Source organism: Lepisosteus platostomus, chromosome 5, assembly GCF_059453375.1.
Source record: "Lepisosteus platostomus isolate fLepPlt1 chromosome 5, fLepPlt1.hap1, whole genome shotgun sequence".
Lineage (NCBI taxonomy): Eukaryota > Metazoa > Chordata > Actinopteri > Semionotiformes > Lepisosteidae > Lepisosteus > Lepisosteus platostomus.
In genome coordinates this window covers 20,423,532-20,495,183 of record NC_142615.1, presented here as the reverse complement: position 1 = coordinate 20,495,183, position 71,652 = coordinate 20,423,532, and the positions used below count along the sequence as shown (strand labels likewise).

The window sequence follows — 71,652 nt, the reverse complement described above, 5'->3', positions numbered from 1 at the left end:
CAAAAGTAGATACAAATGTCACTTTTTTATTGTAGATATAAAGGTGTTCTCTGTTTTCAAAGGATAGGTACTTAATTGGCTTTATGATTTGGTTTTGATTTTGTATAGTTGTATTATTAAGTTTGTGCTTTTTGTGTTTTTAACATATTGTGAACTTATTTTTTAAACAAATGCTTACAAAGGCAGACATGGCACACATCTGTTTATACCAGCGGTGAATTGTATTTTTTTATTAAGTAGAAGCTACTGCGCACTTCTGGGAGTATAACAGGTTCGATATAAAGTGGCAAAAATATAAAAGGGGAAAATACCCCAGACTGGGTGTAAACGCCTCGTTGTGACTGTTGTTTTATTGTTGAATACGGCATACTGTGAACGAAATGTTGCAGAAACACAATCTGATAGTTAAATAATTATTATTTTAATAATTTGATAAGTATGAGGCACCGGATCCAAATATTCAGTTCTGATTTTTTTAAGTGATATCTTCCCTTCCTCTGGTGGAAGTAACACGATGTGAGCAATTGTTATTTGTTCTTTTTTTTTCACGCTGCGATCCAAAAAGCCTCAGATGCACAGTCTGACAGCAACCAAACCAGAATGGATTCTGCTGGGAGCCGGACTAAGCTCATTCTTGCTCCCTGTGCTGAAAACAGAATTAGCTCTTACCCGAGCACCATCTACAGCTGCTGAATGGTACTCTACGTCCTGCTGCTCCAGCAATTATTTTGACGAAATACAGATCACTTGTGTGCTTTTAACCTTCTCGCAGCTACAGGCGAGACTGAAGCTGGCGATATGAAGGCACGCGCTGGTACACCTTCTCTAACTTTCACAATCGCGATAAACATTTTTTTAAGACCTTTGAAAAACTAGATATAGATATAGATAAAACTAAATAAAAAACATGAGCTTTATCGGTTTTTACATTAATCGATTTTGAATCAAATTTGATCTTTTTACATTGCATTTTACGTTGAAATGTAGCATGCATACCTAATCCACCAACAGACAGAGCAATATTTTACGTTGCCTTCCAGAGCTTCCAACGTGTGGTGGATTTGTATGGGTGTCTGTATGATACCACTACAGCACTGGCGCAGGTGCAAAATCCACTTTCACACGACTTTTTCAGTGTCTTCTCTCTCAAATGGACCGAAGCACAGGAGCCAATATTAGAGAAAACGACAGGTGTTTAAACAGAGGATGTCCCAATGTCTGGGACAACGCATTGTGATTTTGTATAAACGCAAATGGTTTCTCATTTAAAAGCCAACAATATTCTTTTTCTCCCTGGTGCTAATAAGCTACCACACATGCGAGCTGTTGTGTGAAAGAAAATTCATATGTCCATAGGAAGGCAGAATAAAATCCAGAACTGTGTTGGTGATATCGATAAACAGGGCTCATGTTCACAACAAAACTTTACTGTATAAAAAGTTAAAATTCATAAATATATATTTTTTTATTATGCAAAGTGTCTGTTAAACCATTCATGAAGGAGTTTTAGACAAAAAACACAATTATATGAGAAAATATATTTATTAAGTTAAATGTGCATTTAACTTACTTTTTAACAATTTCAAGTTAAAGGTCGATGAAAATTGTTGCCCTGCTTTTTTGTCATAAATACACAAGCTTGTTATGTCTTGTGTCAGAAATAAACTATATGAAATTCATTAAAGCAACAAAAAGTAAGCGCCACAAAGAAGACAAACATTTGCGTTTATAGTGCAATGTTATCTCGAGCCTTTAAAATTACTTAAAACACAATTTGTTTTTCTCTGTGGCTTTGTCATTTAGGTGTGCGGTTTTTTTTACACATTGTAAAAAAGTCGCTAAATCATACGAAACATAAGAACTCCAATTGTAAACTCCAATTCATATTCCTGAATCTTAAACCTATGGAGTATTTATACCTTGTCTTAGTATTTGTGAATATTACAGAGCTCCTTTTCAAACTCTGTAAGTATGGTTTAGTGCTTAGGTTTCCTGGTTTTTCACCCAGGCGGTCTAGGTTTGACTCTTGGTATAGGAGCGCGTCTGTGTTGCCTTCTGGATTTCAAATGAGCAGCTCAGTGCAGAAAAGAGCCCCATAGATCAGCATGTACATTTGCCTGGACAGTAGAGTTTTCAGAAAGCCACCTGGCTTTCTACGAACAAGTAATGAGACATGGAGAGAGGTTTAGAAAGTAATGTGGCCACGCGGTCTAAGGTGCCTGGATTAAAGCTCCAGTGTCTTTGGGGGCGTGGGTTTGAATCCTCCTGCTACCAGATGCTTCTGTGACCCATTTTCTTCTGACTTGGAAAGCAATCAGTGGAATTGTGTTTTGACAGTCTCTTGAGAACCTAAGCAAAGTTTTTAGAGATAGCTTGACATCAAGGCAGGAAACTAAAGCTGTATTGCGTCCTCTCAACCTAAATGCGCTTTGCCACCTTTAGCGTTATGCAGGGAACAACGTCTGCTGATCACTTTCCAGTCAGTGCAAATCGTACTGTGTTTTAATATCGGTTGTGCTGGCGTACTGCTTCTGTCTGTGAAACTTTAATGTTCTGCTAAGAGTTAAGAGGGGTGCTTAATGTAAAGAGGAGTGTATGAAGGTCATAACGGAGGGAGGACACGTGAGTTCCTCACGGGGAGCTGTCACTCTGCATTCTGTAGGGCTACAGGTTGATTTCACATGCCACATTTAATTAAATACAGGAGAAACCGCAAGGAAAACAATATGTTTTAATAAATCTTCTTCTGGATTTATATTTCGGTGTTGCCAGGAGTTCAGTTATGCCAGGGAGTGTGAGAAAAGAGAACTGAAATTTAGTAAATTAATATTTAAATAGAGCGTAAATCTTCAAAGTGTCACTGCAAAATTATTACAGGGGTCTACCAGCTGCCGGACGTACTTGTTTTGGGACTATTTCCAATAAGTACCGCATTAGTAGTTGTGTGTCCTTACTGGTATCTTTTAAACATTCGGTTATATACAAACGGGACAGAGACACAGTAATAATCTGATTTTAACATGTCCTGCATTTTAACTTACTGAACAGATAAATTGAAATGTTCTGATTCAGAGCCCCTGCAGTTCGTGCTAATTAGAACCACAACAATACTCCTGGCTGTTGTACTTGAAATGCTATTGAGCCACAAAGAAGACCCACCTATCCCAGTGTATTACCTGTAGTGTTATCTTCAAAAAATCATAAAAAAATAAAGAAAGGGGCCACAGCCACAGCAAGGTTGTCTAAGGTTAGGGGGGCTGCCTGGTGTGTAAAACACTTTGTTTCAGCAGTGTGGTTGTTGTGCCTGAAATGCTATTGAGCCACGAAGAAGACCCACCTATCCCAGTGTATTACCTGTAGTGTTATCTTCAGAAAATCATTTAAAAAATAAAGAAAGGTTCCACAGCCCAAAACAAAGCTGGGAAAAGGCAGAGGACCTGCTTAGTGTGCAAAACACTTACTTGCAGCATTGTGGGTGCTGTGGTTTAAATGCTATTGGTTTGTGAACAGAATACCCCTATCCAAGTGCATTGTGCCACATTAAATAAAAGCACGAGAAAAAGTGATTCAGAACACAAAGGTGTGTCAGTGTTCTGTGTAAAAAGTCGGTTTGAACATCATGGGAGCTGTTTTTAATAAGCTGCTGAGTAAAGAATATTTTAATCTTCCTGCTGTCAGTAGTATTGTGAATATAGTTGACCCTTACCTGAATGAAAACAGGACGTAAAGGAAGGGTTTCAGAAATCAAACAAAGCTTTATTCCCGTGCTTACAGTCTGGGTAATTGGAGACTGCACTGTTCTGCTTCCTAAGGTCATATACGGGTTTTTCACATGAAGCCGTATTGAACAGTATTTCTTGCATTGTGAACATGTGCACACAGCGGTCACCCGGGTTCCAGTTAGTGCGTAATTACGCATCAATGAAAAACCGAAATTAGCTGAAAGTTTGATGTAGAGACCGTGGAAATTTCCACAAGTCATGGTCTTTAAAATGCATTTGGTTTGAAGGCGTTCTGTGTTTCCATTGCGAAGATATGGACAAAACAATATTCGAGCATGGTAAAAAAAATGTTATAAAAACGACAAAGTGAGGGCTGAGAAAGCATTCACAATGTATTTTATACACAAAGCAAGTGTTTTTGTAACTCTAAGGGATTTTGCGAAAGCGCTACAGGCGTGCCAAAATCATTTTCGAACTTCAAGCTAACTTTACCCCGGTCTTAGCGAAAGGACTGCCTTTCACTTCTCTGTGTTTTCTTTCACAGCACCTTGCACCTTTTCATTGCTCTCGCTTTCAGAGCCTCTGCACGGCACACGACTCGACATCAGGACGCGCATTAAAGTGAAAGTAGAAAGCTCTGCGACATGCACTGGGCAGATCCTGCCACACTAAGAGGTGAGTGGCTCTGTTCAATCACAGCGCCAGGCGAATCCCCAAATAGTGTGCGTGGTGACAAAAAAAGCCGCTCTGTTTCGAACGGGGGGACCTTTCACGTGTGAGGCGAACGTGACAACCAATACACTATGGAAACGGTGAGAAGTTGTGCCCAGTGGACCAGTGCAGAGCTTCGCCAATGCTATTCAGGGGCCAATGCTCTTCGATGTGAATTTAATGCTATTCAACTCGCCAATGCTATTCAGGGGCGGAAAAGGGTGGAGCCGTGTGTGTCTCGGTAATTCGCCGTGATCGTATAGTGGTCAGTATTTTGCGTTGTGGCCGCAACAACCCCGTTTTGAATCTGGGTCACGGCAGAATAGGGGCATCTGCTTTTACTACTTGCACGAATGAAGGCAAAAAAAAGCCAATCGATGTGAACAAACGGCGCTTTACAGAGGAGTACTGCCTGACTGGATCGTTGATGAACGACAGAGGCCACTCCGACCTCTTCTCGGTTTTCTTCAATGACTTACTAAGGATTTTCTTCACATTCGCCCATGCAGGGGAAGCCAGTTACACCAAAGCAAACGCAGGAAAGTGCATTTCAAGCAGAGACCAGGAGGGACTTGTTTACACCGAGAGTGGTCGGAGAATGGAACAATGCGCCCAGCCCTGTTGCTGGAGTCGATTCTTGATGAGATCTTGGGCTCACTAAGAGGCCCCCGCTGGATACTAATCTTTCTGTTGTTCTTGCAGGTGTTGCTCCGCTTTTGAGCCGACAGAGCTCGTCTTGGTCTGTCGGCACAGCCCAATTGCAAATGATCGGCTCCAGGTACAGAAGGAACGTGCGTTTGGTGCATGAAGGCACCGGAAACACATCGGGAACAAATGACCAGTGGTTCAAGACCTCTGTGAAGTGCAGGAGCATGCAAGAAGAAGCTATTTTCGCCCGGTCTCAAACCGGGAACCTTTCACGTGTTAGACAAACTTGATAACCGCTACACTATGGAAACCTGTAGGAGTTGCTGTTGGTGTTTCGCTTGCGTTTCGGGCTGAGAAAGGGAAGCGTCACTTTAGGCAGGGGGCGCTGGAGAGAGGAACAAAGGGCGCGAAGAAACAAAATGTCGAAACCAGGGAGCCAGGTGCTCTCCTTTTGCCTCTGCGACTTCTGACAGGTGCTCCTCCGTTGCGGAGAGAATGTCCTTCAGTTGTCAAGCGTTGAAGGGCCACACCTCCTTCCCAACCTCAGTCTGCACTGAGTGCATCTCCGGCATTTTCTCGTCCAATTTGTCAGCTTAGCAAGTGAAAAGTATATCTGAGTAAAAACAGTGCTGATAATACTCTCACGAATTGTTGGAAGACGTGCTTTTGATCATCGATTGCTTAACAATCACATTCGTTCGACTTGAGCCATCAAGCTCGTAGTTTTCCTTCAAATCTTGAAAGCTCTCAGTGAGAACATCATAGGCTGCAGGACGCCCCGTAACTTGAGTACTTCAACAGAAAGAAGAGCAGACAGCTCCACAAATATGCGAGGCGCAGAGAGCGCAAGGCGAGCCGCACACGTTTCGGTGGCTGAGAGAGGGCAGTTTTTGCTTCTACTTTTTCCCAAGTAAGGACGCATGACAACAAGTGATCGCGGTGCTCATCTACGACATAGTGGTGATGAGTTTTCAGTACGTGTTCTTTTGAACGAGCAATGAGGTTGCCGCCTTGGACAGCTGACTGCACGCTCTCATTGTGCTACGTGATGAGAATTCACCAGGCTCGTTCAGTCATTAGTCACATTCCATCGTTTGCCATAAGCAGACGCTGTGAAGTGATGTGGATATCAGTTCCCAGTCTTGTGGAAGAGGAAAAAAAGAGCACACAAGGGCTCATTCGGGAGTTGAACCCGGGACCTCTCGCACCCTAAGCGCGACTCATACCACTAGACCAACGAGCCACAGCAGCACTTTCCATTTCAATCGGTCAGTGAGCTTGAGGACGGGGGAGAGGCGTCATTCGCTCGTCCAATCAGACCTTCATCAATAAGTCAAGAAAGCCGTAATTACACGACTGCCTTGCAGACGAAGGGCAGTGAACTGCGCCCGGTAAGAGGGGAACAAGCGGCACTAGGTGACGCCAAGGCATAAGCCGTAGCAAGGGGGGTTGGCTTGTATGGTACAGCGCTTGCTTTGCATGTGGGAGATAGGAGGATCAATTCCTGCATCCTCCAGGTGTGTGCTTAGAGCTTGATGTGCCAAAAGGTGTCCTTTAGCCTGTGATCACACCTTGCATGGAGAGCATCGTGCAGCTGTCAAGTGTTTCGCTGCCACGCCCCCTTTTCATCTTCTCTCTGGCTTAAGCGTCTCCGCCACTCTCTCTTGACATTTCATGTCAGCATGTCAGAAGTCCGAGTGACATTTTTAATGGCTGAGTGAGGGCACGATGCTGAAGCAGAGAGGCCACTTCAGCCAGAGAGACTTGTGCTAGTTGAGATCTGAAAGACGGATTCGCAACAGAAACAGACCAAAAATGTATCGGTGAGATCAAAAGGCAAATGCAACATTCAGCAGAGGGCGTCTAAAGATTAGGGAACGGGCGACTGAAATCCATGTGAGGCAAACTTTCCGGCGTGTGTACTGCAGCTGGGCTTGTTGGCGTAATTGGTAGTGCCTCAGTCTCATCACCTAAAGGGCCTGAGTTTGATCCTCACACGGGGCAGGGCTGCTTCCTCTCTTGCTCTTTTCAAACACTTGCGGCAACTGTTCGCTCATAACCACGTCTGGAATGCGTGACCTTTACACGGGCGAGAAGCAACGCCGCATCCCTTTTCTAAAGAACATTCACATTCAGAAATAAGTCAAGATATTTGCCATTACTTTCGCTCGCACTGCTGTCAGCCTGCCCATGTTGCCAAAGAAAGATTCACTCGGCGTCAACATGACAGAACAGCGATCACTTGAAAACAATGTTCCACACTCCGTAAGCAAGAACTTCAGTGTTTGCAGTCACCCGATATGCCGATAGTCAAAGGAGCGCAAAACACGAAGCGTCAAAAGACAAGATGAGTTGATGGAAAGATCGTTGAATTGATGAGCACAAAAGTTCAGCTCGTACAATAGGCAACGAAGGTCCAGGCATCGTCATCGCACTTGAAAGGACTGCCTTGCAGACAAAGGGCAGTGGGAGGTTGTTGTTGTGAGTTGGAGGCATTGGGATGGTGGGCCGAGATCTATTCTTCTTAAGGAATTCTTCGTCATGAAAGATCGGTCCACAGGTCATCTAAAGAACTCAGGGAATCATGTGCTACTGAAGGGAGTGAAGTGCCGAAACACATGACATGCCCCCTTGATCTCACATGCACAATTCTGCTGCAACATGCACAGCTTCTGTCCACATCAGGCAGTGGGGCTTCAGCAGAATTTGCTACGCCACCTGCAATTACATATCCAGCTGCACACATATAGATGGCCCCACTGTCCTTTTCAGGATCTCTTCCTGCCACCTGATTGACCTCATCTCCCTCAGAATGTGCCCCGCCACATTCATTGCTGAAGCAGGACTGAGGCTAACGAACATGTCAGAACAGTGAGGTTCAACGATCTCTCCAAAATATTGTGGTTGTAGTGGAAGAAATATGGTTTAAATTGTACCTTGGTATTTCAGACTCTCTCTAGAATGTTATCCATTTCTATTTTATTTTGACAGGAACTGTTAAAAGGCTAATGACACTAGATGAAAAGAGAAGAAAGAAAACACAACGTTTCAGCCGTGGAGCCCTCACACCTGAAGAAGGCTCCACGGCTGAAACGTTGTGTTTTCTTTCTTCTCTTTTAAGCTTGGAATAGACCTATTACTTGTTCCTTTGAAGCCTACACATGCTGACGCAGCTCCCCACCTGAACTGCTAATGATACTAGATGCCTGGTAGTTTGTGGTACTTTGTTATTGTCTTATATTTGCTCAAACTGCATATGTGTGATTGCATATTTATGTGTATTTTCATATGTCAATATTTAATTCACTGACATTCCTGTATGCTTGGAAGGAAGGCAGATTGGATTTGACACAGGACGCCTGCTCATATATGTTGATCTTTGTTGGGCTGGAAAAACAATGATAAAAAGTGAATGAAAAAAGATCTCTCCAACATTTCCCTTCTCTTGGCCATGGTTACACTGCCCTTTCTTTCCATCTTTTGTCCTTCTACAAAGATTCCAGGGCTCTTTATCCACCATAATATCAGAAGCCAAAAATAACCATCTAATGTGTAAACAGCATTTGTAATGTTGGTAGCTGGAAGAGGTTAAGTATGTTTGCAAGATCTAGTTGATTACACCACAGACTTACTTTGTTGCTGTCCGTTTTTTTTTTTTTTTTCTATTTTAAAGGCTGTGCTGGACTGTACCACTATCATAGAAGATTTTTTTCAGGACACATCACAGTTCCATAGTAGAATTTATCAGTAGTAGAATTCCATAGGACATTATTTATCAACATCTAACATTACCCAGTGTGAGACTCTGCCAGTAAAACTCAGAGCATTGAGTTCTCCACTGGTGAAGATGGCTTTCTGAAGTCATGAAATCCACTGCTGGGATGCCTGAGAGACAGTGATTGAATCCTGGCTGGAACTAGGCTCTCTGTTAGTGTTGATCTGTGGGAATTATGTAGTAAAAAGGGAAAACTCCTTTACTTTAGTCACTTTGAAAGTTCAAATGTACAGATCTTCAGAAACCCCAGTCTGAAGGATGAAGCAGGTTCTGCTCAAGGAGTTGCCTACGTTTTGCTCCATTCACTCCAAGCAGATAGTCCAACATTTGCCTTCTCTTGGCCATGATTACACTGCTCTTTCTTTCATCTTTGTACTTCTACAAAGATTCCAGGACTCTTAATCCACCATAATATCAGAAGCCAAAATTAACCTTCTAACATGTACAAATCATTTGCAATGAAAAGAGGTGGAAGGGTTTAAGAATGTTTGTAAGACCTGGTTGATTACCACACATAGACATACTTTGTTGTCAGTTTTTTTTCTCTTCGAAAGGCTATAGGAGGGGCGTGATGGACTGTACCACTATCATAGAAGATGTTTTTCTTCTAAGGACACTTCTGTAGCAGCAAGGCATATTTAAAATACAGAAATTAAGTTTGCTGCTCCCTTGCCAGTCCTTCTCTCCCTCATCTCAGTGCAGCTGGATACAGAGAGGCCATTCCATCTGGTTCACATTTAAGGTGTTTTTCTAGCTGATAGAGTTTCCTGATAAGGAACAACTCCCAAGGCTTTCACCAGCCAACCTAATAAATGGTCATCTCCGGCGCCTTACTGTCTGGGAGATTCCATGGGAGAGTCTCATCCCAAGGTTTACAACCCTAAGGTCAGAGGTCATTGTTACTCATCCTCCACCTCAATCAGCCAATCAGGAACTGGAAGGGCAGGGTAACCCCACGTGGGTCTCGAATGCCCTCGGAACTTTAAACCAATGAACTACTGTAGTTCCTCCAGATAAAACAGGCAGCACAACACCCCGAAGAGGCCCCTCCAGGATGCTCTCAGACTCAGCTCGGACAATCACGTGACGGCCAGTGTGTCCGAGTGCCAGGACTTAACTTTGTTCTAAGAGTCGAGAACGGAGGTTGCCCATGCATAACAAAAAGATCTGCCCGAGGTTAGCCCAGCTGACAGCCTCGTGAACCGCCGGTACTCCACCGTCAAAGCTCACCTGATCAACGAGTGAACTACGGTCGGAACTGTCGACAGCTGAGTCTCAGGATTCAGGACTAGCGCTACATCAGGAACGAACTGGTCTTCTTCCCGTCTAAAGAGTGTGACTTGCTTGGACCCGCAGTCACTTTCCATGTGCACAAGCTCTGCTAGTTCAGCCGGGACTAACTAGGTCTTCAGAGAGCCCACTGCCTGTGCACAGCAGCAAGAATCTCTCCTTCCATCTCCCACACTGAACAGGACTGGCTGGCACCAGGCAGGAGGACACCAATTGGATGCAGCAACAGCCTGTCGCTGTTCCCTTGTGTCCGTGGGAGATCTGAATCCACACAGATTTGATGAGTATTCAACATTCTGCATTACAGCTCGAGAATTCAATTGTTACCTCAACCTGAGTTTATATCAATTTAATTCCTATCAGTGATGTACTTGCTTGCGAGTATCTAGTGTAGAAGTTGTAATCAAAGCTCATTTACAAAACGGTACACATGAATGGTATACTGAATGTATGTCCCTATTGGTTTGTAACTCTTCGTGATTGAATATATACCTTTTGTATTCTGCTAACCCTCACTATAAGATCTGTTATGTTTATATGCACATTTTATGTATTAATAAATGTATTGTCGTGTATTAGTATTCATGCTGTCACGATTGTAGTCCCTCCCCCTTAAGGGTGCTCCGGGTCTTTCACGTCGGATTTGATTTTGTGCACCTGCCCCCTGTTTCAGCTTCCTTCCAGCCCCCCTTAAAAGCCAGACGCCCACTCAGTTCGGGTCTCTGCATTGATTCCTGCGTCGTGCGAGCCCGGGACCTGGATGCTCCAATGAATTGAGTTATCTACTAGTGAAAATGATTTGCTGAAGTAGTGAAATCCACTGCTGGGATGCCTTGCTGAGTTGCTGATGATTTGCTGAAGTAATGAAATCCATTGCTGGTGAAAACAATGAGGGAGCATGTCTGGGAGACAGTGACTGAATCCTGGCTGGAATCAGGCTGGCTGCTAGTATTGATCTGTGGGGATCAAATGGGACACTTTAGAGTCACTTTGAAAGTGAAAATGAACAGCAACTGGTCGCCTTGATAGTCAGTTAGGGGGGATTCAGCTCTCTCATTATAACTTAGCCAATAATTTCTGCTGTTATATAACAATATAGAGATTTTCAGTTTTCTTCTCATCTGTCTCCAGAAAGAATTTTGATAGTGCTAATAACCTTGGATTAGTCTGTTTTCACTTTGTTAAAGAATCTTCCTTCCGTAAGAGGACTAATTGCAACCTGTAACCTGTAAATAAAGACCTTTTCACTCCAGTTCATTTTGTTCTCAGAATATTGCTGACAACACATTGCTTACAGGAAATGGAAAGTGAAATTAAAATTCCCCTTTGCTGTTAATTGTCTATCATTTGCGATAGGAGACCTGTGTACTGAAGAGTTGTTTTACAAAGGACTGAAAAAATATACCGTAGCAGACATTTATTTAGGTTGTGTAGGAAATTTTGTGAATATGGTGCCTTGCAAAACTATTTGGACATTTAATATTAATATTCCAAAATTTTATTAAACTTAATATCTGAGGTTAAGATATGCTATAGAAAATGTCTGCAAAAAGTAAATAGAAAAAAAAATAATTATGATGATTGACATGTATTCGGGCAGACCAGGCTACCCAGAGAACACAGAACCAGTGACCACAGCCTAGCCATGAAAACTGGACACACACAAACCTGACTGCTCAGACAGGACAGGCTCAGTGACCACAGTCTGGACACAGAAACTGGTCACAGACAGACCTGACTGTCCAGAGAGCACAAATTGTTCTCCCACTGCTAGCAGGGAGTAGCAGAGACAGAGATGCACTTTCTGCAGTACTGATGAAACACTGGACAATTGTTCCACATTGCTATCACACAGGTGTTATTGCAGTCTTTCTTAGCTGTAAAAAAAATGTAATTTTTTGTTTTTCCAGATATACACTGTCTATTATCTAAAGGGGTTGTTTCCCATTGTTATTGTCTATGAAATGGTCACTTCTTGTGCCCTAAATGTTCCCTGAGATTCAGAGATTTTCTCATTCCTGGATTGAGCAGTGAGAATTTTTTTTCCAACTTTTAAGTTCAAATACAGAACAAACACATACAGTATAAACCTTTACAGCATTATATATCTAAAATGGTAAATATGCACACATGAGCAAAACAAAACCAAAAGAGAAAATACATTTTGCTCTGGTCAATAAAAACAACATTTTCAGTTGGAAGCTTTTCACAAGCATGTTTTTCTTCCTTTTTTTTCTAATTGTTTTCTCGCGCAACATTTAAGGGAAAGAGAGATGTAGTTGTTTAATAGAGCAGTTGTATCTTTCTTTCTCCTATTATGAGTGGCCCTGCCATCATTCTGCTCCGATGACTTCCTGCTATTTATGCGGCAATGGCGATTTAACAGCTCAGGCAGACTGAGTGGAGAAGAGGATCTGTGTCTTCGTAACATCTAATAGAAATTTCTCCTGGAATGTCTCTTAAGTGGTTTAATCCCATTATTTCTTACCTGAGAAAAAAAGGATTCTGTCAGGAAAACACTTGAGTTAGAGAAGAGGTATTCACCCATTTTTCATATATTTTAAAGATTTTTTTTTAAATGACATGGGATGAAATGTGTGACTTTCTTGACAAAGTCACACACACACCACAGGGAACCACCACAGGATATAGTTTCCCACAGGAAATAAGATTTTATAACTGAATCCTACAAAAACTATAAAACAGAGGCCTATTGGACATTACTGTAGTTAAAGCTCACCTTAGAAATTGTTGGTGATTGGACAGCAGTCCCGAAAGTCTATTAGCTAAACTGAGACAGAATATGCAGAGTTTTCTTTTGTGTTTTTGTTGATGTTTGTTGTTCTTGTCAACAGCAGTACAGTATGTTACTTAAAATGACCGTTACATTGATTATCTTAAAAAGCAAAATACAGTCTGTATCATGTTATTTGAGGATGGATACATGACAAATAGAAAGTGAAACTGACAACCGAAACTGAGAAACTCATGAATTATTCATCTGTGGGAATGTCCCATGTTTTATACTGTGCAGAGTAGGGCAGATAAAAACAAAGTGAAAGAAAGAAGAAAGAAGAGGCGGAGGTAATGCCAATGCTAACCAAAAAAGGTTATTTAATCTCACTAAAACTGATTGGATGATGTGCTAGTGGGCAGTGAGCAGGTGTTTATTAGGAGGAAATAAAAGGATGTTAATTCTTTATCTGCTCTAAGTGAACGGAACAAGCTCACTTAGAAACAACGATAAAGCATCCTAAAGTTAACACTCTCAACTGGGTGGATGAAGAGTCAACTAAATTTAAGAACACAATTGCAGAAATAAACATTGTCCAAAATGGATTTAGACACCTTTAAAACAGAAGATCCGCTTACATGTTTAAGTGATCTCTCCAGTGAAGGTTTTAATGACCTTAATGAAAACCCAACTGCTTCGGATTTGAAAAATAAAGTGGAGCCTGGTAAGTTATTAACATTGAAGAGTATTTACAGAAAGTTAAATTTGAGATTGCCATAAAAGGTTATTAGCTGAGGTAAGACAATTGACAAGTATCAGTAATCATAGCTGTTTTTGATCCGTGATGGAAAAATCAACAGTGCTGTGCTAGTTCATTAGCACTGTATATTTAGCATTTTTACCACAGAATTTAAGCATTTAATCCATGTGCAGTTAACATGGACAGGGGTGGTGTACCAGGACACTTTGATCGCCTCATTTTAACAAGTGAATCATATTGAAGGGTTAAGGGTTAAAAGTGCTACTATATTAACTAGATGAGGATAGGAAAATAGATTTGTTTGGAACTTTGTGTGGGAATGATTAAAAATAATTAACTCTTTTTCTTTGTCTGTTGTCTGGTAGATTTGTGCCAATGTATGCCTTGGTAGCAAAATGTCATTGTAACTGTGCTAGAAAATTATTTCTTATTTGCAGCAGTCCTTTGATTATGAAAGTTAGTAACCAGAAATGATCAATTTACAGAACAGTCTTTGCTGTTGTACTAATGAGAAAGGTACTGTACTCGGATTACTCAGATATTGGAAGTTGCTTTAGATGAAAAGTTTTTTGAATTTTAGAAGCAGCAATCTGTTTGTCTGCTAGTCTAAGTCTGTCAGTAAGTAAGTTTGGAGCACAGAAACAAAGTGCAGGAAGTGAATGGTTCAAAATAAATCTTGAACAATTTCACAGGCAAATTGACTACAAATTAGGTTGTTCAAGAAAAAAACAAAAATTATTAACCAAACATGTAAAGTTTAATTCTATACTCAAAAGAAAACAAACACAATGCCAGCTGTGGAAACACAACGTTTTGGCTGACTGCCCTATCTTTCTTACACCCGAAGAAGGCTCCACAGCTGAAACTTTATGTTTAGTTTCTTCTCTTTTCAGCATTGAAATAAACCTTTACTTGTTCCTTTGCAGCCTACGCATGCTGACTAATTGTATTATTAAATGAAGCAAACCTTTATTGGGTAGAGGAAGCGGGGGGGTCAGGTAGAGCTCCGGAGGCTTAAAACAAAAAAAAAGTACACAAGCACAAACCACAACAAACATAAACCTGGGAGACCAGGGTGACAACAAAAAACAGGTAGGAACCAAAAGGGGGACCAAATAGGAGGGGAAACCAGGAAATGAAAAATCAAAACAAAAAAAACAAAAAATAAAAAGACAAAAACCTGGGGAAAATACCACAAACTGGGCAAAACACGTTCAACATTCTATCACTGATATCGGAATGAACAACCCGAGGAGAGCCAGGCACGAAACCCGTTCACAGACATGGATGCTCAGAGTGATATCCAGCAATTAGAACAGGAAAGCAGGAAAAAAGCTCAACATTATATCACTGATATCGAAGTGATCTACCTGTGGAGAGCCAGGCACAGGGCCCACTCACAGGCATGGAAGAATGGAGTGATATCCAGCGATGATGACAGGAGGGAAAGCTCAACATTCAATCACGGATGCCAGGAGAGACAACCCGAGGAAAGCCAGGTATTCAGGAGTGTATGTCGGAACGGCATAACACAGAATGACCCGCTCACAGACACGGAAGTCAGGAGTAGCGTCCCAAGATTAGAATAGGAGAACTGAAAAAAAAGCCCAGATAAAAAGAAAAAACTGCGGCAAGACAAAAAAGCGCCACTCGCGGGGTCGTAGATGGGTCAGCATTCTGTCACAGATGTCAGAAGGGACATACCGTGGAGAGGCAGGAGAGCGAAAAGACCCTATGCGAAGCAACAGGAACGGGGGTTAGCCCGGGCTCAGCAGTACAAAGAGTTCTGGAGTTCTGAACACCTATGATTTTAGCAGGAATTGCGAGTGCTTTGCACATGTCGAACTTCAAGTACAAACTACTACAACAGTTGTAGACATAATTCAATATCACCGGCAAAGCCGGCAATACCGGCAACGTCGGAGAAAATCATGTTCGCCCAAGGAATTTATTCTTTGAATGGCTGGCAGGAAAATTCATTTATACTCCCGTTACACTGTCAGCTAAAACATGTTAAAATAACAACAGAGATTTGATGGAGAACCTGACAAGAATTATTAGGTTAGCACTGTATGTATGATGATATAATGGTATATTTACTTTAATTTTAATATAAATGTAAACAAACATGTTGTATAATCCATTGAAATTTTGTTGCAATTTTAAAATATGTTAGCTGAGGATGCGAGGGGGGCTATTATACCTTGTGAAACATGCAAGACAACTGTAAAAAAGGCTGGTATTTGAATAAAATTGGCGATCAAAAGAAAACCACAATTCATGTGGTATTATCATCAATATCCTTCGAAATCGATGGTCAAATGAAGGATTTGAAGAAACTATGAAAAAAGCAACAGTAATAGCAGAGGAGTTTGGTTGTTGCTTTTCAATTCATTCGATTTCCGTGGAGTCGCTCTGCTACAAACAGCACAAAGGATGAAACAGCTCCCTCGTTATTGATACGTTTATGCCGGTTTGTGCTGTTGAAAGCATCACAGAAGATGAAGTTGCAGTCACTTCCGCATGTCATGATACCATTAGATCTGATGACAAGAGCTGAAGCCCCCGGCATTTTCCAAGCCAGCAACGTGAGGAAGATCGGCCCTGCGGAAGGTAATGTGACCAAGCTGTCTAAGATGCTGGATTTAGGCTACAGTCTTTTTTGGGCGTGGGTTTGAATCCCACCGCTGCCAAATGACACTGTTTTAAGACTTTGTTTCCTCTGATTTGCAAGACGATCAGTAAAAGAGTCTGTTGAGATGCTGCCCAAGGTGTTTAGAGATAGACTTTCTAAAAGACATGCTGTCAGTTTAACATCAAGGATAAGAGATCACTTATGAGCCAGTGTACATGGTAGTGTGCCGGCAAGTACATTTATTATTGGCTGTGGTGACGAGCTGCTTTTCTGTGAAACTGTCTGTGAAACTTTTACTTCTTCACGACGAATCATCAGCAGGGGTAAAGCTTATTAAATCTTTGCGCATAGCGCTCCATCAGAAATACTTTGTCCATGTTCAAAAGCAACCTGGGGGTTTACTTCATGCTTTCACAAAGCACACCTTACAGGAAAGATTTAAATGGGGAATTGATTGTGCTTCTTGATGTTCCTGTGGTTGCCTTGGTTACAATGGTGAACGTTCTTTGACGTTAGGTTCAACTTGTGCAAAACACTTACAATTCCCGCAAATATCATAGGTGTTTACGTTTCACTGAGTCTAATCGACGGAATTGAAGCCGTTTTGTTATTCGGTTGTAAAACCCAAAACAGTAGTAGCAGTTAGAAGTTTGCTGTGCTTCCAGGATCATTTTCAGCCTTATAAACTGGTTATCAAGCTGCTGATCACTATATTAAGCAGTTAGTAGCCTGGAGCTGTTTAGACTGCTCTTGTCATTTCATTTCATCTTGTCTAGCCACCGCACCACCCCATATACTATAGATGGTACTACGGCGCTGAGCTCACTCTGGTGCAGTTAATCAATGTGAGAGGAAGGGCAGTAACGCAATGGATAATGCAGATCAGAAGATTGTAGGTTCATCTCCTGCTTGACTCATGTTGCTTTTAAACCTATCAGGCTCCTCAGTAATAAATGTCCTCTATGTAAGTGAACGGCATATATTTTAAAATATTACAGATCTAGGTAAGTTTGCTCTCAAAAGCAGGAAACTTAGAACAGGACTTAACTTCCACATTCAATTTATTAGTGATTCTTTGCTACACACTGAACCTTTTTATTTTTAGCTTGAACAGAGAAAGCTATAAAGGGGTCTGAATCAAGTGTTCAGAATCATGCGGATCAGAAAATTGTAGATCTGACTCCTGCCTGGCTTGTCAATCCGGCTCCTCAGTAATAAATGTCCTTTATGTAAGGGAACTGCACCTGACAGCTATAGAACCACACATTGGGTCAATTGGAACAAACTTTTGAATGGAGCACACAGCTGCGGACTAGTTAACCAGGTGTTAACCATACTGTCTGGAGATCATCTCCAGCTCTGAGCTCAATTGCAACGAAAAACCGTGCGGAACAAAGCTGGAAAACAGCTGAACTTGTGCTCAGGTTGCAGCACTGTTGTTTTTCTAATTAACACTAACTGCAGGGGTTGATTAAAATCAAAGCTTTTTAATTATTCTGGTCAGTATGTTAATATGTAGGATATGAAGTATGTGGGTATATGTAATATCATAATCATTTTTTTTTGTCTGTTCAAGTATATAACTGGATATTGTCGATAATTTAGTTATTTCCAATTAATTATTCCATATATTTTAAAATATTGCAGATGTGGGTAAGTTTGCTCACAAAAGCAAGAAACTTAGAACGGGACTTATACAAAGAGACTTTGTTTATGTTTTTTTTGTTATACTACATTGACCCGATGGTGTGCTTAAGTCTTCCATAAAATGTCCATAGAAGAGAAGGGTTTTGCTGCATTAACTTTTGGGTTATGGGCCCAGCACGCGTCAGATGCGCCACTCTGCTGTGTGATGAGAGTGTCAACACAACTGTTCTTTCTATGCCTCTTAAAAGTACACCTGAGATGAAAAGTTGCAATGGTAAAAGATGTCACATTAAGCACTTGGTGTTCTTAAGTACAGATCTTCACACTGTGCTCTACATAGACATGCCTTCGAGATCGCTGAGAAACAGAGCTCCTGCTTTCCGACACTACTGATTCTTTAATTGTAAATCATCAATTCTTCAACAAGAATCGGCGAATAGAAACCCATCGCAGGGAGTAAATTCAGATTAATCCATTGGGATTGTACTGGATTTGATTGAGATTTTGAAATGTTCCTTGCAAAGTTATTCAATTTTGCTTGAACTTTTAATAAAAAGGTGATCTGGAACTTCTTAGCTTAAAATCTCTAATGTTGCTGTCACTAAACTTGGACGTGATGTTCCAAAGTTGTGTAGTGTGATTTTATTCTTCAAGAATGAGCCTTTACTGTGACATGAGATTTTGTTTACATTATCTACATGGAGTATGTATGAGTACATATGATTATGAGTAAATATAGTGAAATATAAACATATCAAATGCAGATGAACATTACAACAAGAAATCACGTTAAAATCTCATGGTAAACCAAGGTTTGAGTTTTACAACTTCAAGTACAACAATTTCATTACAAAAAGAGCAGGATGAAGACATTAAACACAAAACAGACACATTAAAATACAGAATCAGGTATTTAAATTGCCACCTGGGCAGAAATGTTACTGGGTGTTAACAGGTGAGAACACTCCTGTGACTCATCATTCATTCTGACAATGGAGCAGCAGGAGGTGAAACTCTGGACAGAAACTGCAGACAATGGAGCAGCAGGAGGTGAGATTGCAGACAAGGTGAAAAAGAGAGTGAATGAGACAGGAGCAGGTAAAGGTTTATTCCATAGTGAAAAGAAAAGAGACACAATGTTTTGGCTTTGGTGCCTCCTTCATGTATGAGGGACAGCTGATAAATCAAACAAAAGAACAAAAGACGGGAGTGGAGAGGAGACGAGCAGGAGAGAAAGAGCATCAGCACTCAGGTGGTGTGAAGTCAATGAGACGGAGCTGGAGAGCTGTTCTCACACTGACAATACCAGCTAACAGCTCTGACGTCTCAGTCACTCTGCTCCTCTGGATAACTGAGACAATGATAGTTTACAACTGCTCTTTCTGTCAGAATGCTGCTGGTTTGTCAGAGAGCTACAAAATGTTAAATGTTGACAAAAAATGCTTCATTCAAATCACAGTCTTTTAGGGACTTTTTTTTTCTTATTCTATCAACATTGCAGTCTTTTTCTGAAAAATGAAACAAAGGATTACTATAAATTATAGAAATCATAAATTATAATAAAACCAACCTTTATTATGAATAGAGATATACAACTATCTATTGTAATCAGAAATATAATTTGTCTAACTGATTAAATGCCATAAAGCCCATAGAACTAATGGATGCACAGAACATGTAGTATGGTGTACTTAGATTATCAGAAGGTTTTTGACCTACTTTCCATTTAACATTTTGTTTAAAAAAAATTTTCAATACCTGATCTCTTGGATGTCTTGGAGATATCAAACCAATTGGCAACAGGAATTGTTCACATTACCGTCTATTAGCAGACATTGTTTAGATATGAATCCATTACATTAAAAGTTTGATCCCTTTATTTCAATACACGTTTAAGTGCTGTTATTTATTTCAATACAGGCGAAGGATCTGGAAATATATGAAAATAGAACATATATATATTTGTACGTGTGTATATATATAGATGTGTATATTGTATGTACATATATTTGTAAACAATACTACATTTTTTTTCATTGTATATTCAACAAGATACAACATACTGAAAGTCCTTCACGTGAAGTGCATAGCAACAATCACTAAGGAAGTGCGTCATGTGGCAGGATGTAGGAGGAGTGATCGCTCAGTTCCTGTTCCTGCTTCAAGTGTGAATTCAAACCCTTGCAATCATATAGACCCGTAGGTGCGTAGGAGTGTTTGTCATTTCAGTATCAGCACAGCACTCTCTCTGTATTTGTGATCAACTTTGGTTAAATATGACAATTTTACTGTTCAATCTGGAAACTGAGCTTCACTCTTTCATGGAGGTTTTGCTCAAATCGATCGTGTATGAAGTTTCACGAGTGTTTCGAAGCAGGATGTTTGACTCTGAGGAGATTGAAAACAAGCTCCGCAGCATCTCCAAGATACTGGTAAGACGGGCCGTGTTTAAAATCACACAGTGTGTGGAGGACAGTGTCGGGAGTGAAATGGCGCAGCTGAAGAAGGAAAACGAGAGCCTGAAGTGGAGATTGCAGCTGTGCGAGAAGGATTCGGGAGCAGGAGGAGATCAGGGTACCCAGACGCTTCCCTGTGAAGTCCCTGCAGGAATAAAGGAAGAAATGGACACGAAACTGCAGCTCTCAGGTCAGTGGGGTGACTTGTATGTAGTCAGGGTGTGTGTGAGTTTAAAAACAGTGTCTTTAACTTCCTCACTGGTGAGAGTATAGTGGAGAGATGCAGAGTGAAGTGGTAAAGACTTGTGTGATGTAACAACGGGATTCTTAACTGGAAACTGAACTGTTTTGTCCGGTTACAGTGTTTCACTGAATCAGATAATAATACAACGTAATTAAGAAAGAAGACTTATGTGTATATATATATTGTTTTTACGTTTTATTGATTTATATTATTATATGTATACTAATGATTGTGTATACAAAATAATTTTAATTGGTTTAAGTATTGCAGTCCTCCAGGGCCTGTGTCTGTATTAACTAATCTCAATGCAGTCTTAATGTACTGTAGTGTCCAGTCAGTGTGTGTAATTAACCTCCCTCTCTCTTAGTGCAGTGTTAATGTACTGGAGTGTCCAGTCAGTGTGTTTGGATCAACCCCTCATTTTCTTTCAGTGCACTGTTAGTGTAAATGTAATGTACTTGTGATATTATTACAGTAGACTTACTTTTTCATGGTAGTTAGGTTTGTAACATAGCTTGTATATCTAAAATCGCCTATAATAAGAACACCCCTTTATACCCACTTATTCCCCTCTGCTTAAACAACCCAAATCGATTGGGAGTGTACTAGTACATGCATGTATGTAGTTTAAAGTATAATAAAAACAGTGATACAGCTTAACTTCTCTTGTCTTGCCTTTCCTCTTTGTACTTGTCATATCGATGGTGATGCTGCATGATAACTAGTGACTAGTTCCCAAATAAGGAACTCAGCTGCGTGGTGTATAAGAGTTGAATTTTTTATGTTTCCCACATTCTTTACATTTTTATTTACAGTATTTGAATTTGTTCACCACTAAATGGCTATACATGAATTTGTGTAAAAATGTTACGTAAAGTACTTGTCTGCTGTATTTTTAATCCCTTTTCACGTTATCTGTGTTAAAAGAAATTAAATGTGTTTGAATCTTTGATGTATATCAAGTTTGGAAAATTAGTTTTTAAAACTTAAATTACATGCTACTAAATACTATCTTTGCTATCTCAAGTTTAAAATGTAAGCTACTTTTTGCATGGATAGTCCTTCCTTTTGAGCGCTACTCTAAGCTCGTATTAAAGTTCAGGGCTAAATACTAGATCACATGGCCTCAGCTGTCATTATTATGCTGATTATACTCAAATATACATCCATACCAAACCTGACGCTAATGTGGCTGTCTCTTTTCTATCTAATTACATCTCTGACATAAAAACTAGGATGACTCAAAATTTCCTTTATCTTAACTGTGACAAGACTGAAGTCATGCTTATTGGAACCCCCCCCCCATCAACTTTGTAAAGCCAATCCTGTAACCCTATCTGTAGATGGTTCTGTACTTGAGCTTCAGTCTAAATTGGAAAAACTTGGGGATGATATTTGACTCAGGCTTGACATTTGACCAACGTGTGCAACATATTGTCAAAACTTCTTTCTTTCGCCTCAGAAATATTGCTCAATTACACCCTATATTATCGTTAACTGTGGCTGAAAAGTTTTTTCTTCTTCCAAATCGACCACTATAACGCTCTGCTCTCTGGGGTTTCTAAATCCACATTGAACAAACTATGTCCAAAATTCGGCAGCCAGAATCCTGACCAGGTCTAGTACAAGTGTTCACATTACTCCTATCCTGGAGTCCTTGCACTGGCTTCCTGTCAAGTTTCGTGTCAACTTAAAATTCCTCCTGCTCACCTATAAGTCTCTGCTTGGCTTGGCACCTCAGTACCTGTCTGAGTTATTATCGCTCTACTCCCCACCTCGCAACCTTCTCTCTTCTGTTTCTGGTCTCCTATCTGTCCCCCGGTCTGTCTACACTCTATGAATGAAAGGCCCTTCTGTTATGCCCTAAACTCTGGAACTCTATCCCCAGGGATATCAGAGAGTCACCTTCTCTAAACTCCTTTAAATCCAGACTCAAAACTTTCTTCTTTAGAAGAGCCTTTATTTACCTGTTCTTTACCCATCTGCTCCTACTGTATTTTGTACCACAATCTGCTGTCTCCTAAAACAGTGTATTCTCATCATGCTTATATTGTGTTTTTTGTTGTTGTTGTTGTTGTTGGCATTATGTAAAGCACTTTGAGAAGATTTTTATTATTATTATTATTATTATTATTATTATTATTATTATTATTATTATTATTATAAAGGTCTTGTTTTCTTGTCCTGTGTTTACAGGCTCAGAGGCCAGTGCTCTCCCTGATGCTGGGGAAAGGGCTCCTCTTGAACAGCAGCACAGTGAGGAGGAGTGGGGCTCCAATCTGATGCAGGAAACAGAGCTCACTGTTGCAGAAGGGAAAGAGACACTCAGTGAGCAGCACACAGAGGGCAGACAGAGTGTCGAAGATCTGGACTCTGTGCCCATGATGAAGATAGAACCTGAGCGTGAGACACCTGGACTCTTAATATTTACGGAGAAGATTAATCATCTGGATGCCAAGAATATTGCAGAACATTGTAATGAACTTTACTGCATCACTGTACATGAACTCAAAGAAGAACTGAGTGAGTTTAATGTTAAAGAGCAGGACATGGAGCCCCAGTTGATTCACACTGCTGACCAGCACACTGAAGGACACAATGGAGAAAACAAATCTCAGTTTCAGGACACAGAGCAAGACCATTCCATGGAGCATTTGCAGAATAAGAGACCACAGCATGATCAGAGGATGAGGAAGAATCACTCAAGGCTTTCCTCAGATGGAGTGGACAAACTGCCGTTATGGCACAGGGAGGAGCAGCGTTTCTGTCAGTCTAGCAAATCAAAACCCGACCAGCACCTTCAAACAGGAGAGAGACCTTTCAGCTGCAGTCAGTGTGGGAAGAGTTTTAGTCACTCATGCGTCTTAAAAAGACACCAGCGCATTCACACAGGAGAGAGACCATTCAGCTGCAGTCAGTGTGGGAAGAGTTTTAGTCATTTGCACCTCTTAAAACGACATCAGCACATTCACACAGGAGAGAGACCATTCAGCTGCAGTCACTGTGGGAAGAGTTTTAGTCAGTCAGGTACCTTAAAAACCCACCAGCGCATTCACACAGGAGAGAGACCATTCAGCTGCAGTCAGTGTGGTAGGAGTTTTAGTCAGTCAGGTCACTTAAAAACGCATCAGCATATTCATGCAGGAGAGAGACCATTCAGCTGCAGTCAGTGTGGTAGGAGTTTTAGTCAGTCAGGTCACTTAAAAACACACCAGCATATTCACACAGGAGAGAGACCATTCAGCTGCAGTCAGAGTGGGAAGAGTTTTAATGACTGAATCACCTGAAGAGCTCACCAGCGCATAAAATAAGATCACTTTATTGGCCGTATACAATTTCGTGTATTAGGTATTTGTCTTTTCACAACATGCTCACCATGAGGCCTGCAGATAGGGAGAGAAGCTTGGTGTCAGAGCACAGGATCAGCTCTTTGTACAGCATGCCTGGAGCTATCAGGATTAAGGGCTTTGTTCAGGGGTCCAATAGAGTAATATTTCCCTGTCAATTGAGGAATTTGAAATGGCAATCTTCCACCCACAGACATAGATCCTTAACCACAGAGCCACCAGACTACCCTTAATTTCACAGGAGAGATACCTTTCAGCTGCAGTCAGTGTGGAAAGGGTTTTAGTGATTCAAATACCTTAAAAGCCAACCAGCATACTCACACAGGAGACCTTTAGAATCCACCAATGCAGTCACACAGGAGCGAGTTAGTTCAGCTACAGTTAGTATGGGAAGTGTTTTATCCAGTCAGGCGACTTAAAAACACACCAATTTAGTCACCAGTTTTCCACTGAAATCTCTATTCGTTGAAGTAGGTAGCTGCGTTAGTATGTGACATTCGTTAAAGCTTCCACAGCCGACACATTGTGTTTTCTTTCTTCACTTTTCAGCATAGAATAAGCCTTTACTTGTTCCTAAAATGTCTATTTGTTATAGTCTCTTTGTAGTCACCCACTTTTGATTTAGTCTAGTCAACTAAATTTTGACTGTTATTACCCTTACTTATGGGTGATTAGAACAGAATTAGTTTTAATCATGCCATTTACTTTTTTGTGTATAATAAAATGTATAAAGTTTTTAGTTTTATTCAGTTTTAAAATGAATTAAGTCTAAATTGATTTCTTTATTTCTGTTTGGTCTTGGAATGTTAAGTTTAGTCCTGTTTAATTTCCAATTAAGACTGTTCTCATTGGATAGGCTTGTAATTGTGTAACATCTTTTAACTTACATTTTACATTTTGAGCAAGAAATTTGTATAAAACAGATTAGGTTCCTTAACTGTAACTCTTAAGAAAAAAAGTCCCACATCTGATTAAAATCTACCAAAAAGCTCAAAGTCTTTGTTGCACAATCTACATTTTATTTACCCCCAGAGAGAATACATATCAAATACAAGAAATATGTATGCAATAAAGGATAAATAATGAGGAAACAGAGATATTATATGAATCTCTCTTAATAAGAAAATCTATTTTGGCACCATTACTAATCCATATTTTTATGTTTTTTAACAGTTTTTTTCAATGCATTTTTTTTTTAAACCAGACAGGACCCGCAATATATATACACTTTAACAGCCACATAAACTAAATGCAATTAAACATTATTAAACATTATTTTCTGATGACCTCGTATGAATATGATTTGCAGTTCCTGCATAGCCAGACGTTTTGGTCATCCCTACCTTAGTGAGCATCTTTGCTTTTCTCTCAAATACAACATTCACTCCACAAAGAAGATAGATTATAAAACTTCACACATTTTCCAAAGCTTTTAATAGTGGTGTCACCCTGGAGGCATGGATTTGATTCTCACCCATGATAAAGAGCTTGGTTCTTCTAGTATGGTGCAAATGAGAATGGCACTACAATATACTATATACTATATACACTACTATATAGGTAATGCATTGACATATGCACTTACACACAAAATGTCCCATTCCTATCCTGTATGCTTAATAGGAGTGAAGGGATTCCTGGTTTCTCGTACAAATATATCTTGACCACCACAGAACAGATACCCATGTAGCTGATTCAAGATTCAACGCCTCACATCTTCGGCACATTCTTTGTTCTCTGGAGGTTGTTATGATCAATAATGAACTTGTTTAGGGGAAAAAATAATCAAATACATTGGTAGATGTTCTAAAAGCATTTAGGAGTTTTTGAAATAGCCATCAGAAAATGACAGAAATGGAAAATTATGTACGCTTTCTCACACTGCATGAAAGATTGAAATCTGATGGGAGAAAAGCTACCAGTCTCGTTGTCGGGAAATGGAACCCCGGTCTCCCATGAGATATATGGGGATGGTCACAACTATATGAACAAGGGGTGCTTGCTGCTAGGAGCCATTTCCTCTTATGGCTATTATTATTTTTTCATGTTTCAGCTTTTATTTTCGTTTTTTCCAGATTAGCACAAGAAAAGAGGTTTCCATCCATGCCTTTCTCACTCCTCCTCTTCCATTGTCACAGCTTCTCCTCGTGCACTACCAACACCTATGGAGATGGTTCTTTCAGTTTTACTAATTAGGTTTTCAAAGGCTGGAAGTTAGAAGACCGGAGGTTGTGAGGTGGGGAGTAGGGCAATAATAGCTCAAACTGGTACTGAGGTGCCGAGCCATGCAGAGCCTTATAGCTGAGCATGAGGATTTTGAAGTCAACATGAAGCAAGAGCAAGGACTACAGGACAGGAGTAATGCAATTACTTGCTTGACCAGGTCTAGTGCTAATTCCTCCCTTGTGGCCTCGGGTTCATTTTCGATTGTTGACTCTGAAGAAGTCCTCTATTTGACTTGATCAAAGTCGATCGCTAGAGGATTTCGAAAGGTTGAATCAAAATTACACAGGATGCTGGGGGGACTTGAACCCACAATTTGTAAATTGTAGAAACATTTTATCATTCCATACTTTCCTCTGCAGTCTGGCCACTTCCACTTCAACTACATCCGGAAACGGAGATTGTTTTGAAAACACGAGAGTAAAGGGACACTGCACGTCTGGAGAACATCACGTCTGAGTTTAAGGACAGTAACATCAGAGATTGGAAGTTTTTTATTATAGGATCAAGAAAGTCTGAATACCTTTGCAAGAAGTATTTCAGAATCTCAGTCAAATCCAGTATGATTGCTGCACAGATCTGCATTCTACAATTAGAATACTGTTTATCTGTTGAATCAAACACGCCGCATAAAGCATTTCTAAAACAGGAGAGATCGTTTTGGAATGCATCTTCCTGTAAAAAAAAAAGGTGTGAAAGCCTGCTCCACAGAAGAACTATATCCAGAGGTGCCAAAGAAGTCAAGGTTTCACCACGCGAAAGAAAGCATCTCAGAAAACAAAGTTGCAGTCGCTTCCACGCATCATAACACCACTAGGTCAGACAACAAGAGTTGAAGAGGTGCTGTCGAGAGTAACGCGGCCGAGCGCTTTAAGGAGCTGGATTAAAGCTCCAAGTTCTTTGGGGGCATCTGTTGGAATCACACAGCTGCTGCTTATCTACTTGTTAAGAATCACTTCTTTTGTTGTTGCTGTCTCCAGGCGATGTAAATCAGATTCAGAAAAAAATAATTTGAACAACAATAATAATCACATTTGAGCGTGTTTTACTCCTCTTCTTCATGCAATTTGTACTCAAAGGTTTATAGTTTTTTTGTTCTGAATTTGAACATTTTAGCCTTGATTGGAAGTTGTTTACTTTAAGGTGTGGTGGCCAAGTGGTAAGGTGTTGGGCTCGTAAACTGAAGTTCATAGATTCAATCCCTGTCCGTGCCTGTTTTGTTTACCAAGACTTTACTTTATCTATATTGTCAATTGTCTTGCAATGTAGAAATCTCTGTAATAAGAAAAAACAAACTATCAGTAGTTGTTAATAATCCTTTGACAAAGCAACGGGTGCATTCAACACACCAGCCTCCACTGCTTGTCAGGATGGCTGAGTGGTCTTAGGTGCCAGACTCAAGGACTCAATCATGTGTAGTGACAGTTTTATGTTATTCACAACACAGATTTCCCTTCATGTTTATTAAGATGTGTAATTTGTATGTTGGTTGTATGAGAACAGTTTCTTCAAAAGTCCCATCAATTAACAGTGGAGAGCTAGCCAATGTACATCTTCATGAAAACTCTCTTTAAGGCGATTACAAGTGTCTTGAAAAAATATGCGTCATATTTTTAAAATAGTTTAGCTCAAGATGCAACGGGAGTATAAATGAATACTCCCGCCCTCCAATCCAAGATAAAACTCTATGTGTGAATCTTATTTTACTTGAAGTTGATGATGTTGGTCATTATTGGAAATTGCCCAGTGATATCAACTCAGGTACTCAGTTGTTACGTGCTTTAATTCGATAAATGCAAAGCATTTGTATTCCCTCCAATTATCAATAAGGTCAATAATGTATTAAGCATTACATGCCCCTTTTTTCCCTAGATGATGTTCATGTTGGATCAGTGAGAAAGGCACGCCTGGTTGTGCTTCAACCAGCACCTTACTATCATTTTAGTCCTCACCTGACTGCACTAAGCAATTGTACCACAGAGACTCAAACGGGTCGGTTTTCTCCATTTACAGTTTTTGGGAAAAAATAATCTGCATTAAGATTGTATTTCAAATTTCACAAATTGAAAGTATTTCTTGAAAAACGTTGTTTCAGAAAGAAACTGAGTAGACGTGAATAGCCCAGTCAGTAGAATATCGAACTTTGCATCTCAGGGTCCCTATTCAGGGGGCTTATTTTCTTGCAACTACTTATTCCATGCTGAAACAAGAACGAGAAACAACATTTCAGCAGTGGAGTCTTCTTTGGGTGTGATACAGATTAACCTTTACTTGTTTCTTTCAGATTATTTAAACCTCCTCTCCAGCACCTAAACTCATCAGTTGCTTTCAGTAGCTAAAGACACAGACCACACTGCTCCAGTTGAGGTTCAAACTCACAACCTCAGCATAACTCCACTGTCCACTGCTGTATAAGTACCACATGCTGACCGATTGTGCCACTGATGCTGTATACCTCCCTCTCCTCATACAGACTGCAGCTGCAGAAACACAGGGTGAAAACATGGTTTCGATTGTGGATCCATCTTCACATGGGGGAAAGGGACAGTAAAATAGCAAGGAAAATACAAGAGAAGAACTGAAAGAATTGTGCTCACTGCAAAGTAGGAAGGAAAGAGGTGGCCGGATACATAAAACAGCTCGGCGGATAATTTGTAACGCCAATATTTTTTTTAACTAAGTAGCCTTAATGGCAACACAGTGTTAGGAGTTCGGCTTTTCTTATTTCTTCTGCAGAACCAGTGGTATCGGAATATACTGATCCGCATAAGAAGCACTTTTGGTTTCTGATCGATTTTATTGAGCACTGCTCTAAACTTTACATTTGCTCGTGCTAGTTTTCCCCATGAAAGAAAGACATTTCTCTACATGATTTCACTTTTTTTCTTATCAACGAGGAGAAAGAAATAAAATATATAATTCATTATAAGAACCCCAGGCAAGATGGCTGGTGGTCTAGGGCATTCAGTTCACAGTTTCCCCTGGAGATGTTTGTTCAAATCTCACTTTTAATAAAGAGGTTTTTTCTTGTTAGAGTAGAAATGATAGAAGCCTTAAGTGGGAAAAAAATCACAACATCTTGCATTTCACGTGTTTAACGTTAATTGTCTCAGTGGTTGTTTTGGTGATGGCTCTTCTCCCTTGCAAGGTGGCGGCAAACTTCTTCAGAGAGGGAGTCTCCCACGCATGGCTTTTCTTCATCAAAAGCGGAGACAACAGAAACAGACTTCCAACTGAAATTAATTACTTCTTGAGCGTTTATGACAGTCTTTAAAAAGCTGAGAGAAGGCGAAAACGTCAGTAGTATAGAGGGACACCTTTCGTCAAACTTTCTGACATGCTGTACATGCCTTACCTGTAATACAGCTACTAATAAAGATATACATTAAAGTTAATTATTAATAAATACTACTATTATTCATAAAGACGTATTCATAAGATTCATCGTGAATAGTTGCGGTGTCTGGAAAGCAACTGTAGTTACATATAGAAAAAAAGAGTTGTAGTTATTGAGGTAATTTCAGGTAGAATGTAAGAACTAAAGTTAACTAGTCCCACAGTAATGCGTGGGGTCCTATCAATAGAAAAAAATTGTAACTTGAAAAAAACAACAACCACAAAACGAGAAGTCTTCTGGGAACCTAGGTAAATCCCTGTAGTGGTCTAACAACTATAAAAACAAACAAACAAATGAAACAACTTCAAAACATATAGAAAAACAACATTAAAAACATATCTGGGGAACAACAAAAACACAGAATCTAACTGCGAGAGCTTTTTCAAGTTTTTGGTACTCCATCGTGCTCCTCTCGTCTAAGTAGATATCTCTCAGGTCAGTTGGAGGTCCACAGCTGATGGTAATTTAAGTAAGTAGCTGTGTCAGCATGCATGGGCTGCAAAGGAAGGAGGAAAGGTTTATTCCATGTTGAAACGAGAAGAAAACACAACGTTTTGGCTGTGGAGCCTTCTTTGGGTGTGATATGAAATAAACCTTCACTTGTTTATTTCATGTTAATTTAGACGCGATCTCTAGCAAATACCTAAGAGCATCTAAACTCGTCAGTTGCTTTCGGTAGCTTAAGACACAGGCTACACTGCTTCAGGTGAGGTTCGAACTCACACCCTCGGCATGACTCTGCTGTGCACTGCTGTAGAAGTACCACGCGCTGACCAATTGCGCAACTGGAGCTGTGTAACTACCTCCATCACTTGATGTTCATCACTTGTATTTTCTTTAGTGTTTCCCTCGACTGTCAGGCCTTCAAGGTTTGCTTTCAGAATCTGATTAAACACATGGGGTGAGTGTTTAAACCCCTGTGGCATACGAGTGTATGTGTATTTCTTACCTTTGTATGTAAATGCAAACAGATGTCTGCATTTTTCTGCCAGGGGTACACTAAAGAATGCTCCACATAGATCAATTACCGTAAAATATTTAGCATCAGGGGGAACATTAGTCAGTTATGTGTGTGGATTTGGAACATCAGCAGGCCAATCCTGTACTATTTTGTTTACTGCCTTTAGGTCATGGACCAGTCTCCACTTTTGTTTATCTGCCTTAGGAACTGGCAACAGGGGTGTATTGCAACAACTGTTTGTTTCTATCAATACCCCTGCTTCGACTAGTCCTTCAATTGTCATTATTATATCCTCTTCTACCTCAGGCTTCATGCTATATGGTGCCTTCCAAGGGAGTTTGACACCAAGTTTTGTGCTTATGTACACAGGGCTGGCTGATTCTACCAATCCTACATCAGTATCGTGTTTTGACCATACCCTAATAGGGATGCTGTTCTCCATTTTTTCCCTAAGCTGATCACTAACTGTCATTTCTCCACCTAACTGTACCTGCTGTCTGGCTGTAATTTCTACCTCTCGTGGAACTCCAGTCATCAATGTGGCGCACAGTATCTTAATGAGTGATTTATCTACAGAGTGATAAATCAAAGGATTATCTATTTTTTCCCAATGGATTTCTTTTGCTCGCTTCATCATGGGACCTAGGTCCTTCGCTGTAGCTCCCTCATTTACCAGTAAATGAGGTAAATGAGCCACCTGTTCCAGCTGTCAGCCTACTATACCATGTTCAACCAACACTAATAATATTACTGTTGTAATTAAGGAGCAAGAGAAGTGCGGCCAGTAGAGCTGGCGACCCTTAAGTTTAGGATTGTGGATTCAAGGGTCATTTGTGTCCTTTCTTATCACTCTAATCTTTTAGTAGAACAGTGCAAGCAGGACGTGATAGCATACAGTGACAACCCAATATCTTATGAGCTTTGTGTAATTCAGCTTTCTTACCACTTTGGGGCTCGATTCAGATATCGCTGTGAAAGCAAGGGGCAAGCAAAGGCTTTTCTAAATCGAGGGTTATCTGCTCCCGAGTAAGTATAAACACATGAATGTTTACTGTTTGAAGACCGCACTTTGTCAAAATACTGCTTTTTCTTAATTTCACATTATGGTATTTAGACGGGGCAAAGTAGTGTAGCCCTTGTACAACTTTGATTAGTGTGTGTTATTCGGTTTTGAGGTTTGAGGGGCGTAATGCAAATCGAGCTGGTGAATAGAAAATGAAACAGGAATCACTTCTTCGGCAAAGAAATCCAAGAAGCATGGAAACCCGTGGGATTTTAACAGTACAGAACACTCACAAATCACAGTGTTGCTGCATTCTTCTGCTCCTTTTATATTTCGGTCTTTGACTTTTGAATGCATACCTTACCAGAAATCTTTCTTCACTTACAGACAGCTCAAAACGTTCTTAATGCAGAAATCGGAGCCCATCTAAAATTTCCTTTCTGCTAATCATATTAAAGTGTTGACAAAGCAGTTTCCTGCCCATCGTGTTCTTGATAAGCGGTTTCTCTGTTTTCCTCCTATTGTCATTGTCAGCGAGCAGAATAAGACAGGAACAATGCACAAAAAATAAAAAATGAAGCCATCCGAAGTAGGATTTGATCCCACGCTTCCATTCGGAGACCAGAACATCCAAACAAGATGAAAGACAGCAGTTGTTAAGTCTGAAACCTTAGATGCCATCCTGACAAGCAAATACAGAATGTGGGCTGAATTCACCAGTAGTTCACTAAACTGAGTTTCTTCCTTGAACAGATTTGCTTGTCTACAGAGTAAATTGCAAAGTCCAGGTGTGCAAGGCTCATGGACACTAATTCACAAACACGTACTGCTGTAATAAATGCAAAAGGATCTTCCACAAAGTATTAGTTGGGGGGGAGGGGTTCACACTTATGCAACCAGGGTGTTGTAGGTTTATTAGTTTAAATTATTTTTCCTAATAAGTATCTGTTTGTTTTTCTCTTGAATTTTGTTGGTTGCAAGGTCACATTAAGGATGGAAAGATGTCTGACATGATTTATCTTGATTTCTGGCTTTACATCACAAAACCCTGCAGTTTCAATAAGGGTGTGTAGACTTTTTATATCAACTGTATTGTCACTTCCTTTGTTAAGCGCCTTGCGGCAACCTTGTTGTGAAAGGCGCTATATAAAAATAAGTTGAATTTAATTTAATTTAATTTATCCAGAGCATCAAGGCACTTTACAAAACATGCATAGAAAAGTAGAGTATAAATGTCTAATACTTTAGTTTCTGAAGTAACTGCTTGAATAATCCAACTGCCACTGTTGTTACTACTGCTTCTGCTCCTATAACTACTACTACGACCTTGACTTCTGATTCTAATACTAATTCTGATACTTATACTCCTGCTACTACTACTGCTGTCATTACTAGTAATAGTGATAAAAAACAGGGCACTCACAGATCTCTGGACGTGGGTCTGGAAAGTGGTTCCATTCACAAGTGACTCTGGACCTCAACACCTGTTGATGGGTCACCTTTGTCAGACACAGCAGTGGAGCCCAAGCCCACCTACACACATACTCACACACACTGACAGATATATGCCCACACACTCACACACATTATCACACACTGAAAGACACACATCCAAATACTCACACACAGACACTACACACACTCACAGACACACACATAGACACTACGAGTACTTATAGACACACATCCACAAACTCACAAACACACACTCCTCACAAACACCACACACAAACAGACACATACACTCATAACTACAAATACACTATAAATAACACTAATACAAATACCACTAATATTGCAACAGTAACACCATCACTAAGACTTACACTATCATCCTCTCTAACACTGACACTAAATACTACTACACTAATAATACTAATAATAACAGTAATGCTATCACTTAAACTAACATGACTACTAGTGTAAATAATCTAACCTTATCTCTGTAATTATCACTAATATTAACAGGAATACTAGCATTAAAACAATCAATAGCACTATCATCATTAATACTCACATGAAAACTCTCATTAATATTAAAACTACCGATTGTACTCACACTAATATTAACATGAAGACACTAATATTAGTATTAGTTGCTGTCCGTGACGTCACACCACTCTTTGTGACAAAGGCGAGACACCTAGCCGTGGACAGTGACGTGGCGCCTGTTGCTGTGGTTACCATACTTATGATTTGTAAACAAATGGAAAATGCATTTCAACTGTTACTTAAACAAATTTATCAACTTGGAATATAATTCTCTACCTCTAGGATTAAATTTTTAAATAATAATTTGAATAACCATTCTTTAATTTTGGATTGAACATTATTAACACTAAACGCACTATGGTAATTGATCGATACAGGCTGTATTGACTGTTTTCTAGATATTACAAACAGGGTCAAAACGGGAAAAGAATTAGTACTCACCAATCCGTGAAGTTAATCAATTATTCTACGGTTCTTCAGTTGAATCAATTAGTTGTCGATAGATAAGTGATCAATAACTCTCCTCCGTGCGCTCCGCTTGCCTCCCGCGGTCTCGCTCTCTAATCCTGGTGCTCTGGCTGGTGACCGTGATGTCACAGCGCTCGTTCTGATGGAGCAGACATGTCTCCGCTGGAGGAGACTCCTGTCCGGAGCCCAGGATATAACATCTTACAGATATAACATCTCCAATAATAAAGGCGATTCGTAACAGCTGGAAATGGAGAGTGACAAACCAAGAAATAAAATTCATTAAACCAAAAAAAATAGTTAACTTCACAGACTAAAATAATAGTATAGCATACTCCTGTAGAGCAGAAGAGAAAGGGCACAAGTCCCTGTAATGAGCTCTTTTAAGCATTTTAAACAAATCTCCACAGAATAGAAGCCAGGAGGATCAGACACCTGATCCTGAAGGTTGAAGAGTATCTCCTGGTTTTATTTCCACCAGAGCTCTCAGCTCCTCAGCCGGTTTGATGATTTAATTAACTGTATAACTGTTATCAGACTCTGTTTAACTGTATATTTATAAGACTGTCTGCGAGAGATGTGTGGGAGACGCTGAATCCCAGGGCTGGTGTGGAATCACACACAGACAGGTCTTCTGTGTGATCTGAGTCCCACTGCTCAGAGCTAAAGACTGGTCAACTGGTCACTATTGTAGACACAACCATTGGTCTGCTGCTGCTGAGAATCATAATACACTGGTAAGAGTGGCAATACTCACAACCAATTAATTCAACTGAAGAACCGTAGAATAATCGATTAACTTCACTGATTGGTGAGAGTGAATTATTTTCGCATTTTGACCCTGTTTTTAATATCTAGAATACAATTCAACTGAAGAACTCAGATTGTCAGGATAAATAGAAGGATGGAGATGAGCTTCTGTCTGTTCAGGAGGTAGGAGTTTTGGTAAAGTACTGAGGGATCCAATGCTCTGTGTGTGAGTCTGAGCTGTGAATCTGACTGAGAGGAGATACATTTTTTTATTCTGTCTGTGAGAAGTCTTTTCCTTTGCCAATCAATGTTACATCCCATTCAGATACTCTGCACAGACTGTCAGAGTGAGAGAAAAGGAGAGAGAGATGGACAGATAAGAGCACACACAGCGAGAGAGACAGGAAGGGGGAGAGAGAGGAGAAGACAGTGCAGGTGTTCAGCCACACTGTGACCACAGGAGACAGGAGGCTTTTCTCAGCTGCTGAGGAGCTCAGGGCTCAAGGCCACTCAGGCTCAGAGGTTCTGGCAGCAGTCAGGTCTGGGAGCTTCTCCTCATACTGACTCTGGAGCTCTAAGAGTCAGCCTCCATTCTGACAGGAATAGCCCCTCCTGTTCAGCCCTGAAAGACACACTGAGAGAGCTGTTAGAGCCCTGAGACAGCTGTGGGGGTAGAAGACCTGTCACCCTGTAGAGCTCTGAACACTGGGCTCCCCTGTGTGCCTCACTGTACAGCAATAGAGCTCTGACTGGACTCCCTGTGTGTCTCTGTACAGCACTAGAGATCTGAACACTGTGCTCCCCCATGTGTCTTCCTGTATACCTCATCACACTGCACTGCACAAACCACAAACTCACTGCACAGTCTGACCTGCAGTTCCAGTAAAGCTCTGTCGAAACAGGCCCATTTCCTAAAGACAGGGGAGTGAAGAGATAGTGCAGTTTTACTGAAGATAATATGTCCCTCTCTAAAAATATGCTGTCATATCATTATATGACATTTTTCCATGCTAGCCCAGCAGGAATTGTGGCCTTAAATCACAGCTGTTCAGCTGTATTAACAAGAACTGATTGTTTCTAGTTAATCATTTTGTTGTTTTTTAATACTTTGAAACAGACTCCTGCTCTTCTGCTCCTGTAGTTATTATGGTGAAGCTGCAACAAATATTACTGCTGCTATTACTACCACTAATACTGCTACTACAACTATGACAGCTACTACTACTACTGCCACTGATATAACAGCAACTAGTAATATTTTACTACTACTACTACTAAAGCTACTAGTACTACTGTTCCTACTGCTGCAGGTACTACTGTTACTGCTGCTACTGCTGGCACTGCTACTACTTCTGCTACTATTAATAAGAAGGATGTGAGCCGTGTTCTCACTGTTCAGCCTTGGTCTATTAACAAGTACTGATGTTTTCTTTTTGTTGTTTGACTCCTGCTCTTCTGCTCCTGCTGCTGCAATTATTAAAGTGAAGCTCCAACACAGCTTTACTATATTGTTGAACTAAAGATTTGAAATACAGCATAACTACTACTACTATTGTTACTATTGCTCATGGTTCTAGTGTTACTACTGCTACTACAGCTACTCCTACTGCTACTACTAATGTTTCTAAAACTACTAGTAGTACTGTTACTGCTACTAATACTGCTGCCACTGACACAACTGCTACTACCACTACTACCATTACTACTACGACAACATTGGAGCCCAAGCCCACCTACGCACATTTACACACACTGACAGATATACACCCACACACTCACACACATTCACACACAAAGACACTACACATACTGACTAACACCATACACATTTATACACACAATCACACACACACATGCAAAAATACAAACTAGCACACATTCACAGACACACACATACTGTAGACACTAAACTCAGAGATACACACCCACACACTGATACGCACACATTTACAGAATCACACATAGACAGTACACATACTCACAGACACAAACTCACACAATGACGGACACCACATACACTCTTACCTAAAGTTACACTATAACAAACACTAACAAAAATACCACTAATATTACAACAGTAACATTATCACTATGACTAACACTATCATTATTACTAACAATAACACAAAATTACTACAACACTACTAATACTTATAATAACAGTAATGCTATCACTAAAACTAACATGACTACTAGTGTAAATACTCTAACAGTAAATCTATAATAAGCACTAATATTACATGAATACAAGCATTACAACTATCAGTAGCGCTATCATCATTAATACTCACATGAACACTAGCATTAATATTAAAACTACCAGTTGTACTCTCACTAATATTAACAGGAATACACTAGCATTAGTATTAGTAGCTGTCCGTGACGTCACACCGCTCTTTGTGACAAATGCGAGACGCCTAGCCGGGCACAGTGACGTGGCGCGTGTCGCCGTGGTTACCATACTTATGATTTGTAAACAAATGGAAAATGCATTTCAACTGTTACTTAAACAAATTTATCAACTTGGAATATAATTCTCTAGCTCTAGGATTAAATTCCTAAATAATAATTTGAATAACCATTCTTTAATTTCGGATTGAACATTATTAACACTAAACGCACTATGGTACTGTAATTGATCGATCCAGGCGGTATTGACCGTTTTCTAGATATTTAAAACAGGGAAAAGAACGGGAAAAGAATCAGTACTCACCAATCAGTGAAGTTAATCGTTAATTTTACTGTTCTTCAGTTGAATTAATAGGTTGTCGATAGATAAGTGATCAATAACTCTCCGCAGTGTGATCCGCGCGCCTCCCGCGGTCTTGCTCTCTGATCCCGGCGCCCTGGCTGGTGTCTCTGACGTCACAGTGCTCTTTCTGACATATATAACATCTCCCAAAAAAAAAAAAACACACCGGGCATTGAAGAGAGGCGATTCATAACAGAATGTATAATATTTGTGTGCGTCAGCAGTGAAACTGCATGTTGATTGATGGAGGGCTGACCGGGTAATAACTGGTTACAGGTTAAATAATAAAGAGTTTGTTCGAGTGTCACATCTTCGTCCTGGGTTCTTAATTTTTACACTATACGTGTATGAGAAACAAGACAGTGTGTGTGTGTCCTGGTGATTCTGGGAGACAGATCGAACCTGGGCTAAAAGAGAGGGGGCTTAGCCCTCTTCCATTTGCAAGTTCAGAGTTGTACAACCCATTTGTATCTGCTAGACGGCGCAGTCGTCGTGCACAAAGAACACTTTGAAAAGCGTCAAAAGCAACTCATTCCGAGTTGGTCGTTTGTGTTTCTGAAATGCTGAATTGCTGCAAAATGCTGAAATGATCTCACGGCTCCTCGGTCGTCATTTCTGCTCCGTAAAGGAATCACAGCACGCGTCGGCTTCCAGCACGCTGGGTCGGGACACGATGCCGGGGGTCGGAGAGAGCGATGTCTTCCTCGTTAGTATAGTGGGGAGTATCCCTGCCTGTCACGCGGGAGACCGGGGTTTGATTCCCTGATGGGGAGTTGCTCTTCTTCTACCTCCTTAGAGAAAAGACTGCCTTTCACTTCTCTGTTTTCTTTCACAGCGTCGTGCACCTTTTCATTGCTCTCGCTTTCAGAGCCTCCGCACGGCACACGACTCGACATCAGGAAGCACATTGAAGTGAAAGCAGGAAGCGCTGCGACATACACTGTGCAGATCCCGCAGATCCTGCAGTTTTGCATGTTCGAGTAGTTTTCATGCGGCTCCTTCGTACACGGTGCTGATCTTTTGGAAAGCAGGAGGCAAAACCGACACGTTCTAATACCGGGAGTCAAACCCGGGCCGCCTGGGTAAAAACCAGGAATCCTAACCGCTAGACCATATGGCAGCGAACAGCCATGCTGTTCCCGGCATCATGCAAGCAAACTACATAAATATGAGAAAACACGCAAGAGAGTTGTCACTCAGAGTGTCGAAGGGTCGATGTATACTGGGGCTCAGTTGAAATGCAACGTCAGGACTTTTCCGAATTATGTCACACGAAGAAAGCACAGCCTTTTCCGCATTGCCACGTGTGTATCGGTAACTTGCCGTGATCGTATAGTGGTCAGTACTTTGCGTTGTGGCCGCAACAACCCCGGTTTGAATCCGGATCACGGCAGAATAGGGGCGTCTGCTTTTACTACTTGCACGAATGAAGGCAAAAAAAAGCCAATCGATGTGAACGAACGGCGCTTTACAGAGGAGTACTGCCTGACTGGATCGTTGATGAACGACAGAGGCCACTCCGACCTCTTCTCGGTTTTCTTTAATGACTTACTAAGGATCTTCTTCACATTCGCCCATGCAGGGGAAGCCAGTTACACGAAAGCAAACGCAGGAAAGTGCAATTCAAGCAGAGACCAGGAGGGACTTGTTTACACCGAGAGTGGTCGGAGAATGGAACGATGCGCCCAGCCCTGTTGCTGGAGCTGATTCTTGATGAGATCTTGGGCTCACTAAGAAGCCCCCGCTGGATGCTAATCTCTCTGTTTTTCTTGCAGGTCCTGCGCTGCTTTTGAGCCGACAGAGCTTGTCCTGGTCTGTCGGCACAGCCCAATTGCAAATGATCGGCTCCGCGTACAGAAGGAACGTGCGTTTGGTACAAGAGTGCAAGAAGGCACTGGAAATACATTGGGAACAAATGACCGGTCGCTCAATACCTCTGTGAAGTACAGGAGCATGCAAAATGAGGCTGCTTCCGCCCGGTCTCGAACCGGGAACCTTTCGCGTGTTAGGCGAACGTGATAGCAGCTACACTACGGAAACCTGCAGGGACCGCTGCTGGTGTCTCGCTTGCGTTTCGGGCTGAGAAAGGGACGCGTCACTTTAGGCAGGGGGCACTGGAGAGAGGAACAAAGGGCGCGATGAAAAAAAATGCCGAAACCTGGGATCGAACCAGGGACCTTTAGATCTTCAGTCTAACGCTCTCCCAACTGAGCTATTGCGGCGGTGCACAGAGCGCACTGCCACCTGCTCCAGCTTTCCTGTGTTGCGGCATGAGCGCACCAAGAGGAGCGGGAGAGTGTTGCAGGAACGTCACTCAGAAGGAAAGCCACCCAGCTGCGCCCTCTGAGCTCTGTCAAGCGCATCTTCCTCGCATGGACTCCTGCCTGTGACAGGCAGGAAACAATTAGCAAGAACAGAACAACACCCCATGGGTGTTTCATGACCACACCTTAGGTTGTGACACGTGCAGGTGTGAGGGGTTGCCGGGCTACTTTGGAGCAGAGCTTGGGCGGAGGGGGGGGCGGAAAAGTTGACAAAGAGGTGACACCTCAAGGTCTGCACGATCACAGCTCTCCGCCGCCCCAGGCTTCCGCTCGATAAGCTACTGGACACACCCACCCCTCCTCACACAGACCGTGGAAAAGCTCCCGAGTGGGAGGGCTCTCTCTTCCTCCCAGGAGCTCTTGGACACGACGCACAGACAGGGCGCGGGGAGCAGCCGCCTGCAAACACAGCTCCAGGCAGGACTCCGCTCCGCAGGAGCCGCAGAGCAGAGCAGAGGAGATGGGGGCAGCTTAGCTCCTGTGCAGAGACCGGAGCTGTTGTTGCTGCGGACGCTGTCTTTTCTGTTCTCGGGGTAGGAGTGAATGTTGAGTTGCCCTTAGAAATGAAGCAGAGCACTTCAACGGCACGGGTGTGTGTGCATGCGCCCTGGTGATTCTGGGAGACAGATCGAACCTGGGCTAAAAGAGAGGGGGCTTAGCCCTCTTCCATTTGCTAGTTCAAAGTTTTACAACCCATTTGTATCTGCTAGGCGGCGCAGTCGTCGTGCACAAAGAACGCTTTGAAAAGCGTCCAAAGCAAGTCATTCCAAGTTGGTCGTTTGTGTTTTCCGTTCAGACGCGAAATGCTGAAATGATCTCTCGGCTCCTCGGTTGTCATTTCTGCTCCGTAAAGGAATCACAGCACGCGTCGCCTTCCAGCACGCTGGGTCGGGATACGATGCCGGGGGTTGGAGCATGCGATGTCTTCCTCGTTAATATAGTGGCAAGTATCCCCGCCTGTCACGCGGGAGACTGGGGTTCGATTCCCTGACGGGGAGAAGAAAGCTTTTCTTTTACCTCCTTAGAGAAAGGACTGCCTTTCACTTCTCTGTTTTCTTTCACAGCGTCGTGCACCTTTTCATTGCTCTCACTTTCAGAGCCTCCGCACGGCACACGACTCGACATCAGGAAGCACATTGAAGTGAAAGCAGGAAGCGCTGCGACATGCACTGTGCAGATCCCGCCACACTAAGAGGTGAGTGGGTCTGTTCGATGCACAAAGAACGCTTTGATAAGCGTCAAAGGCAAGTCATTCCGAGTTGGTCATTTGTGTTTTCCGTTCAGACGCGAAATGCTGAAATGATCTCTCGGCTCCTCGGTTGTCATTTCTGCTCCGTAAAGGAATCACAGCACGCGTCGGCTTCCAGCACGGTGGGTCAGGACACGATGCCGGGGGTCGTAGAGAGCGATGTCTTCCTCGTTAGTATAGGACCTGTCACCTGTCCCCACATGTCACGCGGGAGACCGGGGTACATCAGGACGCGCATTGAAGTGAAAGCAGGATGCGCTGTGACAAGCACTGTGCAGATCCCGCCACACTAAGAGGTGAGTGGGTCTGTTCCATCACAGTGCTAGGCGAATCCCCAATCCCCTTTTGTGCCTGGCGACAAAAGACATCTGTTCCCGCCCGGTTTCGAACCGGGGACCTTTCACAGGTGAGGCGAACGTGATAACCACTACACTACGGAAACAGTGGTAAGAGGTGCCCAGCTGCCCAGTGCTGAGCTTCGCCAATGCGATTCAGCTGCTTCCAGTGCCTTTATTGGAGTGCGCTGATGGACCATGCTCTCTCTCCAGAGACCAGCACGCCTGTCATGGACGGAGCAGGAAAGGCGGCGCCACATTCTACAGCCCTCTCCACGCAATCGACGAAATCGGGCTACTGAAGTGGAGAAAATCGCCTCTCCAGAAAGTGCAAATATCATCTTGGAGAGTATAAATCCTATTGCCGAAGGTCAGCCCTGTCTACCAGAGTAACCCTCCCACCTCCTGCAGCGATGATCAGCTCGTCTCACACGCGAGAAGTTTCGGCTGGAAACAAGCGCCCCCTCTTCTCGCACGTTTTGCACGTTCGAGTAGTTTTCATGCGGCTCCTTCGTACACGGTGCTGATCTTTTGGAAAGCAGGAGGCAAAACTAACACGTTCTAATACCGGGAGTCAAACCCGGGCCGCCTGGGTAAAAACCAGGAATCCTAACCGCTAGACCATATGGCAGCGAACAGCCATGCTGTTCCCGGCATCATGCAAGCAAACTACATAAATATGAGAAAACACGCAAGAGAGTTGTCACTCAGAGTGTCGAAGGGTCGATGTATACTGGGGCTCAGTTGAAATGCAACGTCAGGACTTTTCCGAATTATGTCACACGAAGAAAGCACAGCCTTTTCCGCATTGCCACGTGTGTATCGGTAACTTGCCGTGATCGTATAGTGGTCAGTACTTTGCGTTGTGGCCGCAACAACCCCGGTTTGAATCCGGATCACGGCAGAATAGGGGCGTCTGCTTTTACTACTTGCACGAATGAAGGCAAAAAAAAGCCAATCGATGTGAACGAACGGCGCTTTACAGAGGAGTACTGCCTGACTGGATCGTTGATGAACGACAGAGGCCACTCCGACCTCTTCTCGGTTTTCTTTAATGACTTACTAAGGATCTTCTTCACATTCGCCCATGCAGGGGAAGCCAGTTACACGAAAGCAAACGCAGGAAAGTGCAATTCAAGCAGAGACCAGGAGGGACTTGTTTACACCGAGAGTGGTCGGAGAATGGAACGATGCGCCCAGCCCTGTTGCTGGAGCTGATTCTTGATGAGATCTTGGGCTCACTAAGAAGCCCCCGCTGGATGCTAATCTCTCTGTTTTTCTTGCAGGTCCTGCGCTGCTTTTGAGCCGACAGAGCTTGTCCTGGTCTGTCGGCACAGCCCAATTGCAAATGATCGGCTCCGCGTACAGAAGGAACGTGCGTTTGGTACAAGAGTGCAAGAAGGCACTGGAAATACATTGGGAACAAATGACCGGTCGCTCAATACCTCTGTGAAGTACAGGAGCATGCAAAATGAGGCTGCTTCCGCCCGGTCTCGAACCGGGAACCTTTCGCGTGTTAGGCAAACGTGATAGCAGCTACACTACGGAAACCTGCAGGGACCGCTGCTGGTGTCTCGCTTGCGTTTCGGGCTGAGAAAGGGACGCGTCACTTTAGGCAGGGGGCACTGGAGAGAGGAACAAAGGGCGCGATGAAAAAAAATGCCGAAACCTGGGATCGAACCAGGGACCTTTAGATCTTCAGTCTAACGCTCTCCCAACTGAGCTATTGCGGCGGTGCACAGAGCGCACTGCCACCTGCTCCAGCTTTCCTGTGTTGCGGCATGAGCGCACCAAGAGGAGCGGGAGAGTGTTGCAGGAACGTCACTCAGAAGGAAAGCCACCCAGCTGCGCCCTCTGAGCTCTGTCAAGCGCATCTTCCTCGCATGGACTCCTGCCTGTGACAGGCAGGAAACAATTAGCAAGAACAGAACAACACCCCATGGGTGTTTCATGACCACACCTTAGGTTGTGACACGTGCAGGTGTGAGGGGTTGCCGGGCTACTTTGGAGCAGAGCTTGGGCGGAGGGGGGGGCGGAAAAGTTGACAAAGAGGTGACACCTCAAGGTCTGCACGATCACAGCTCTCCGCCGCCCCAGGCTTCCGCTCGATAAGCTACTGGACACACCCACCCCTCCTCACACAGACCGTGGAAAAGCTCCCGAGTGGGAGGGCTCTCTCTTCCTCCCAGGAGCTCTTGGACACGACGCACAGACAGGGCGCGGGGAGCAGCCGCCTGCAAACACAGCTCCAGGCAGGACTCCGCTCCGCAGGAGCCGCAGAGCAGAGCAGAGGAGATGGGGGCAGCTTAGCTCCTGTGCAGAGACCGGAGCTGTTGTTGCTGCGGACGCTGTCTTTTCTGTTCTCGGGGTAGGAGTGAATGTTGAGTTGCCCTTAGAAATGAAGCAGAGCACTTCAACGGCACGGGTGTGTGTGCATGCGCCCTGGTGATTCTGGGAGACAGATCGAACCTGGGCTAAAAGAGAGGGGGCTTAGCCCTCTTCCATTTGCTAGTTCAAAGTTTTACAACCCATTTGTATCTGCTAGGCGGCGCAGTCGTCGTGCACAAAGAACGCTTTGAAAAGCGTCCAAAGCAAGTCATTCCAAGTTGGTCGTTTGTGTTTTCCGTTCAGACGCGAAATGCTGAAATGATCTCTCGGCTCCTCGGTTGTCATTTCTGCTCCGTAAAGGAATCACAGCACGCGTCGCCTTCCAGCACGCTGGGTCGGGATACGATGCCGGGGGTTGGAGCATGCGATGTCTTCCTCGTTAATATAGTGGCAAGTATCCCCGCCTGTCACGCGGGAGACTGGGGTTCGATTCCCTGACGGGGAGAAGAAAGCTTTTCTTTTACCTCCTTAGAGAAAGGACTGCCTTTCACTTCTCTGTTTTCTTTCAGAGCGTCGTGCACCTTTTCATTGCTCTCACTTTCAGAGCCTCCGCACGGCACACGACTCGACATCAGGAAGCACATTGAAGTGAAAGCAGGAAGCGCTGCGACATGCACTGTGCAGATCCCGCCACACTAAGAGGTGAGTGGGTCTGTTCGATGCACAAAGAACGCTTTGATAAGCGTCAAAGGCAAGTCATTCCGAGTTGGTCATTTGTGTTTTCCGTTCAGACGCGAAATGCTGAAATGATCTCTCGGCTCCTCGGTTGTCATTTCTGCTCCGTAAAGGAATCACAGCACGCGTCGGCTTCCAGCACGGTGGGTCAGGACACGATGCCGGGGGTCGTAGAGAGCGATGTCTTCCTCGTTAGTATAGGACCTGTCACCTGTCCCCACATGTCACGCGGGAGACCGGGGTACATCAGGACGCGCATTGAAGTGAAAGCAGGATGCGCTGTGACAAGCACTGTGCAGATCCCGCCACACTAAGAGGTGAGTGGGTCTGTTCCATCACAGTGCTAGGCGAATCCCCAATCCCCTTTTGTGCCTGGCGACAAAAGACATCTGTTCCCGCCCGGTTTCGAACCGGGGACCTTTCACAGGTGAGGCGAACGTGATAACCACTACACTACGGAAACAGTGGTAAGAGGTGCCCAGCTGCCCAGTGCTGAGCTTCGCCAATGCGATTCAGCTGCTTCCAGTGCCTTTATTGGAGTGCGCTGATGGACCATGCTCTCTCTCCAGAGACCAGCACGCCTGTCATGGACGGAGCAGGAAAGGCGGCGCCACATTCTACAGCCCTCTCCACGCAATCGACGAAATCGGGCTACTGAAGTGGAGAAAATCGCCTCTCCAGAAAGTGCAAATATCATCTTGGAGAGTATAAATCCTATTGCCGAAGGTCAGCCCTGTCTACCAGAGTAACCCTCCCACCTCCTGCAGCGATGATCAGCTCGTCTCACACGCGAGAAGTTTCGGCTGGAAACAAGCGCCCCCTCTTCTCGCACGTTTTGCACGTTCGAGTAGTTTTCATGCGGCTCCTTCGTACACGGTGCTGATCTTTTGGAAAGCAGGAGGCAAAACTAACACGTTCCCATACCGGGAGTCGAACCCGGGCCGCCTGGGTGAAAACCAGGAATCCTAACCGCTAGACCATATGGGAGCACACCAGCCTGCTGTTCCGGGCATCATGCAAGCAAACTACATAAATATGAGAAAACACGCAAGAGAGTTGTCACTCAGAGTGTCGAAGGGTCGATGTATACTGGGGCTCAGTTGAAATGCAACGTCAGGACTTTCCCGAATTATGTCACACGAAGAGAGCACAGCCTTTTCCGCCCTGCCACGTGTGTATCGGTAACTCGCCGTGATCTTATAGGGGTCAGTACTTTGTGTTGTGGCCGTCCTGATGTACCCCGGTCTCCCGCGTGACAGGTGGGGATACTCGCCACTATACTAACGAGAGAGACATCGCTCTCTGCTTAGTGTGCAAAACACTTACTTGCAGCATTGTGGGTGCTGTGGTTTAAATGCTATTGGTTTGTGAACAGAATACCCCTATCCCAGTGCATTGTGCCACATTAAATAAACGCACGAGAAAAAGAGATTCAGAACGCAAAGCTGTGTCAGTGTTCTGTGTAAAAAATCGGTTTGAACATCATGGGAGCTGTTTTTAATAAGCTGCTGAGTAAAGAATATTTTAATCTTCCTGCTGTCAGTAGTATTGTGAATATAGTTGACTCTTACCTGAATGAAAACAGGATGTAAAGGAAAGGTTTCAGAAATCAAACAAAGCTTTATTCCCATGCTTACAGCCTGAGTAATTGGAGACTGCACTAATCTTTTGCCTATGGTCATATATGTGTTTTTCGCATGAAGCCGTATTGAACAGTATTTCTCGCGTTGTGAACTTGTGTATACAGCGGTCCCCTGGGTTCCAGTTCGTGCGTAATTACACATCGATGAAAAACCGGAGGTTTAAAAAAAGATAATTAGCTCACTGATACTTTGATGTAGAGGCTGTGGAAATATCCACATGTCGTGGTCTTTAAAATGCATTTGGTTTGAAGGCGTTCTGTGCTTCCGTTGCTTCCGTTGCGAAGATATGGACAAAAGAATATTCGTGCTTGGTCAAAAAAATGTCATAAAAATGAAACAGTAAAGGCTGAGAAAGCATTCACAATGTATTTTATACACAAAGCAAGTATTCTCACGATTCTAAGAGGTTTCGTGTAAACGCTACAGTCGTGCCAAAATCGTTTTCGAACTTCAAGCTAACTTTACCCCGGTCTGGTACCATAGGTCACGTAGCTTAAAATCCCAGTCATGTTTTTTTTCCTATCTTGTGGTACATAACGTACAATTTCGGACTATCACAAAGGGCTTGATTTTGTTAAATGCATGTATTCATTTCCTTTCTGGAAAACTTGTATTTCAAGAAATTCACACAGCTTGCGAGAAATGAAATTCAATTCTTGATTATCAGTGCAGAAGAAATAGTGCCAGCTGGCAAAAAAAAATTTTAACCTGAAAGTTGTGATGTGAGAGATGGACCCACCATTCTGTCTGTGTGGCGTGTTCAGTTGTTCACTGAAAGGTTGGTGGTTTGAGTCCACCCAGGGACGGGTTTCTTTTGCGATGTAAACATTGTCTTCGCAAAGGTCGATTGGATTGCTCAGCGAAACCTTAACCATTTTAATATTTGCAGGAAATGCGAGTGCTTAACAGGTGTCAGAATCACCGGGAAATGTCCAATTACTGTATGCCCAACGTCGCAACTCCCCAGAAAACCATATTCACCCAAGAAAAAGTCGTCGTCATTTATACCCCCGTTGCATCCTCTGCTGAAATATTTTAAAAATACAATGCAGATTTGTTTAAGAACTTGCAAGCATTATTACATATTTTGAAATATTTACCTTAATTTTAAACATAAATACTGTACAATCTATTGTAATTTTGTTGTACTATTAAAATATGTGAGCTGAGGATGCAAAGGGGTGAAAGGGAAAGGTCAGAGGGTGTAGTAACACCAAGGTTAGGATTGGTGGAGGTGATAAGGGTGTTGATGGTTTTTCTCTGTAGAGGATTTTGAGTTTTTTATCCTTCTCTGAAGTGAGAAACTGGAAGAGTTGGGAGTTGAGGGATCTGATGAGGTTAGTTATGAAAGGAAGTTGATATGGAGCTGTTAGCCGTAAAAACTCCTTAATGTCTTTGATGTTGTCATCAGCGATAAACTGCACTCAGCAAAGATAAAAAGAAAATTATCTTTGCTTACTGCCCTGTCTTTCTCACACCTGAAGAAGGCTCCACAGCCGAAACATTGTAATTCTTTTCTTCTCTTTTCACCGTGAATAGTCCTTTACTTGTTCCTTTGCAGCCTACGCATGCTGACGCAGCTACCCACCCGATATCTAACATCACAACTATGAATGTCCACTTTGGGTATTTTTTCCATGCTTATTTATTATTATTATTTATTCTGTCATTGAAGCATATTTTATGTCATACTGAAGTGTCATAATCACTGAAAAAATATTTTTTTCATTTAGAAAGTCATCCTCGGTTAACCATATATTCTCATATGCCATGTTCTGAATGTCCCATTTAAAACTGCTATATTAAAATTAAGACTTTTTATGATCAGAAGGCAAGGTTGTGGTAAATATGCATAAAGTGCAAGTGAACTTATGTTTTGCCTTTGTCTTCTTATTGTGAGTTTTGAAAATTGGTTTTCGATTTTCTGAAATTTGTTTCACACAAAAATGCAATTTGGATAATCACTACTTACATATTCCCATTTACTGAGGATAAATACAGCAATCCATCCTGATTAGTACTTTTAAAAATTACTGTAGAGAGCCATCAGAAAGGGAATGAAAACTTGCATTAAACAAAATCAAGCTGCATGTAATCATCCATAGTGATACATTTTGTAGAAAGACACTGCTGGGATTTGAACGCAGAATCTCCTGTTTAATAGGAAAACACTTTAACCAAATCAGCCAAGATGCTGTCAGAGTATTAACATCAGGTCTGCGTCAGTGATTACAGCTGACTATCGCTGGAGGACAGTTCACTGTGAACAAGTCAGCCTGCATAAAGAGGGGGAAGAGACTGACCTCTGTGATGCACTATAGAGTTACACTAACCTTCTATCCAACTGTTCTATGCTGCATTCTATCCTAGTGGTAAATATTGGTTTCCGTGCGTGTAATATTCCTTTTTTTGTCAAATATTTTCAAGCACAAATTTTGCTGTTGAAAATAAGCCTTGTGGTTTTCAATGTTATGATCCTTTTCCCCCAGTGTCACCCAAATTGATACATTGTGCTTTGGCAATTCTTCAGGCTATATTGTTTAGAGGAGCTCAGTTGAATTAGTTTGCGTATATAAAGTATTTCTTTTCCCTTTAATCCTTTAAAACATATTACATTTTCAAAACATTGTATATTTCTTCCTACTAATTGTAGCGGCAATGCTTGTTAATAAGACAGAATTAAGTGTTGCTGTGCTTTCCCAAATGAGGCCCCATCTCTCTCTTCAAGCTATTCATGCAGGCTGATTTAAAGATGTCTTCTTTTGATAAGAGACAGCTCCCAAATGGGGATGCATTTAGCTAAGCTTAGCTATCATGATCAATGGGCATCCATTGGCGCCTATCTGTCTAGGGAGTGCCAGATGGACATCTGGACTGCATTCCTAAGTGTCAGGAGTAAGTGACTCATATCTCACCTTGATCAACCAATCAGGGACTGGTAGGGCCGAGTAACCCACGTGGGACTCTGATGCCCATGAAACTTTCATCCAATGAACGAGCTGAAGTTCCTCCAGGTAAAAACAGGCAACACAGAGCTCCAAGACTATTCTAAAGGGAATTCAAAGGAGAATTCCAGGGGTGTGAGACAATTCCAGGGCGGGACGGCCCAGGAGCAGAAAGGCTCCCAAGGGCAGGACATTCTCACAGCGCGCCTCCTGACCATCCTGAGACTCAGCCTGGACCACCACGGAACGGCCAGTGTGTCCGAGTGCCAAAACTTTGCTTTGTTCTAAGAGTCAAGAGCGGAGGTTGCCAGAGAGTAACCAGAGGATCCACCCGAGGTTAGCATCAGCAGCAAGCCTCGTGAAAAGGTCAGAACTGTGGACAGCTGAATCACTATTCAGAACTAGCGCTTCATCAGGAACGAACTGGTCTTCTTCCTGACCTGCTGGGACCCACAGTCATCTTTTCTCCTGTGCACAAACTTCGCTAGTTTCAGCCAAAACGAACTAGCCAGTTTTCAGAGAGCATCAGCAGCGCACCGTCGCAAGCCGCACAGCACAGCCTGGCACGGAGCCAGAGAGTGTGGATTGGACAGCAACAAGCTTGCAACTGCTTGTGCCCGCAGGAGATCTGAATCCCCAGAGATCGGATGAGTATTCAACTTCACTGCATTACTGCTCGAGAATTCAATTGTTATCCCAACCAGTTGATATCAATTTCATTCCTAAGAGTTATGTACTTGTTTTGAGTATCTAATGTAGAAGTTGTAACCAAGTTCAATTACGAAATGGCCTAAATGAATGATATACCGAACGTATGTCCTCTTGATATGTGTAACTCTTTGTAACTGAATGAATATATATTTTTTGTATTCTGATAACCCTTACAATAAGATCTGTTAGGTTTACATGCATATTATATATATTAATTAATGTATCCTCGTGTATTAGTACCTGTGTGTGCGTTGTTTGAGTTATATTGCATGGTTGGATTCTGAGACCATTAAAAGAATCAATTTTGTGATTAACTGCCACAATTAATAATTGTCCCAGTAAATGCCCAAACCCCTACAGAACTGGTGCCTCGTGAGAGCACACTACAACAGTGTGTGATCTCCTGTCCCAGCCTGAGGAACAGACAGTGAGCCTGTCTCTCAATAATAATAATACAGTGTGTGATCTTCTGTCCCAGCATGAGGAACAGACAGTGAGCCTGTCTCTCAATTATAATAATACAGTGCATGATCTCCGGTCTCAGCCTGAGGAACAGACAGTGAGCCTGTCTCTCAATAATAATAATACAGTGCGTGATCTCCTATCCCAGCCTGAAGAACAGACAGTGATCCTGTCTCTCAATAATAATAATACAGTGTGTGATCTCCTGTCCCAGCCTGAGGAGCTGACAGGGAGTCTGTCTCTCAGTAATAATAATCAACTGTGGGATCTCCTGTCGCAGTCTGAGGAACAAATAGTGAGCCTGTCTCTCAATAATAATAATAAAGTGTGTGATCTCCTGTCCCAGCCTGGGGAACACTGAGCCTGTCTCTCAATAATAATAGTACAGTGTGATCTACTGTCCCAGCCTGAGGAACAGTGAGTTTATCTGTCAATAATAATAATTCAATGTGATCTCCTGTCCCAGCCTGAGGAACAGTGAGCTTGTCTCTCAATAATAATAGAACAGTGTGTGATCTCCAGTCCAAGCCTGAGGAAAAGTGAGCTTGTCTCTCAATAATAATACAGTGTGATCTACTGTCCCAGCCTCAGGAACATTGAGCCTGTCTCTCAATAATAAAAATACAGTGTGTGATCTTGTGTCCCAGTCTGAGGAACAGACAGTGAGCCTGTATCTCAGTAATAATAATAATAATAATACAGTGTGTTACCTCCTGTCCCAGCCTGAGGAAGAGACAGTGAGCCTGCCTCTCAATATTAATAATACAGTGTGTGATCTCCTGTCCCAGCCTGGGGAACAGAGAGTAAACCTATCTCTCAATAATAATAATCCAGTGTGTGAGCTCCTTTCTTAGCCTGAGGAACAGACAGTGATCCTGTCTCTCAATAATAATAATCCAGTGTGGGATGTCCTGTCCCAGTCTGAGGAACAAAAAGTGTGCTTGTCTCTCAATAATAATAGATCAGTGTGTGATCTCCTGTCCCAGCCTGGGGAGCACTGAGGCTGTATCTCAATAATAATAATACAGTGTGTCATCTCCTGTTCCAGCCTGAGGAACAGTGAGATTGTCTCTCAAAAATAATAATACAGTGTGATCTCCTGCCCCAGCCTGAAGAACAGACAGTGAGCCTGTCTCTCAATAATAATAATAGAGTTTGTGATCTCCTGTCCCAGCCTGAGGAAAAGATGGTGAACCTGTCTCTCAATAATAATAATAATAATACAGTGTGTGACCTCCTTTCCCAGCCTTAGGAAGAGACAGTGAGCCTGTCTCTCAATAATAATGATACAGTGTGGGATCTCCTGCCCCAGCCTGGGGAACAGACAGTAAACCTGTCTCTCAATAATAATAATCCAGTGTGTGATCTCCTGTTTTAGCCTGAGGAACAGACAGTGATCCTGTCTCTCAATAATAATACTCCAGTGTGGAATGTCCTATCCCAGTGTAGCGGCAATGCTTGTTAATAAGACAGAATTCAGTGTTTCTGTGCTTTCCCAAATGAGGCCTCATCTCTCTGTTCATCTCTGTGGTGCAGCCACAGAGAAACTATTCATGCAGGCTGATTTAAAGATCTTTTCTTTTGATAAGGGACAGCTCCCAAAGGTGGATACACTTAGCTAAGCCTGGCTATCATGATCAATGGGCATCCATTGGCGCCTATCTGTCTAGGGAGTGCCAGATGGACATCTGGACTGCATTCCTAAGTGTCAGGAGTAAGTGACTCATATCTCACCTTGATCAACCAATCAGGGACTGGTAGGGCCGAGTAACCCACGTGGGAATCTGATGCCCATGGAACTTTCAGCCAATCAACAAGCTGAAGTTCCTCCAGGTAAAAACAGGCAACACAGAGAGCCTGTAGTGTAGAATTCTGTGGACTTTTCTAAGGGGAATTCAAAGGAGAATTCCAGGGCAGGACGGCCCAGGAGCAGAAGGCTGCCAAGGGCAGGACATTCTCGCAGTACGCCTCCTGACCATCCTGAGACTCTGCCCGGACAACCACGGAACGGCCAGTGTGTCCGAGTGCCAGAACTTTCCTTTGTTCTAAGAGTCTAGAGTGGAGGTTGCCAGAGAGTAACCAGAAGATCCACCCGAGGTTAGCACCAGCAGCAGGCCTCGTGAACAGGTCGGAACCGTGGACAGCTGTATCACTATTCAGAACTAGCTCTTCATCAGGAACGAACCGGTCCTCTTCCTGACTTGCTGGGACTCACAGTCATCTTTTCTCCTGTGTGCAAACTTTGCTAGTTAAAGCCAACACTAACTAGCCGTTCAGTGAGCATCAGCAGCGCACCATCGCAAGCAGCACAGCACAGCCTGGCACCTAGCCAGACAGCGCGGATTGGACAGCAACAGCCTGCAACTGTTTCTTTGACCCCGCAGGAGATCTGAATCCCCAGAGATTGGATGAGTATTCAACTTCAATGCATTACAGCTCGAGAATTCAATTGTTATCCCAACCAGTTGATATCAATTTAATTCCTAAGAGTTATGTTCTTGTTTTGAGTATCTAATGTAGAAGTTGTAACCAAGTTCAATTTCGAAATGGTCTAAATGAATGATATATACTGTATGGGTGACAGGGCCTTCTGCTGTTATGCCCCCAAGCTCTGGAACTCTCTCCCCAAGGATACCAGAGTCACCTTCCCTAAACTCCTTCAAATTCAGATTCAACACCTTGTTCTGTAGAAGAGCCTTTACTGAACTGGTTCTATTCTTTACCCCTCTGCTTCTACTTTTCTCCTCAGTCTATTGGAATTGTTTTATCCTGTGTATTCCGATTGTAATCCTGTCAAGTGCTTTGTGAAGCCACCTTCGGAACCATTATATAAAACAGTTTATTCTAAAATCCTTGAAACTTTAATAGGGCACTGCAGTAGGACTAAAAATTGACAGCCTTAGTGGGCCATCATGATTGTGCAAATTATAGGTAGTCACAAAGGAAGACTAGGATTCACTTGAAATCCATGACATGGGACACTGAAACAGTGGAGAGGCTTTGTGTAGTAAGCGTTCAGTCTCAATCTACACAGTCTGTGCTGCTGGTAGAGGTAGTTGTGAACACCTGTCTTCCGGATCAAGTACTGGGATCTCCAGTCTCAATCCTAGTACTTCCCATGACTGTCCACTACCACTGCTGTGAAACCAACACCCATAAGATAAGACCTCCGTGATTTTAACTGTACCATTATTCACTGATGCTCACACAGCAGTATTATTCCTCTGCTAAGGAAGGAAGGCCTACTTTACACCAAGCCCCTGTTGACAATTCCTTCCTCGTGTTTATTTTAGGAAGTTTGTGCAGCCTAGAATAGGACACCAGATCTCACTCTTATTGGGCACTACAGTAGCAACTCACTCCATAACCACTACCCTTCTCGGAAACAGGAGGATTTCCAGTATATTGAACACCTCTGTCTCTCCCACAGTAAAAGATCACACTGCCCTGCCTAAGGAAAAGTGCAGCCATCTTCCCCCAGTACAATGCTTTATTACTCCAGCCATTTTCAGTCCTCATTGGCAGCAATACAGGAAGCATTCTTGAAAGGGGAACCCCCACAAATACAGTACTTCAATTTATTAATGGGTCTCACTTCCCTTGAATTCCTCCACCCCATTCAAACCTATAAACCATAAAGAAACAAGGGCAGGCAGAAGGGTCTTTCACAGCTTTATTGAGATGTTGCCATTACAAGGCGAGTGGAGGCAGGAGAGTCACAAGGACCAGGCTGGTGCCTTCATTCAAGCACCTGGGGAGGAAGAAGGAGAACAATCCAGCTGAACTGCAGGACACCCACCCCTACAGGAGCTCCTCCTGCCAGACCCTACCTGTCCACTGGCAAACATCTCCAAAGTCCTCTGCTCCCTCCACATCCTCACTGGTGCTCTGAGGGTCTCCCTCCTCATCCTCAGTCCAGTCAGCTCCCACATCCAGAGGAGCTTCTACTGGTGCCACAGCCACCCGACTGCTGGTCACCAGGCTCCTGGTACCTGTGGACAAGTAACACCCAGGAGTGAGGGATCTGCTATACCCAGAGTCCCACAGTGATGCTACTCATCTAAACAGTCCCTTTGTCCAGCACGGGATCATTCCTCAGTTGTCCAAGCATGGTTGTCTCTTGGGCAGAGATGCATCCACAAGGGATAGAGAACGAGACCCACCTTCATTCCGACTGCCAGCACACCTGGACTCACAGCAGGCACAGACCTCATGGTCACCATACAGCTCCTCCCACCTGGAGGAGAGGAGGACAGGTGAGACCTCCACCTGGCATGTCCCAGAGCACCCTCAGCAGGCTCCTTGCAGAAGTACCTCTTAGCCTCCCTGTTGTAGGTGCAGGACTTGGTCCCTGGTGTTGCTTTAGCAGGAGCCACAGCCATGACACAGTGCATGTACAGCTCAGTCACTTCATGCTGCAAGAGGGAAGGTCACAGCATTAAGGGATCAAGGCCAATAGAGGGACAGAGAAGGACCATCTGCCATCAGTGAAGGCAAGCTGGCAGCTCTAGGCACTACAGCTGCCACAGTCTGGTTCACATCTAGATCATGGATGAAAAAAGCAGACCATGGATCAGTAGAGCAAGAAGGCTGAGCAGCCTTTGAGAGCAGTACCTTCCTGGACAGCTTCTTCTGGAAGAAGAAGGCATCAATTGTGAAGCGGAGCACATCCTTCTGCTTGGAGGGGACAAACCTGGACAGGCAGCCATCTGCCTTGCTGTCCACCATGCACCTGGGGACAAGGACAAGGATGAACCCCTGCAGGTTCTCAGGGCTCCTGCCCACCTCCCCTCCCAGAAGGGGCCGTACCCCAAGTTGTCGATCACAGGGTAACGGGGCTGCGAGTGCTGGTCTGGTTTCTCCGTTACGTAACACGAGTGGATGTATAGCCTCTGCGCCGCTGTGGCAAAGTAGGCAGTGGCCTGGAAGTACATGGGCTGACCCAGGAAGTACTCATCCTTGGGAGAGAGCCGGACCCAGTGGGCTGGAGAGAGAGGCAGCATTACACCTGCACACAGCACCCCCTGCAGGCAGGAGGAGCCACTCACTCAAAGAGCTTACAGTTGGTGGTGAGCAGCACAAAGCTGTGCTTGTTCTTCAGGTCCTTGAAGAAGGTCCTTCTCCTGGCCCACGTGGGGACATAGCCAACCTTGTAGGAGTAGTGGAACCTGCAGGACAGAGGGGATGAGGGGCTTTTGGACACTTTCCCAGCAGCAGCAGAGCCCTGCCTACCTGTTGTAGGAGTACTTGACCAGCATAAGAAGGGAATGAAGTGATGCACAGGTGCACTGGAGGAGGGCGGGGCATAGCAGAGAGTGTTGGAGTACACCAGGCGGCCCTGGACAACCTGCAGGGTCACAGAGGAAGGGATATTCCCAGGAAAGGCAACCCCGACACTAGCCCTACAGCTCACATCGATACACTGCATGTAGATGAAGACCTGCTTACCGATCGCTCGGTGCCGCACTCGTGAAGCCCGTAGATGAAGTAAAAGTAACGGCATGTGGTTCGGCTGACGCTGCAGTTGCCCAAGGTCACTTCCGATGGCTGACAGCTGAAGCCGAACAGGAGCCGACTGACCCTCACGTACATCCTGCTGGAGTCGCACCACACAGCCACTCCTCGGGTGCCCCTGATGGCCGGGCGAGCCGGCTGCCGCCCTCGCTGGGGAGGAAACAGGATGCTCTTGATGTAGGCGGGTAAGGGGCGGCTGCCAGCTTCGGGCTTCATCTTCTCCTTGTCGAAGTAGGGCGAGTACGCGTCTCTGGACACGGGAAGGCGGCGAAAGTCGGGAGCCAAGGACTGCGAGTCGTTCTCGCTTGCAGACAGGTCTTCGGAGGGCGCATCTGCCAGGCTTAAGTCCTCCGACTGGGCTGCGTCTTCAGGAGCCGGGAGGTCGGCCTGGAGCGCTAATTCCCGAGAGTCCCAGCGGAAATCAGTGCAGGGAGCCCATCTGTCACGGACGTCCAAAGGGACTAACCGTGGGGAGCAGGAGAGCGGAAAAAGACCCATATGCATAGCGGCGAGACAGGAAAAAGGCCCGGGCTCATTAGTGCAAAGAGTTCAGGAATGCCGTATAGAAACCTATGCCCTCAGGGAGCGGACGTGGGGCGCCCTGGTGCTAGGCGGGTCTCAGGACATCCGAACGTCAATGCTGAGCGAGGACAGAGTGCAAGACCCGGAAATATATAGCCCAAGGGAAAGAGAGGGACAGGAAGGACAGCAGACCAGAAACTAGGGACAGGACAGAGAAGGAGCGCCCTCTGGCTGCAGAGGGTGTGACACCGGCCCCTGCGCACAGGCACAGCACAAAGAGAAACGAGCGCATTGCCAAATTGACGTCCCGCTAAACTGCTACAGAAGTAAGACAAGTAAACCACCAAACTGTGTTGAAGCAAGAGAGCATAAAGTGTGAACACGGTGACTAGGTTTTTATACTAGCAGGACTATGCTACCACTCACATGGTCACACTACCGCTCAATCAACACAATCAGTTACATACAGAGACCCGGATTGTTCTCAGCGTCTAATTAGAACCTGCTTCCAGTCTGAGGCGGGACTCCGTGAAGCCGCCTGAACACTTTCCCGTGTGTATCTGACCTCAGCGGAGGAGTTCCACGCAATTTCGACAGAATTAAATCACCCACACGTGTAAAATTTGCTCAGATTAATTTATTGTTCAATTAGTTTCTAATTTCCGAGGAAAGTGTGTTAAACTCGCTGTCAGACAGAGTACGGAACATGCGACACGTCCGTCCACACTTTCTTTTATCGAGGGGGCTGTTCTATCAATACGTACCGCAATGAAAATAATTTTACTATTTTTCATGTGTAATTGCATGTCATATTAAAATGTGTAATACAAGCATTTCTTTGCTTCCCAGTAAAGAAATACTGATCAGCTTTTGACATGATCTGATAATAATTTGTCTGATTTTCCAGAGATTGCTTTTGCTTCGCAGCACTGAGAACCTATGGAAGCCCGTTTCCGCCAGGGAGTAAAAAAAACGCACTATGGTATCTCAGAATTGTGACTTAGAATCATGGAATTGCGACCTAAAAACTCAGAATTTTGACTTTACCTCTCACATTTGCGACTTCGAAATAGCCCATATTTCATTGTCTGTCCTTTTGTTATTGTAACGAATTCGGGTTCTAGGGCTTGTGCCCTCGCCGCTCCCACCCTACTTCGTGCCTCACTGTATTGGCTCAAACCCAGGTCTTGCTAGCTAGAACCCGAATCCGTTACAATAACAAAAGGACAGACAATGAAATATGGGCTATTTCGAAGTTGCAAATGTGAGATATAAAGTCGGAGTTGTGCGTTACTAAGTCGCAATTCTGAGTTACTTAGTCGGAATTCTGCGATACCATAGCACGTTTTTTTGTAACTCCCTGGCGGAAACGGGCTTTCATACATTTCAATTAGTCTGATCAGTGCAGGACAAGTTAATGTAGAATCATTACTATGTCTGTCTCTTGTTTGTATATAAATGAATGTCTTTGACAACTTGTTAGATGTTAGTTTTTAATTTAGTTTTACGATGTAGGTCATGTGTTAACATATGCACGAGCATACGAAATGTCTCACTCCTGATTCAGCTCATGCTCCATAGGAGAGAAGAGATTCCTCCTGCTTCTCGTACAATCATATCAGAACAGAAGCCCGTGTCGCCCAGCTCTGATTCAAGAGCGACTCGCATCTTCAGCCCTTTTTTTATTCGTGATCCTAATTTTCTTTAGTTATGATCAATATTGAACTTTTTCTAAATAAAACGACAATAATCAAACATGCAGGCAGACTTTTAAAAAGTATTAGGAGCTGACAGGGTGCCCCTTTGGAATAGTTGTCAGAAAATGTGAGAAAAGGAAAGGTACGTAAGCTCTCACACACAGCATTAGAGATTGGCATCTGATGAAAAAAACAACTACCTGTCTCCCCAGCATTTAACGGTGCTGTTGTTTTGATTTTACATATTGTTAGCATTTTAATGAATTGTTAAAAGATTGATACACAAATCGCTAAATAAGAAAACGTAAAAACCCTAGCTGTAAGCAATTGGCCATTCATATTCCTGAATTTTAAATCCCGGTGCAGCTAATTTGAAAGCAGAGTCTACCATTTACTGTATTGCAGAAGCGTATTGTTGCCACCAAGGAAAAAAAATCCTGAGTTTACAAGAGTTAAGAGGAAACAAATGCAAACACCGTTAAGAAAAAACACACACGTCTCAGGCCTTAACCATGACAAGGATGGGATTTGAACCTAGACGAGCAGAGCACAATGAATTAGCAATCCAAAAAGTGACTCCTGTTAAATTTTATTTTCGCTTGCTCGATTTGTAGTACGCTCCTAAATCCTTACAACCGATAAACAAAACGGCTTCATGTGCCACAGCATTCTGCTGCAGGTACGGTTTGCACCGTGTATAAGGCGAACCCGAATTAAATATTTCAAATATGTGAAGAATTTCATGAAACCTGAAAAAAGATCACAGCCGATGTCAGCAATTCAGAGCCTGTAGGCAGCTTCAACAGAACAAAACGATCTGAAGCCGCAATAATTTCATAGAGTGTATTGTGACACTCTAACCAGGTTGTTGCTATTACTGCTACTGCTACTGCTGCCGTTGCTTTAAACTCTACTCAGCGGGCAAGTAAAGTTGTCCAAAGAATAGACTACTTTGAGCCGTCCGAATTCCATTATGTGAATTTAAGCTTTTTTTTAATTAATAACAGCATTAGTAATACAATGCGTGCTCAAAAACCTTACTTATTAGCTTATGAAGCAATAGTGTTTCGACAATTTGCGGTCTTCAAAAAGTAAACGCTGAAGTTTTTATACTTCCTTGTGAGCAGATCACCTTTGATTTAGAAAAGGAAAATTTACTCCCCTGTTGCTTTCATTGCAATATCTGAATCGAGACCCAAGCGCTAAAAAAGCTGAAAAACGCAGAAGTCATAAACCCGATTTTAATTTAGACACACATTTTCTAATGCAGCCTTCATTACAAGACAGTCTATTTCTCGAAAGCGTGTTATGTAAAAAAGAGAAAAACGAAAATATGTGGATGACAATATTTAAAAGCTGAAGATTTTACTTTTGAGAAATTGTCATTTTATGTATCTACAGATGCAGCCATTCAAAATGGGTGAGGTATTTCGCGGCATACCCCGGTGGGCGTGTCACAGTATCACGCAGTATCACGTGTGTCACGTGACTAACTATCCGGCGTCGCCTTGTAAAACCGCCAGGGGGAGCTTAACCTCTCATGTACAGCATTTGAGCCTTTAATTTTGAACTGTGTATTACAGCATGTTAATCATCAGTCATTAAAATGTTGGTATATATTATGAAAGCAAGATTGCTCAGTTGGACAAAAGTACACAACCTACCTTTATCAGAAATATTTATGCATCAAAGCCTTTACTGAAGATATTACTAATAGTATTAATAATGGATGACTTTGGACAAGCTGTATACTCAAAGTATAATTTCTTTAGCACATTTGTACAAGCACTTGGAATCTGTCCAAGCCATACTTTGTCAGGCATTTTGTTTTACTTCAACGGGGCATAAAAACTTCCTTGCTTTTAACAGGGCGTTTCATAATTTCTAGCTACGAAAATTCTTTAAAATGCGACACCTATCATTCAACTAGAGCTTAAAATATCACAAGGAAAAATACACACCGGTATTCCATTTCTCCATAAACATTGTAAGCTTCGAAGTCTTTAACTAACGTGAAACCGGAGTCAACAAGCATACTTTTAGAATTTGATTAAAAGGGAATATAATATGGAATCGCGTATCTCAATAATTTAATAACGGTATGATTATATCCGTGTACTGCGGCAGAGCTATGTAGGGCTGTTTCGCCTGCCTGGTCATGTGAGCTGTCTTGTAGCCTACTGGTCTAGGTGCGTGACTACCAGCTGGCAGGTTGTGTGTTCGAATCCAGCTAGTGCTGGACTTTTCATTTTTATTTATTTATTTTTTAATCGCGTAACATAAACATATTACCGTATGCAAACTGTACTGTATACAATATGTATATGTATATTTAATTTCTTAACTGTGCCCGTTTAAGTATTGAATATTCATATCTAATTTTACCACTGAAGGGAAATCTTAACATAAACATACAGTATATGGCTGGTCTCGGTACTTTAAAGAAAAAAATACGCACCAGTATTCCATTTCTCTCTAAACATTGTAAGCTTCGAATGAAACCACTAAATAAAGACATAAATATAGAAATCTTAAGATTTGTTTTATTTAATGTTGGTAGCAGGATGAACTGTCAGAGTGTATATTTTGTCGCAAAGTTGCTACAAGATGTTAACAGTGAAAAAGGTATTTAGAAATGAGTTATTTCAAGATGAAAAAGAAAACATACACGAAACATGGTTTCATTACGACCAGAATCGGTCTTGAGATATTTTTAACTTGATTTACAGTATTTGAGAGGTATGTCTTAACACCGATACTACAGTGCTTAAGTACTGCTCACGTATATGTTTCTAGGTTTATATTATGCATTTCATACGGTCAAATTACTTTTGAGCAACTAATAAGAAGCGCTAAACGGTATGCGTTTTAGTTTCGTTTTGTGCTGGAACCCGTGGATTGATTAGAGATATCAAGTACATACAAGTCATTTTTTAAATGTTGTAGTTCGTCTTGAAAAAATGTTACGAGTACATCATCTATCAACAATTACACAGGTTCTGTTTCCATATTGCGGATTTTGGTTAGGTACAGTATTATCAAATCCAGTGGCGCTGTGTGTTACTTTACTGAGTCCCAATCTGTGATTGAAACCTGTAAAACCGGTTTAATTCGTCACAGCCAGCACTCTTCAGGTGTGAGGGTCTTCTGCTCAGAATGAAACGCTAAAATGTTTGTGTATATTCTAATGGTAGTGGGGGCAGGGTGTGTGGGAACAGGTTTGTTCTTCACACCTGAAACATTTTCTCTGAAAGGATTTTCTTCGCAGTTTAACCGATCTTGTTACAGCATGTTACAGTTTACTATTATTAACCATATTAATTTTAAGTGCTTAATGTAAAATCTTGTAAAAATATATTTTCATTGTTCAAATATACATTAATATACATTAAGTCTGACTATCATATAATAAGTTAAATACAAAACTAAAGAAAAAATAGGGTTAAATATAATTCAAAATATTTTGCTAACAATGTTAACTGTTTATGAATAATAAAATGTATTAACTAAGGAGTAGGATGGCACAGTTGTTAGTATGTTTTTTGTTTTGTTTCTTTTTCATAAATACAACAGTAGTACCTGATGTCTCAGTGGCTTTCAAAATTAAATTATGCATGCAAACCTGTGAACTAGAAAGATAACTAAGATTTTAATACTAATTAAATGACCGCGGGCACTTCCCACCCCCCCTACATTCTCAGAGTAGAACAGACTAACCTTCTAATGAAAGACGATGTTGGTTTTGCATAAGGGGCGGGGCTATGGAAATTAGGTATGTTTGGGAATGTGTAGTTACATGTTCTGGCTGTTTGTGAATTATCGTTGTTGAGTATGGAGTGTTGAGATATTGATTTTGTGTAATGCTTTATGTTGAAAATTGAGTTGGATTTTGTTTATGATAAACAGGATAAACTGGGGTGGGAGGAAGGTTTGGTTTTGCATAAGGGGCGGGATTATGATAATTGGAGGACTTTGCGAGTGTAAAATGGTTTGATTATTTGATTTTGTATTGTGGTTGTTATCTATGTTTTTGGTTGGTATTATGTTTATATGGTTGTTTTTGTTGGTTGGTTGTTATTATGGTTATTAATAATACGATCTATAGTTGAAATCTGAGCCTAAATAAAAAGAAAAAGCAAGTGATTAGGTTTATGAGCAATCTAATTACTTATTCGTTTAAAAGGCTATATAAAATAAAGTTTATTATTAATTTGCTGGACAGAGCGGTGAACATTATTATGCATGAGACAAAGATAACGATCCTGATCAGTTTAGAAATCTGTGTACGCTGTAAGGTTTTTACTTCTTAAACTTTTAAAATACACGTTTAGAATTGAAAGAAATCCTCTTCCTGGTATAGCACACCAGCACGTATTTTTTCTCCAATCAGAGGGGTGTCAGATGGTGTCAGCCAATCACCATTCTGCGTTGGGTAGCAACGGGTGACTGTTCTCAGGCGGAAGATGTAAGCAGCTTAATGTTCGTGTTAAATATTTTTTTTAAATTCAATTAAACGGGCACAGTTAAGACATTAAATATACATATACATACTGTATACAGTACAGTTTGCATACGGTAATATGTTTATGTTACGCGATTAAAAAATAAATAAATAAAAATGAAAAGTCCAGCTGGATTCGAACACACAACCTGCCAGCTGGTAGTCACGCACCTAGACCAGTAAGCTACAAGACAGCTCGCATGATCAGGCAGGCGAAACAGCCCTACATAGCTCTGCCGCAGTACATGGATATAATCATACCGTTATTAAATTCTTTAGATACGCGATTCCATATTATATTCCCTTTTTAATCAAATTCTAAAAGTATGCTTGTTGACTCCGGTATCACGTTAGTTAAAGACTTCGAAGCTTACAATGTTTAGGGAGAAATGGAATACTGGTGCGTATTTTTTTCTTTAAAGTACCAAGACCAGCCATATACTGTATGTTTACGTTCCAAAATTAATATCGTTTATGGCCTTCACACGCGTTACAGTATGCTCTTATTCTTTTTATGCTCAGCTACTAAGATTTCCCTTCAGTGGTAAAATTCAATATCTACAACGGGCACAGTAAAGACGTTTACAGTACAGTAAGTCTTTCTACGACAGACCAACGGACCACGAGTGCCCCTGTCGGTCAACCAATCACGCACCGCGGTATCGCGTGTCATCTTACCTGCGGTATCTGTACTGTGGTGTCTGTACCGCGCACTTTGAATGGCTGCATCTGTAGACGCTTTTTAACCACTGCTTTTAGAACTTTGCTGTGCTTCCTGAATCATTTTCAGTGTTATAAACTGGGTGTGGAAGTAGCGATCACTTTGTAGAGCAGTTGATAGACTGGAGCTGTTCAGACTACTCTTGTTATTCCTCAAATGCTTCCATCATTTTTCTTTCAGGCTAGGACGCGAGTGTGTACATGTGTTTGGTTTTGCGTTTCACTGATTCTCATTGAAGATTTGTGAATTAACAAGGAAAGAATCAGTTGCCTCGGAAAGCAGAAGGTTTGGTTCTCAACGATCTTGAAGACACGCCCATGTAGAGCAGCGTGTGATGATTCGTATTATAAAAGACCAAGTGCTCAAAGTGACGTCTGCGTTTGCCGTTGAAACTTTTCATCTCGGGCGCACTTTTAGAGAGCAAAGATAGAGCAGTTGTGTTGAATCACACTGTGACAGCTGTCAGCTGAGTGGCGCAGCGGAAGCGTGCTGGGCCCATAACCCAGAGGTCGATGGATCGAAACAATCCTCTGCTATATATTTTTTATGCACGATTGATAAGCACACCATCAGTTTAATGAAGTGCATTAGAACTGTTTTTTTCTCTCGTGTGTATGCAAGCTTCACACTTACGGTACTCTTTCATCTTTACCAATAGCAGATGCCCAAATGTATCTTTGGTTGTTCTGCGATCCTTGATAGTTTCCTCAAATCCTTCAAATGAACATCCATATCAAAGCAATTGTGTTTATATATATTACAATTAAGGTACATATTAAAAATATCAACGCACATTTGTATAATGCTCATTTAATAATAATTGTCAAAGATTGTCAAGTTCTCCAACAAATGAACAAATGATCGACAAATGATGATTAATCTCTTCTTGAATATAATCTCAAAAAAGAACCATTAAGGTTACTAAGATCAAAGCTTAATCAGTGTATTAAGTTTAGCTTGCATCATAGTAATTGAGCAATAAAGTCTGTCCTAATTAAAGAGTACCCAAAGTTTGAAAGTACAACGTAGAATAAGAGTACCTTTAATTGCTCTAAAAAGATTTGTGTCTCCCAGGCACCTCTTTTGTCTTTGATCTTTCTGGTTTGTGCCAGCGAAGTTGAATTCCATCATCAGTTAATTTGTCTTAAGTCTGAAAACCAAATTATGACTGAGCTTAGACATTTCTCAAGCGAGTTTTCACTCAACGTTTATTTACTCAAATATTTAGTATCAAATGTACTACTGTAATCCTTATATTTTAAAAGACAATTTAGCGGTTTTACACGTTGCAAATTCAGTGGTTAACAAGGTATCTTTAAGCTAAATTTTGTGGATATTTTAACTTGATCAAAGTAAAAATGTAATGTAAAAACATAAAAAAATCTATAAGCAATACCTTAACAACACTGTGAACACACTTTCTTTGAAATCACTGTTGCCTACTCTCCAAAGTTGGTTTATCTGGAAATAATATTATATTAGAAATAATATTAGAAGCTATTTTTACTACTGGATCTTCACTAATCAACTAATCAGACATACCCATTACACATTTTCACATTTTAACTCCACTTTTCTGCAGTATTTGCTAAGTCCTAGAATACAAAGTGGCAATATTTCAAAGTTCAAAAGTTGTAGTAATTTCTTAGAACATGAAGCTTTTTATAAAACACTTTATTTTGGCATTAAAATAATTAGCAAGATTATACATTATAAACTAAAAATAAGAATGTATGCCAGAGATGGATCCTATTAATCAGATGTAAGCTGTCATATAATGACCTATCTGTAACCTATAATACTAGTAGTGAATATTTTCTACACCACAGAGAGAATATAATATCATACCAGTACGTTTTGATTGTCCATGTTGTCAAGGACTCACTTGTGTGTACAGGACTCTTCCATTGTGCTCAGCCTCTTGATGTGGAATTGGGAGTTCACCAGTTCTGTACACTTTCCCACATGGCTCAGTTCATCTCTGATCTCTATCAGGAGACCCAATCCCCGAAACTCTGAAATCATTCACATTTTGTATCAGCATTTGTAAGGAATTAGGTCAGGATTTTTTTTACACTATTGTTATATTAGCATTACTGTAGTGTTGCTAATGTGCTACATGCAATTTATAATCCTAAAAATGTAAAATTCCCACATTTGTAGTTGATTTTGTGTGATCTTCACCTTCACACTATTTTATATGCCATTTATTGCTTATTAACGTACTATTTTTAATCAAAATAATATTAAGACCTGTATGTATTCAAATAGTATTATCATTATTTATACTTACGCATCAAAAGACGATTGCTGAGAAAAACATGACAGTATTTAACCTAAATGGCAAACAACAAATATCAGCAATGCATTGTGGTATATAACCAGAAAAGATGCTGTGTTAGATATGTTTTCAATTTCAATTATATATGCATTTATTAATGTTGTCAATATTATTACGGTTGCAATTTAACCATGGTGAGAACCCCTGCCTGTCATACAGGAGAGTGGGGTTTGATTCCTGACAGGGAGCTAAGGAGCTTTTTCTATGACCTGTTTACAATTTAAACTGTAGTGTGAGACACCTTTCTTCTACAGAAATCTATTTTTTAAAAAGGAGATGAATTAGTTATAACAACACAAAACATCAAAGTGAAGGAGCTTTTCAGCAACTCCTTGGCTACATGGGAATTTAGTTTTTTTGACAGCAGGGTCATTTGCAAAATTAAACAAGGAATTGATTCACTCCTGTGGAATACTGTATAAAATGGAAGACAGGTTTGATATGGAAACAACTACACACATTTTAGTTTTTTTTTCCAATTGTACTCCCATCAAAGTGACATAAGAAAAGTCATTGTCAGAAGTGAGATATGAAAACAAGCCACCAGGGGAGACCGATGTAATAACTTCACCAGAAATATATTGAAAACAAATGGGCTGTCACTAAGGAAATTCATAGAGAAATACAGGTCCCACCATAAAACACCATAAGGAGTGCAAAATATGTTAAGTTATTTCTGTACTTCATCAGTGTCGGTAAAAGAGGGACTCAAGGACACAAAGACTCTAGTTTGGGATTCAGGCTGAGAAAGGGAAGTGTGACTTTGGACACAGGGCATTGCATAGAGGAACAAATGGCGCAACGAAACAAAATGCCAAAACCCCAGATTGAACCAGGGACCTATAGAGCATCAGTCTAAGGCTTTCTCAGCTGAGCTATTTCAACCTCTGTGTACGATCTAACCTCTGCTGTCTGCAGTAGCCTCCCAAAGTTCGAGCATGAGTGCACGAAGAGGCGTGGTAGAGCGTTACGTCATTCAGAAGGGGAGTAATCCAGTTCAGCTCTCTGAGGTTTGGTAGATACATCTTCTTCCTGAGTAATGTAGGATCAACTTCTTCAGGCTGGAGGAAGGGCTTGCATTTCGGCAGTAGTAACTGACTGAATAGTGACTTCTAGGACCTGGTCTTATCAGGTTGCTTTGCCACGTTTGTCAGTTCTGCTGAAAAGACTTGTCTCTAGGAAATTAAGGAAGCAAATGAATGACTATCTGAAAGGTGACATGATCTGCTGGCTGTTTGATGTGATGTGATGAATGACACAGGAAATTCGAATTCTTGCAATAAGACAAAACAAGATCCATAAAACACTGGCAGGAGTGCAAAATGTGAGAACATAAAAAGACACCTGTTTCTGCCCAATTTCAAACAGGGGATCTTGCGCATGTGTGATGAATGTGATAATCACAATATTACAGAAATGACAGCAGCATTGAACATGGCGAGACGTAAAAGATTGTTAATTCCCTTCAAATACTCAGTGTGTTTATTCTGCTGTATTAATTTACTGTGCTCATCAGGCAGTAACAAACCTGTTATCTACACACTGCTCCCAGAGCTGGATAGGTGACTCCACATTCTACAGCTCTCTAGCAAAAGAGGAAGTCAGACTACAGAAATGGAGAAAATCTCCTCTTCAGAATGTGGAAATATATTCCTGAGAGAAGTCCTTTCTCGAAGTTCAACACTCTCTGCAAGTCACCCATTCCCACCATGCGCAGTGTAGTGGTTATCACATTCTCTTAACACACCAAAGGGTTTCAGTTTGAAAGCGGGCGAAAACAAGTGATCACTTTTTGCACATTTGTCACTGCTGAGGTTGCTTTATGGGTCTATGCTGATCAATTGGAAATCAAATGGCAAAAAAGACCCTTTCCCACACCTAAGGTCAAATATTAGGAATCAAAACTGCTCGAGTGTATGGAAGCACACAGCTTTATTAAGATTTCCAAGTGCAAGATCTTTTTATTCATAAAAGACCCTATTTATGTTGTATGAGAAATATTAATATTAATACAGAATCTTTTTTCACCAAATAAATGGGCTTCCTGACTTCAGAAAGCCTTCTAGACAAATACTAAAAGAGCAAAAATTCAATTTGGTAAATGAAATGAAAACACATACCCTACCAAACCTTGAGTACAGGCCATTCAGGGTGATAATACAGAACCATTTATAATTCAACAAATAAAACCTGTCAACTGCTAATCACCACTTATCATAAAAAAATAAGTAGCAATACACAGTAGGGGACTCTTGGGTGCAAGTTAAATCCATGCAAGAAGGGGGTTTAGTGTTGTATTTCGAAATCAGATATGCAAATGAGAGATCTGGCCCAGCCAATCTCAAAGCTACCTTGGTCTGGAATGGAGCTGCTCCCCTCTTCTAGTTATTCACACTGGAGTTAGGTTACATATTAGCACATTTCATCTAACAGTTGCTCCAGAAACAAAAACGTAAACAAATGACCTGGACTGTGACCACACCTATTAGAATGTAGTTCAACAGATAACTTGTTAACCTTGTCATAAGATTTTTTTTGTTCTACAAAATATACTTTATTCCGCAAAAAAAAACATCTCAAAAGGAACATCTCACACATATTAACACTCCATGTAATAAAAAACAACGGCGATTGATTGTCCGTTATCAATCTTTGCAAGTGGGGGTGGATTTGCGCAATTAAGAGAGTCCCTCCAAACCTACCACTCGCTATTGTCCTTTAATCCCTGTATAGGGCCCAAAGTCCTTTCCAGCACTCCCTCGCCGTGGGGAAACCCCATTTGGCGACTAGGCGCTTCGTCCTCCTCCTGAGGGCCGATGGGCTCCCGCAGCGCCCGACAGAGGTTGCAGTAGAAGATGCAGTCGAGTTTCAGGGGGAAATGTGGGACATCTCGACCCCCTTCCTCGACCGGCTGACACATCCGGTTTCTCGTGATGTACTCGTACTTGCCGCCCCAGAGGAAGCCGAAGATCATCCCTTGCAGCGCTTGTCTGAGTCTGGCCGGCAGCGGGTACACCACCTCCAGGTAAACCAAAGCCGGCAGGATGTCTGCTTTCAACACCATCACTTTCCCTGTGTAGGACAGCGACCACGTTGTCCACAGACCCAGCTTTGCGTTCACCTTAGCATCCTCTTGGTCCAGTTGTTGGTCTCGTTGTCCTGGCTCTGGAAGGAAACCCCCAATATTTTGAGGGGCTCCGTGCAGAGCTCGAGAGCCTCCGGCGCCGTCGTCCTGTGCTTCCAGGGCCCGAAGAACTTCAGTTTGCTCTTTCGGCGGTTGACTTTCGACCCCGAGGCTCTGGAGTATTGCTCCATGACCTGCAGGGCCCTCCTCAACCCCCTGTCCGACCTCAGGAACAGCGTTGTGTCGTCGGCGTACTGGGAGATCTTCAGGGTTTCCCCCGCGCCTCCCGGTATCTCCAGGCCGTCGATGACAGGGTCCTGTCTCACCATCTCTGCTAAGGGCTCTTGGAGAGCAGGGAGATGATGCCCTCCCTCATGGTGTCTCCGAGTTTCCCCCGGCGGAAGATCTCCTGCGCCACTTCCACCAGATCTTCCGCCAGGGTGTCCCAGAAGCAGGTGTAGAATTCCTTGGGGAGTCCGTCCGGCCCTGGCACCTTGCCATTCTCCATGGACAAGAGCGCCTCCTTCAGATCCTCGGCCGCGATCGGACCATCCAAGTCCTCCCTCACCTCCTCCGGTACTCGTGCCTTCAGCTCCTCCAGAAAAGCATCGCCTGCCTCCACCTCCGTCTGCTTTTCTGAAAAGAGCTCCATGTAGAAAGTGGTGGCCGCTTCTACCTTGTCGCTCTCGTCCAGCACTTCCTCTCCATCTCCCTGTCTCAGGCCGTGGATCACCCTCTTTTTCTGGGCTCCTCGGACCTGATTGAGTTTGCGGAGCCTCTCCTTCAGGTCCCGTTCCCGGGCTGAATTGAAGGCTCCTCCCCCGTTAGCCGAGCTGTACTCCTCCTCTAGTTGTCTCTGGAGTCGTGCAGCTTCTTTCCTCTCCCTGGCAGCCTTCCGTCTGCAGTAGGTCTGCTACAGGGTTCGGGTCCTGTCTTTCACCGACTCCCACCATTCCACCATGGAGCTGTAGCCGTCTCTCAGATCGACCCAGCTCGCGTAGTCTTTACGGAACAGCGCCTTGAAGTCGTCTTCCTCCAGTATCTCCCGGTTCAGCTTCCAGTACCCACGACCGAATGCCGGCAGGTTGGTGTTAGCCACCACCGTCAAGCGCTCGTGGTTGGAATACCACTCCGGGGACACCGTCGCCGACTCCAGGGAGCAGGTCGTGTGCAGAAAGATGTATTCCAGGCGGCTGCACACTCCCCGGGAGTTTTTCCATGTCGTTCCGGCGTCGTTAGGGCGGCACGGTCTGAAACCGTCTACCAGAGAGAACTGCTTGAGTAGCGACTCCACCTCTGCCGAGCTAGCGTCGCTCCCCTTCTCCCGGTCGACGTTGAAGTCCCCGCCAAGCACCACCTGTCTGTTGGTGGCGCAGCAGCTGGCCAGGTCAGCAAACACTTCCTTCCGGATAGAGGGTTCTGTCGGAGCATAGACGTTAATTGCTCTCAACTTCTGCCCCCTCCAGTCGATCTCTGCGACCAGGATCCGGCCCTGCACCACCGAGAAGGAGGAAACCAGCGTCATCTCTGGGTTTCCGAGGAGGATTCCCACTCCGGAAGAGTGGACCCCTCCTACGCTCCAGCATGATTCTCCCTTCGTCCATTCCCTGGTGAATGTCAGCTTGTCGCTTTCATCCTTCAGGTGGACCTCCTGTAAGAAACAAACTGAGAAAGACTTTGAGGCCAGATCATGAAAGAATCCCCATCTTTTCACCGGGTCTCTTAGCCCTCTCACATTAGTTGTTAGAAAGGTAAGTTTCACAATCATGATAATACAAGTGAAAGTTGAACCTCCTCTCTTTGTGCTTACAGTGGAAAACTTGGGAGTCTACATCTGGGCACTGTTTAGCCTAGATGTAACTCCTCTCGTTCGGGTCCTGGGGGAAATATGCTGGGCTCCCTCCAGGTCTCGCTGGGGACTGAAAGGTAAACATGCTGGACAGGTCCAGCCCTACCATCAGTCCCGGCTCCAGGGCGGCTTCAAAGTAATCCTCGTCTTCCTCGAGGATACTCTCCGCCACCGCTTCGGGAAGGCTTTTTTCTTCCCTTTCTCCAGGAGTTTCGGGGACCTCCAGTTGCTCCTGGGCCTTGGGGGAGGGGGGCTCCACTTCCTGGGCTGCCTCTTCCTGTTGTCCCTGGGCCTCGGGGGAGGGGGTTACCTCTTCCTGGGCTGCCTCCTCCTGTTGTCCGTGGGACTCGGGGGAGGGGGGTTCTGTTTCCTGGGCTGTCACTTCCTGTCGTCTTTGGGCCTCGGGGGGGAGGGTTTCCATTTCCTAGGCTGCCTCCTCCGGTTGTTCCTGGGCCTCGGGGGAAGAAAGTTCCGTTTCCTCTAGGACGAGGAAACGGTTCTCCCTTACCACTCTTTTCTTTTGTCCTTCCGAAGGTGGATCCGCCCTGCATCTCTTCTCCCTCTTTCTCTTTCCCTTCTTGCTGGGAGTTATTAGGGCCCTTCCTCTGGTCAGCCATTTTGTCCGTCGTCCTGGCGGCCATCTTGTGGCACTGGTGCGGCTGGGGGTGTGGCCTTCTTTGTTCTCACCTCTCTCCCTTGAGACCGGTTTCTGCCGGCCGGCTTCCACCACCTGCGCAAACGAAGGTTTGTTTACCTTGCATTGGTGAAGGAGGTGTTCCTCGGCGCTGCATCCGTCGCACTTTTTGGCTGCCCGGCAGGTTTTTGCCAGGTGCCCCTCTTTGTTACAGTTGTGACATCTGACATCTGATGTCACACGTGTTCTCCTTGTGGCCGGACTGTCTGCTCTTCTTGCAGAAATCCGGCATCCTGGGGTAGTAAAGGTACCCCCTGTCGGCTCCGATGTTGAAGCGGGCCGGGACTGCTGGAAACCGTCGACGCCCTCTGGGTCCTCTTTCAGGAGGACTCGGTACTGGCGTTTGCCGTACCAGACGCCGCAACTGTCCCTGATCTCCGTCGGTTTGCCCACCACAGTTTCATACCTCCCTAGGTACACTGTTACCAGTTCCATTGGTACG

General features: G+C 42.9%; 2 protein-coding genes, 1 long non-coding RNA gene and 5 other non-coding genes across 8 annotated transcripts; 1 reads left to right on the top strand and 7 right to left on the bottom strand.

The window, feature by feature from the left end:
* Positions 1–20,124: 20,124 nt before the first annotated feature.
* On the top strand, positions 20,125–25,064 carry LOC148664666 (uncharacterized). Its single transcript, XM_088631533.1, has 2 exons — positions 20,125–20,568; positions 22,819–25,064. Exons 1-2 carry the CDS (start codon positions 20,199–20,201, stop codon positions 23,898–23,900), a joined length of 1,452 nt encoding a protein of 483 aa, XP_088487659.1. The 5' UTR covers positions 20,125–20,198; the 3' UTR covers positions 23,901–25,064.
* Positions 25,065–29,182: 4,118 nt separating this feature from the next.
* LOC148664664 (uncharacterized) lies at positions 29,183–34,096 on the bottom strand. The gene is made up of 4 exons (XR_015936513.1): positions 33,987–34,096; positions 33,613–33,741; positions 32,977–33,037; positions 29,183–30,085 (listed from the first exon to the last, which is right to left on the bottom strand). It is a non-coding gene; the product is annotated as an uncharacterized LOC148664664 (long non-coding RNA).
* Positions 30,288–30,381, bottom strand: trnar-ucu (transfer RNA arginine (anticodon UCU)). Its single transcript has 2 exons — positions 30,344–30,381; positions 30,288–30,323 (listed from the first exon to the last, which is right to left on the bottom strand). It is a non-coding gene; the product is annotated as a tRNA-Arg (tRNA).
* Positions 34,097–39,664: 5,568 nt separating the features above from the next.
* On the bottom strand, positions 39,665–39,737 carry trnaf-gaa (transfer RNA phenylalanine (anticodon GAA)). Its single transcript has one exon. It is a non-coding gene; the product is annotated as a tRNA-Phe (tRNA).
* Positions 39,738–43,083: 3,346 nt separating this feature from the next.
* On the bottom strand, positions 43,084–43,156 carry trnaf-gaa (transfer RNA phenylalanine (anticodon GAA)). Its single transcript has one exon. It is a non-coding gene; the product is annotated as a tRNA-Phe (tRNA).
* A 2,245-nt stretch (positions 43,157–45,401) lies between these two features.
* Positions 45,402–45,473, bottom strand: trnae-uuc (transfer RNA glutamic acid (anticodon UUC)). Its single transcript has one exon. It is a non-coding gene; the product is annotated as a tRNA-Glu (tRNA).
* An 8,517-nt stretch (positions 45,474–53,990) lies between these two features.
* On the bottom strand, positions 53,991–55,196 carry LOC148664660 (zona pellucida sperm-binding protein 3-like). The gene is made up of 5 exons (XM_088632882.1): positions 55,057–55,196; positions 54,862–54,979; positions 54,562–54,662; positions 54,411–54,484; positions 53,991–53,998 (listed from the first exon to the last, which is right to left on the bottom strand). The coding sequence occupies exons 1-5, from the start codon at positions 55,179–55,181 to the stop codon at positions 53,991–53,993; spliced, it is 426 nt and encodes a 141-aa protein (XP_088489008.1). The 5' UTR covers positions 55,182–55,196.
* Positions 55,197–67,578: 12,382 nt separating this feature from the next.
* LOC148664659 (U7 small nuclear RNA) lies at positions 67,579–67,634 on the bottom strand. Its single transcript, XR_015938947.1, has one exon. It is a non-coding gene; the product is annotated as a U7 small nuclear RNA (small nuclear RNA).
* Between the last annotated feature and the right edge of the window lie 4,018 nt (positions 67,635–71,652).

Coding starts and splice junctions, on each gene's coding strand:
- LOC148664666 (XM_088631533.1), top strand. CDS start 20,199: ATGACAATTTTACTGTTCAATCTGGAAACTGAGCTTCACTCTTTCATG. Junction 20,569..22,818: donor CACGAAACTGCAGCTCTCAG/GTCAGTGGGGTG, acceptor CTGTGTTTACAG/GCTCAGAGGCCAGTGCTCTC.
- LOC148664660 (XM_088632882.1), bottom strand. CDS start 55,181: ATGTACTTCCAGGCCACTGCCTACTTTGCCACAGCGGCGCAGAGGCTA. Junction 54,980..55,056: donor CCTGTGATCGACAACTTGGG/GTACGGCCCCTT, acceptor CCTTGTCCCCAG/GTGCATGGTGGACAGCAAGG. Junction 54,663..54,861: donor AGAAGAAGCTGTCCAGGAAG/GTACTGCTCTCA, acceptor TCCCTCTTGCAG/CATGAAGTGACTGAGCTGTA.